This window comes from Syngnathus typhle, linkage group LG6 (assembly GCF_033458585.1).
Source record: "Syngnathus typhle isolate RoL2023-S1 ecotype Sweden linkage group LG6, RoL_Styp_1.0, whole genome shotgun sequence".
NCBI classification, from domain to species: domain Eukaryota; kingdom Metazoa; phylum Chordata; class Actinopteri; order Syngnathiformes; family Syngnathidae; genus Syngnathus; species Syngnathus typhle.
The window spans coordinates 20,454,739-20,526,827 of NC_083743.1; the positions used below are offsets into that span (position 1 = coordinate 20,454,739).

At 44.4% G+C, this 72,089-nt stretch overlaps 1 protein-coding gene, 3 non-coding genes and 1 pseudogene across 5 annotated transcripts; 2 read left to right on the top strand and 3 right to left on the bottom strand.

The window, feature by feature from the left end:
- Window positions 1-32,817: 32,817 nt before the first annotated feature.
- Window positions 32,818-32,890, bottom strand: trnak-cuu (transfer RNA lysine (anticodon CUU)). The gene has a single exon. It is a non-coding gene; the product is annotated as a tRNA-Lys (tRNA).
- Window positions 32,891-33,823: 933 nt separating this feature from the next.
- On the top strand, window positions 33,824-33,896 carry trnat-agu (transfer RNA threonine (anticodon AGU)). The gene has a single exon. It is a non-coding gene; the product is annotated as a tRNA-Thr (tRNA).
- A 14,620-nt stretch (window positions 33,897-48,516) lies between these two features.
- On the top strand, window positions 48,517-48,675 carry LOC133156283 (U2 spliceosomal RNA; annotated as a pseudogene).
- Window positions 48,676-53,103: 4,428 nt separating this feature from the next.
- trnas-gcu (transfer RNA serine (anticodon GCU)) lies at window positions 53,104-53,185 on the bottom strand. Its single transcript has one exon. It is a non-coding gene; the product is annotated as a tRNA-Ser (tRNA).
- Window positions 53,186-67,236: 14,051 nt separating this feature from the next.
- On the bottom strand, window positions 67,237-70,219 carry LOC133156097 (uncharacterized). Of its 2 annotated transcripts, XM_061281861.1 has the most exons (8): window positions 69,820-70,219; window positions 69,476-69,610; window positions 68,868-69,016; window positions 68,630-68,766; window positions 68,444-68,537; window positions 68,182-68,305; window positions 67,577-67,794; window positions 67,237-67,501 (listed from the first exon to the last, which is right to left on the bottom strand). In XM_061281861.1, exons 1-8 carry the CDS (start codon window positions 69,911-69,913, stop codon window positions 67,265-67,267), a joined length of 1,188 nt encoding a protein of 395 aa, XP_061137845.1. In that variant the 5' UTR covers window positions 69,914-70,219; the 3' UTR covers window positions 67,237-67,264. The 2 variants fall into 2 exon arrangements, with proteins under 2 accessions (XP_061137845.1, XP_061137847.1); XM_061281863.1 differs by lacking the exon at window positions 69,476-69,610.
- Between the last annotated feature and the right edge of the window lie 1,870 nt (window positions 70,220-72,089).

Sequence of the window (72,089 nt, forward strand, 5' to 3'; positions counted from 1 at the left end):
TATGAAGCTGTTTGAGAGTCTGGTGGTGCGGGAGCGAAGGCTTCTGTACCTCTTCCCAGAGGGCAGAAGCTCGAGCAAAGAGTGAGCGGGGTGACTCACATCACTCACAATCGTGGTCGCCTTGCGGGTGAGTTGGGAGGTGTACGTAAATGTCCTTCAAGGAGGAGAGCGAAGCACCAGTAATCTTACCAGCCGTGTTCACTATGCGCTGCAGGGCCTTCAAGTTGCAGTCAGTGCAGCCGCCACCCCAAACAGCAATACAGCTGGAGAGGACGCTCTCAATGGTGCCGCGGTAAAATGTAGTCATGACGGCCGGAGGGGCGCTCGCTCGCCTGAGTTTCCGCAGGAAGTACAGGCGGCGCTGGGCTTTCTTTGTCAGTGATGCGGTGTTGGCGGACCAGGAGAGATCCTCACTAATGTGCACCCCCAGGAACTTGGCGCTGCTCACTCTCTCCACCACAGCACCGTTGATGGTCAGCGGCAGGTGTTGGGTGTGACCCTTCCGGAAGTCCACAACAATCTCCTTGGTCTTGTCGACGTTCAGCAGGAGGTTGTTGTCCCTGCACCACGTGGTCAGAAGGTCAACCTCCAGCCTGTATTGAGTCTCGTCTATAATAGGGGTGTTGCAAGGAGAATCCGAGCACTTCCTAATGATTCCTCCTGACAAAAGATTATTTATAACAGGGGCAATCCCGTTTATTGCCTCCTGTTTTAAAGGATATTGCTTAACTCTTGGACGCCACTCTGATCTTGGTTTGATCTGCACTGGCGGAATGGATGTTAACTGTCCTACATCAGATGGCCCCTTTGTCCACAGCTTGTCAGGAAGCCCAGCCAATTCCCCCTCCTCCTTTTCATTCAAACAAATGTTAACTAGTCAGGGACGCGCGTACGCGCCTGCCCCACCAACACCTACTTCACACACAGTTCGCTTCCATATGTCACAACTGGTACTGTAGCTCCACCCATCACCTTTATCCTCATAATCAGTGACAGAAGCAGCAAGTTTAATCCGGCAACCCACATCTGCCCATGTCATACTGTGAGGTTTAAAAAATGAAATGTGGGGTACAGCCGACAACTTGTATTTGTCATCCTGAGGAGCGGGCAGAAGCACAGCAGCAGCTGCAAATGACCTGCGATCAGTGTACAGAGCAGTGATTGCTAAAGTTACTTCTGTGTCACTGAGAAAACTTTCAATATAGTCATCATGTGGGTCAGTGAGGATATTCATGGTGACATGTAATTGATTACAAGTCATTTCTGATTCAGGTCGTGTCAATTGTTTTCGGGCTTCACTCAGCAAATTGCCTGGTAGCTTGGGATTCTGTTCAGCAGAGACGTCATAGGAACAGAAAATCCGCTCACCTGTTTGTGCAGCATATGAGTCCACATCTCTCACTCTACATGCTCGCATGCCATCCTTTACTGGAATTATTGCAATTCCCAATCTAGTCATCAGATCTCGTCCCAGAAGGTTTATGGGACATTTTGGGGATAGCACAATCGAGACTGAAGCTATGACTCCCGTTTCATCATCTCTCACTACAACTGGGTTGGAGATACTCTCCCTGTGTACCTGCCCATCAGCAGATTTTACCCAAATAGTATTTTGGGAGGCCTTTAGATTTGGGACTTTAGTTTTTATTACGGTCTTACACGCTCCGGTATCCCACAAAAATTCTACTTCACTTCCTCCAATGTTTAAGGTAACATATGGTTTTTCTTTTAATGCATTCAAAATGTCCCATGCTGCATCTTCCTCTGTAGGAGGACAAGAGATCACAGGGGGGGCAATCTAGTCATGCTGAGAATTTGGCTTTCCCTCTGCCGTTTCCTCTGCCATTTCCTCCACCCTTTGATTGGTATTGTTTTGCAAAACGACACGATCTTGCCAAGTGTCCTCGTCTCCCACAGTTCCAACAGTTGTCAGAATCTGATGGGGGTTTCGAATTATATGGTGCCCTGCGACCTTGCTGGCCTCTACCTCTTTCTCTGGCCCGCTGGGACCCATGGAAGAACACTGTTGTATCTTCATCTAGGTCATCATCATCATCGTTGCCTAGATGAAATACATCAGAACTTTTGCCTCTTTTGATCACTTTTTCAGCATGTCTGGCCCATTGCATAGTTGTTGTCACACTTGCAACATCTACTTCCACCAAATGTTTCCTCACCCAGTTGCCGATTTCAGGGCGGAAATTCGTAAGCTGTTTTTAAGCTGTTGCTGATAAGCACTCTCAGCTGCATCATTGAATGGGATGCCACTATGCACCCTGAATTCTTTTTCAAATCTTAAGCGAAAATCATCAGTATCTTCCCCAGGCTTCTGTTTAATTCCTACCAAATGACCATAATTCGCTCGTCTTTGAAATATAGTTCTCACTCTTTGCACAAGATCATTCCATTGTGCTGCATACTCCCCTACCAATTGATTTCCCTCACCGGGATAGGGAAAGCGCCCTTGATTATTTCTACCCGTATAATGACCTCTAACCTTTGCCCAGTCTTTTCCCAAAGAAGACATTGCAGCTTCTCCTGCCTCATGCCCATTCAGTCTATAGGAATGTATGTTTCCAGCCATGTCTTCTGCCCATTTATCTGGGTCTTCAGCAACAGGGGTAACCCCTTCAACTGCTTTTCTTGCTTCTTCCAAAGTCCATGGCCGAAAAACCTACGTTAGTGGAGGTTGGCCTTCCCCTACAATAGGGTTTGGCACCTGTATCATTGGGCACACATCAACATTGTCCAAATTTTGGGAAAACCTAGCAGCAGTGGTCAAACTTCTTGTTTGTACAGGACTTCTAGCAATGTGACCCTGTTTTTTTTTGTCTGTTATATGGGGGAGGGTGCAGGTCTGTTAAACCTGGATACAAGTTTTGCATACGAGCGGAAGAGCCCTCTTGCTCCGCTTGAACTGCATTTCCAGCTACGGCTGGAGCCGTGGCCGGGACAGTGCGCCTGCGCACTGTGGCCTCATTGACTTCCGGCCTGACAAACATAGACGCAGCCTCATCACTTCTCAACTTTCTATCTTTTGTCCTTTGGATTTGTTCTCTTCTCTCTTGTGAAGCACTCAACCACATTCTAGCGCAAATCAATTCTTTCTCTTTACTTTTCTTTTTCAGTCCCTTTGACTTCCTATTCACACTCTCCTCCAAAACATCAACCACTATCTTCCAGACTTCCACTTTCAACTTTGCTTCTACTCCATACTTTTTCTTCCACTTTGGCATGTATTGCATACAATTAAGAAATTTACTCGCCATGTACTTCTCATCTCCTTCAAGAGCTAGGGATTTACCGGTTTTGTTTCCCATCTTAATTTGGTATTTTAGGTTTATACAATTTTTTTTTCTTTTCTTTGAGGATCCTCAATGCAGGTTTAAATTGACCTCTCACCAAATTCTCTCTGCAGTCAATTTATCCTACCAGTCGCACTCTCTCAACCACACAAACGCTTTTTATTTCTAAGCCTATCCAGGATGGGTGTAAAACCCTCCAACACAGCTTGGAAGAACGGACAAAAAAAAGAATCTACGGCCTTCTTCAATTAAGAAAAAGAAGCTCTGTTTTTTTTCTTAGACCGTTCCTTTTGCTGGGACTTGAACCCAAGCTGTTCTTTGGCCGGAAAAACATACAAAGTGTCACGGTGCGGAGTAGAGAAATGGAGCAGGGCGACCAAGTGCAGCTTGGACCAGGGTTTATTGCAGCAAACTCAAAAGACTCGGCAAACTGACGTGACTAAACAACCAACTAACAAGACTAACAGACCAAAGCGTGAAACAAAAGACAGGAACCAAACAAACCGTGACCGTGAGACATGCATTGTCTACATCTTACGCACAATGCTCCGACGGGGAGTGACCCGCAAACAGAACTTAAATACATCACAGGTAACGACAGGCAGGTGCGTGTGGTTACATCAATCAAGGGCATACAGGAAGGGAGGGGCGAGCACACAGACACATAACCAAAACTGGAGACAAGGCATGACAGAACCCCCCCCCCCCCACAAGGGACGGCTCCCGACGTCCCAAAAACCCAACCCCCCACGGCGGCACGCGGGGGGGCGGGGGGGGCAGAGCGCCGCACTCGGGCGGCGACTAGGGGCAGAGCGCCGCACTGGGGCGGCGACTAGGGGCAGAGCGCCGCACTGGGGCGGCGACTAAGGGCAGAGAGCCGCACTGGGGTGGCGACTAGGGGCAAACAGATCCGAACTCGGGCGGCGACTAGGGGCAAACAGATCCGCACTCGGGCGGCGACTAGGGGCAAACCATTCCGCACTCGGGCAGCGACTAGGGGCAAACCGATCCGCACTCGGGCTCCGACTAGGGGCAAACAGATCCGCACTCGGGTGGCGACTAGGGGCAAACAGATCCGCACTCGGGCGGCGACTAGGGGCAAACAGATCCCCACTGGGGCGGCGACTAGGGGCAAACAGATCCCCACTCGGGCGGCGACTAGGGGCAAACAGATCCCCACTCGGGCGGCGACTAGGGGCAAACAGATCCGCACTCGGCGGACACCCGGGGAAACGGAGCCGCAATCGGCGGACACCCGGGGAAACAGAGCCGCAATCGGCGGACACCCGGGGAAACAAAACCGCTATCGGCGGACACCCGGGGAAACAAAACCGCAATCGGCGGACACCCGGGGAAACAAAACCGCAATCGGCGGACACCCGGGGAAACAAAACCGCAATCGGCGGAAACTCGGGGAAACAGATCCGCAATCGGCGGCAACTCGGGGAAACAGATCCGCAATCGGCGGCAACTCAAGGAAACAGATCCGCATTCTGCGGCATTCGGGGAGTCCATGCCGCAATCGGCGGACACCCGGGGAAACAAAACAGCAATCGGCGGACACCCGGGGAAACAAAAGCGCAATCGGCGGACACCCGGGGAAAAAGAACTGCAATCGGCGGACACCCGGAGAAACAGGACCGCATTCGACGGCATTCGGGGAGTCCATGCCGCAATCGGCATTCTGGGAGGCGGAGTTGTGCGCAGCAGCAGGAGTCGAGCATGTTGCCTTCCTAGATGTGGGGTCGGGTGATGATCACAGGTTGGGGCACTGCTGGCACAAGGACCAACGGCGGCCGTGGGTCCAGCGTCGCTGGAGCAAAGTCCGATGGCAGCCGTCGAGCCGATGGCGCCGGGAGGAACCCTGATGGCGGCCGCGAATCCGGCGTCGCTGGAGCGAAGTCCGACGGCGACCGCGAGTCTGGCGTCGCAGATGGGCGAAGTCCGATTGCAACAGCAGAGCCGGTCGCACCGGGAGGAACTCTGATGGCGGTCGCAAAGCCCATGGCGCTGGAACCTGCTCGAACGACGGGCGTGGATTGCGCGTCGCGGACGGGAGCTGATGCTGGAAGGTCCAAGCGCTGGTCGCTGTGATGGTCGGAGCATTCTGTCACGGTGCGGAGTAGAGAAATGGAGCAGGGCGACCAAGTGCAGCTTGGACCAGGGTTTATTGCAGCAAACTCAAAAGACTCGGCAAACTGACGTGACTAAACAACCAACTAACAAGACTAACAGACCAAAGCGTGAAACAAAAGACAGGAACCAAACAAACCGTTACCGTGAGACATGGATTGTCCACATCTTACGCACAATGCTCCGACGGGGAGTGACCCGCAAACAGAACTTAAATACATCACAGGTAACGAGAGGCAGGTGCGTGTGGTTACATTAATCAAGGGCACACAGGAAGGGAGGGGCGAGCACACAGACACATAACCAAAACTGGAGACGAGGCATGACACAAAGAAAAATCTACACTCTTCTTTGATTACCAAAAAAGAAGCTCCGTGTTTCTTAGCACGTTCCTTCCACTGGGACTCTAACCCAAGCCAGACCCCTCAGCTTGGAAAAACAGACAAAGAAGAATCTACGCACTCCTTCGATGAACGAAAAAGAAGCTCTGCTTTTCTTAACCTGTTTCTTCCCCTGGGACTTGAACCCAAGCTGTCTCCCGTGCACCTTTTACGCGTTTCACAACAACACAATTGTTAACTTACTTGACTCCTGGTTCGATGCACTGCCAGGTCCCCGTCAATCCACCTCTGTCAGACGAAGGCAGAACTAAGATGCTGGCCCAGCGAAGAATTTCCTTCCCAGGTCTTTCTTTACCAGGTCCTCCTAATGAACGCTGGCCCGTCGACGGTGTACAGCGTGTCGTCCTCCGTCAGCCAGATGGCGGGTATGAGGGTCCCGGGTTTCGGCACCAAAATGTTAGGGTGGTGCTCACTCTAACTTATTTTGCAAGAACCACCCAGGAGTCAAGCAAGTCATTTTAGACACCTGCAGGCGGAGAGTTCACTCGTCGCTGTGCTTACAGCGATGGTCGAATGAAGTCTGACTCAGGCCTCGTCAGGTGCTTATTTATTCAGAGAAACAGAGTAGGGTTGAAAGTGGGGGTGTTGGAACACACAGGATAGGGTGGAGACGCTCCCCTGCTGATCAAAGCATAGCAGGGGGCCTTTTACGACTTACTGTAAACAAAGCAGCTTTGATTGCTTCCTCTGCGTCTAGTCAATCAGTTGAAAGGATCTTAGCACTTTGGTAAACTAATTTTGTCTAGACAGGACAAACTAGTTAAATTATTACAGGTTACATTCCAACATAATCACACGATGAAGATATTCTGCAAACCCTAACAGTGGAGGACTGTGAACTGGGCCTTCTACCTAATTCTCCTCGCGAGCAAAAGAATACTGGTTGTCTTCTCCTCTTTGTTTCCAGCGTGTATATAAATGTCTGATGGTATTTAGACCTGACATTTTATGGAGGAAGATGCAGAGGGAAAGCCAAATTCTCAGCATGACTAGATTCCTCCCCTTTGACCTCTTGTGCTCCTACGGAGGAAGAAATAAATGTCCATACAGCATGGGACATTCTGAGTGCATTAAAAAAAAAAACATGTTACCTTAAACATTGGAGGAAGTGAAGTAGAGTTTTTGTGTGATACTGGAGCTTGTAAAACCGTAATAAAAACTAAAGTCCTTAATCTAAAGTGTATACACAGACAGTCAGTATGCGTTTTCTACTCTGTTGTTCTATTTTGCGAAACAATGGGAGCGCAGAAGGATGACAACATCAACCGGTAAGCCGGTTACCCATGCCTCCTTGTTAAAAGACTTGTCGCAGGCCATTCATTTACCTGCTAAACTAGCTGTGTGTAAATGTGCTGCTCACACCACAGGCACAGATGAAGTCTCAAATGGAAACAGATTAGCAGACAAAATTGTTAAAGAAGCAGCAGCAGGGAAACATGGCCGTGAATTCATTTTAATAGATTCAGAGGACACGCAACTCATAGAAAAGACTTTATTGACAGATATGCAGGGCAATGCTCCAATGGTGGAAAAATGAATGTGGACGACAAAAGACGCAATAATGGATGCATATAATATCCACCACATTAATGACAAACCTGTTTTACCAAAATCACTTTTTAAGGCAGCAGCAATTGCGACACATGGGCCTTGCCATGTGTTGACAGGATTGATGAAATCCATCATTAAATTAGAACTATAGACGAAACGTAGCTCGAAAATAGGATGAGTTGCAGGATTTACAATATGAAGACGAGATCGCTGTTACTAGGAGAATTTGAAGTTTGGTAAACAAACGTTACTAGCGAATTGATGGCAGCAGCAATTGCGACACATGGACATGGACAACGATGGTCCCACGATGAGAACTTTGAGGACTGGTCATGGGACCCCAAAAAAACATACGAAACCAACACATGGTACCGGTACGTCAAGTTCACTGTGAGAGCCCACACACAGGAGGGGTGTTATGTTTGTTAAAAACTCCCCCCTTTCTCCACGCAAGTTCACTTGTAGGCCAGAGCAATGAATGTCACTGAAGCGAAATGTATGGCATCCATGGGAGGAGTTGGATATCAACACCGTGCCATCAGAGTGAGTAATGACGACCCTTCCCGCCCTGGACTTGCGGAAGGTACCTGTGATCAGCTTTTCTGGACAAATCTCAATGTGACTGTTAAAGGACGACCATTGCCGCAGGTGGCCTGCACAGAGCGGCGCCCTGGAGTGAACTATACGTGTTACATCCAAGGAAGTAAGACCCACAAATGCATTGACAGAGACTGCTCTCCAGGAGGAAACTGGATGGGAGCTTTGGACATCGCTGCTGAGTGTCAGGATAGGAGAGCCATTTCAGTTGGGGAGGGCTCTCCGACTAACATGGCTGCACCATCGAACGGAACATACTTCATACAGAATGGCTGGTGGCTTTGTGGTCACAAGGTTTATCCGATGCTGCCCGCCAACTGGACAGGAGTGTGTGCACCAGTGTGGGTGACAAACCACACCTACAGGATACGACATCGTCACCTGGCGACAGCACACAACTCTTCTGGACGTCAATGCAGGGCGGTTGCAACCTATGACCCTGTCTGGGGTGCAAATGTTCCAGACGACCATAAAGTATGGTCCGTTAGAGACAAAGTTGTTCATGCGCTTTTTCCCTCGGTCAGAGTTGGAAACCATTCGCTCTTCATCGAGACACTGAACTATCGTTTTCAATCCTTTGTAAATCTCTCACTACAAGTCAACGATGGACAAAATAGAGAGATTCAGGCTATTAGGCTGATGGTCTTGCAGAACAGGATGGCTCTGGACTTGTTGACGGCAGCACAAGGTGGTGTGTGCCACATCATTGGGACTTCCTGTTGCACATACATTCCGGGAGAAAATGACACACATCTACGACGCCATGGCTTCACCGAAGAACTTACAGCAGGCCATGTCGAATGACAAAGTTCCACAACAGTGGGGTTTCTTTTCATGGCTATTCTCTGGCAACTGGTGGCAACTGCTGTTGAAAATTGTGTCTCCTGTGCTTGTTGTGCTGGTGTTGTTGTTCTTGTTTACGACCTTTGTTATCCCATGTTTGAAGTCTGCTGTGACGAGGGTTGTCTCTTCTACCGTAGCGCAAGTACATATACAACTTCTTAGTCGTGACGGATGTGATAACCATAATGGAACGTGGATTGCGTAGATGCTGTTATACTGAGCATGTTTTACAGAAACTTGATGATTTGACCATCGAAAATGCTTCGCAAGTGATGGATACAATTATGTACTGTTTCTGTGTTTTTCTTTTTCTTTTTTTTATTGGTAGCATTCTGGTCGACTAAGGCAGAGGGGCCGTGTGAGTCTTTTCCTGCAAATTAACATTGGCCGCAGGTTTTTAGATCACACACTAAGTTTGAACTGGAGTATTGAAGAAAGACCTCATCTTCACTGGAAATTATTGCTATCATTGTTTGTTGTTTTTGTCATGTTTCACCCTACGCGATCCACAACCCGTCCGCTGTCATCTCTGTTTTTTATTGATCTTTTTTATTATTGGTTTTCTTATTTTTACTGTTCTTTATATTTTCTTACTTATGTTTGATTGACCGGGTTGACAATCATATGATAAAACAGGAGGGGCATGTCAGGGTTTTCCAAACTATCTTGATCGTATGATTATGTTGGAATGTATGTAACCAGTAATAAATAACCTAGCTAGATTAGTTTTATGCTTATGTTCGTGCGTAACTAGTAATAAATAACATAGCTTGTCCCATCCTACACAATGTCGTAAAACATCCCCTGCTATGCTTTGACTAGAGGTCAAGGGCTTTTTCTTCTCTATCCAGTCCACTGTCACCCCCACCCTGTTTTTCTTAATAAAAACGCTCTTGCGGGAAGCGAGAGTCAGACGTTGTTCGATCATTGACAATGGACTCATTGTCTCCCATGTGGTTCTTGCAGAATAAGTTGGAGTGAGCACCACTCAAACAGGAACTAAGTCAGATGATTGATTGATTGATTGATTGATTGATCGCCGTGGGATAGAGACATCGTAATTTCGGTCTCTTTGTGTGTTGTGACATGTGGAGAGATTGACAATAAAGCTGACTTTGACTTTTGACTTTGATAGAGCGGGTATGTAAAAGACACTCAGATGACATGAGCGCAACTCAGTGACGTCATATGATGGCGCCGCGGATGGCGGACTTCAGCAGATCCGCTGTGCTGTGCTTTGTGGAAACGTGGCTTAGCGAACAAACCCCCCACCACGCCGTGGAGCTAGCCGGGTTCAGGCTAATGCGAGCAGATCGCAGCGCGGAGCTCTCCGGAAAATCAAAGGGAGGTGGTCTCTGTTTCTACATTAATGAACGTTGGTGTACTGATGTCAGGGTGTTGAAAGAGTTTTGCAGCCCTCTCCTAGAAACACTTTTCGTAAACTGCCGGCCGTTCTATTCACCACGGGAGTTCTCCTCGATCGTCATGGCGGCTGTTTACATCCCACCACACGCACGTGCGAGTGAAGCCACGCAGATGCTGGCTGACCAGGTAACAGACATGGAGAAACTTCTACCAAACTCACTAATCATTGTTCTGGGTGATCTTAACAGGGCGAACCTCGCACACGAACTCCCCAGATACAGACAGCACGTAACGTGTCCCACCAGAGGGGCACAGACTCTGGACCACTGCTACACCGTGATCAAGGATGCATACCACTCTGCGTCTCGTGCAGCTTTAGGACTCACGGACCACTGTCTAGTTCATCTGATCCCGGCCTACAAGCAGAAACTAAAAACATCTAAGCCTGTGGTGAGGACTGTGAGGAAGTGGACAGTGGAGTCAAGGCAGGACCTCCAAGCCTGCTTTGACTGCACCGATTGGGGAGCTTTCCAAGCTGCAACTTCAGACTTGCATGAACTCACTGACACTGTCACATCATACATGAGTTTTTGTGAGGATCTGTGTGTGCAGACTAAGACCTTCTGCACGTACAACAACGACAAACCTTGGTTTACATCGAACCTCAGGAGGCTGCGCAAAGTAAAGGAGGAGGCCTACAGGAGCGGCGACCGCGAGCTGTTCAGGCAGACCAGAAACACACTGAACCGAGAGGTCAGGAAAGCCAGGAGGTGCTACGGGGAGAACCTGAAGACACACCTCTCTGCCAATCCTGATCCCTCAACGGTGTGGAAAGGTCTGCAGAGCATCACGGGCTACAAGAAACGAACCCCGTCCTGTAGAGAGCCCAAGGCTTGCTAACCAGCTAAACAAGTTCTACTGCAGGTTTGATCGGTCCTCCCACACAACGGGACCTCCGGCAGCACAATCTACATACTCACCTCTCCCCACAACTGCTCTGTCCACACCTGTATCATCGTTTTCACCCACTCACTCTCTTGCATAGGCCGCGTCCGCACTCCAGGTCCGCGAGGAGGAAGTGCGCCAGCTGTTCCGGAGACAAAAGACCAGGGAGGCACCGGGCCTAGACGGCGTGTCACCTTCCTGCTTGAAAGTCTGCGCTGAGCAGCTGGCGCCCACCTTTGCACGGATCTTCAACCGTTCTCTGGAGCTGTGTGAGGTGCCCTCGTGCTTCAAGAGCTCCACCATCGTTCCAGTGGCCAAGAAGCTCGCCATCACAGGTTTGAATGACAATAGACCCGTCGCACTGACATCTGTGGTCATGAAATCGTCCGAGAGGTTAGTGCTGAACCACCTGAAGGAGGTCACGGGCCCCCTGCTTGACCCCCTCCAGTTTGCCTACCGGGCAAACAGGTCAGTGGATGATGCGGTCAACATGGGACTGCACTACGTCCTGCACCACCTGGACACCCCAGGAACGTACGCCAGGATCCTGTTTGTCACACGACTCATCACAGGCAATTGAGAAAGGTGGAGCTGAATTGATGTCCTTGATACATGAGTATCATGAACTCATGCCCTTCTTAACATCTAAGGCCCCATCCCTGAAGATGAGGGGCCAAGTGTACTCAGCCTGCGTCAGATGTGGTATGACATACGGAAGTGAGGCATGGGCCCTGAAAACAGAACACAAAGACAAACTAAACAGATCAGAAATGAGGATGATCAGATGGATGTGTGGTGTGTCAATGAGGGAGGAAAAGACCAGTGCAGAGCTGAGAAAGAAGATGGGAGTGGAGGCCATAGTGGATGAGGTGAGGAGAGGCAGACTGCGATGGTAAGGACATGTAGCGAGGAAGGACGAGAACGACTGGGTGAAGAAAGTGATGTCGTATAACGTAGAGGGAACAAGACCCAGTGGCCGACCTAAAAAGACCTGGCAGACGACCGTGGCAGCCGACATGAAGGCACTCGGCATCAACCACGAGATGGCCATGGACCGTTCCCGGTGGAAGAAAGCCATATCGAGAATCCAGTCCAAACCAGCGGCGACTGGAAAGCGGACTTTAAACCGATGATGATGACGATGATGATGATTTGCTGATTGGTAATATTATTTGCCATTCGAATTACCATTTCGTTCACTGATTTTGCTGAGAGAGGCAGGTCTTTAATTTTTGGAATGATTTCGGTTTTGTTTTTGAAGTCCAAAAATAGGCACTGATATTTTAACGAATGAGTCCTTCATCGGCCATCGGTGAATGGTTTTCCGCGCTTTATTATCTCCCGGGCTGCAACAAAACTTGCAGCAGTCGTAGAGTTTGGAGATGCAATCTATTTCTTGAAACTGTTTTTTCGTTCCTCAAATTGCACCTTTCCTCTCAGTTCCAACTGGGTGATCGGCAGCAAATTTAGCATGCTTTAGCTGAAAATGTCACTCCAAATTGCTCTTCTTGTTATATTTGACAACTTCTCATTGCAAATCCAACATTCAGGCAATCCTTCAGCATTGGTAATGAAAGCAAATAGTTGAGTCCATTCTTTCTTAAACCCTCTGTTCTTATCAGCAATCTTTCTCTTTTTGCCTTTAGAATCCATGGCCCGTCACTCAAACACCTGTTTGTTTACAACTCGCCTGTGCTGTGTCGCTTGCTATGACGCAATTTTGTGCCATTTTAAAATTCAGTATTTTTAATATATTCACAACTACATACATTTTCTACAGAATAAGTGTCAGGTTTATTTCGCTGACTGACTAAGTGAATAGAAGAGCAACAGCAAACAAACCACAATTGAGACAGAATATTAAGTCTTTTCTCGCGAGGAGTGCAGTACAGATAGCTTGAGACAATCTCTACACACACTAAAATATCTGTAGGCACTCCCGCTCTTTTTATTTGGATTTGCCCTACCCACAGTGTGAGACATGACTAAGGGGAGGAGGAAAGCATGTGGGCTTTGTCTCGTAAGCAAAAAATCACTAGGTGTTTACATACTGATAAGAACATCTGGGAAGAGGAGTTTGAGTGGACTGGACACAGAAGAAAAAACCTTTGACCTCTAGTTAAAACATAGCAAGGGAGGTTTTACAACATTGTGTAGGATGCAACAAGCTAAGTTATTTATTACTGGTTATATACATTCCAACCTAATCCTACGATCAAGATAGTTGGGAAAACCCTGACTTTAATGGTCACTTGGAGGTTCATCTGGGGTGCAGGACAGCAATGAGGCATGTTGTCTAACAAAGTGGTCTTTGTTAGAAAGGAACTGTCCTTCTGTGGTACATCATAAAAACAGCAAGGCCAAACAGCAAGCATATATTGCAGTAATATTGCAGTAAGGCATTGATTAGAGAACGCATGATAATATATATATATACATTTTTCTAACAATTCCCTCCTGTTTATCATAAGTTCTCAGAGACCATCTTATCACCTAAAACCGGCCATTTCCAAAAGATTTTCAGCCGTAGGATCACAATCCATAAGAACAAATTTAAACCCGGGAGGAGATCGAACCTTAATAACCAATGTCAGAGTCGGGAAACAAATCGGGCAGGTTTACCGCAGGAGCTCCACAGATGGGGCCATCGCCAGAGCGACAACCCTCATCAGTCGCAAAGTCTTCCCCTTGGAGCAACGGAAAAGTCTCAGCTGCTGGAGAGACAGCAGTTGTAATTAACCTGTTAATTAGAGACCGTAGACACGGAATACAACAACATCCACACAAGGTCAAAACAGCAGAAAAAACGGCAAGGGAGACCAGGACCGAGGACACCAGGGTACGGTACTTTCCGAACACGTTTAGCCAGTCGTTCCAAACCTCCGTGTTCACTCCACTGTGTACCTTCATTTTCCCATTCAAGGTCCTCAGGCCCTCAAGGGCCTGGGACAGGCTTCCATCAGCGGCAGTACCATTTGGAATAACTGTGCAGCATTGCTCACCAAACATGGCGGAGACACCACCCTCTTTTGAGAGTAGCATGTCAAGGGCCATCCGGTTCTGGAAAGCCATGAGGGAAGTCGCAGCCAGTTGGGAGTGGACCGCCCTGAAACCCGCCTCGGTCCAATTTCCAAGCCTCTGCACGTTGTAATGGATGTAGTTGATCCTGTCGACATTTTTGTTAAGAGTACACCACCAACACAGGGTGGATTCAAAACCAGCTGCTATCTGATTCACCAGCTTACACTTATCCGGTACTCCTCTGGGAACACCAATTGCATCAATTTCGGTCAGATCATCGTCGGCTGTCAAATTCAAAGATATTTTGGTTTTTACCAGCTTTTTCTATTTTCAGATCTTGGGATGTTGATACATATACAATTTAGCTTGACTACATTCTCTGAAAGCAATGGCTTCTTTTTTCTTTCTTCAATGGATATTACTATAAAGAATGTCACACATTTCATAATCCAATAGACGTGATAGATTTCACACAATCTTTGATCAATGGTGACGGTACAACATAAGGCAATGGTCACAAACCCATACATATGACATATTCAATTTTTGTTTGTCCTTACAGCTTGTTTTGCCATTAGCAATCAATTGTTTCGTTTAGCAGTTTACTCTTATACTAGTTACCTGAAACAAATTATCCACATTCACTTTAGATATATTCATCCCATTCTTTAACATCTACAGCGGTTGTTGACAAAGTACACTATAAACATCATACTTTCATGGCAGTCCAGATCTGACACAGCAGATCGTCCTGCAAAGGTCAAATTGATCTTTTAAATCGCTACAATGCAGCATAATTTTTTTTGGAGTGATCAATATAAGTTGTTCACTCATCTCTCCCCTACTCATTATGACTTAGTTCCCACAAATACCATATTGCTGAAGTTAACAAAGTGGCAACAAACCTTACATGCAATAACGTCATTGTTCCATTTTCTTGTTCCCGGCATTTCTCTAAGAGGTAAGGCTCCCTTTGGGTCACTTTTTCCCGATTGAACGTTACCTCAAAAGAAATTACCCTTTTGTAATTTGCAAGGACTACCTCAACTGACCTTTCTGCTATTTTAATGGCAGTTGATGTAATTATCAATATTCAATGTGGCCCTTCCCCCTTGGAAGAACACCAGCGTTTTGTTTTCAATCCTCTTAATGAGAACGTGCTTTGTTCTTTTTGCTTTTAAAATATTAATTATAAATATAAAATGTAAACGCCAAATTTAAATCATCCTTAGTTTCCCACTTGGTTTTAAAACATGGTTATCTATATTGTCGCCCAAACAATTTTTCATACGGGGTTAAACCCACAGTACTTGTAATATTTATGTACAGTTTGACCAGGTCTAAACATTTTGTCCATGATCTTCCATTTTTTCCCATGCACATTTTCACACTTTATACCAGTCCTGTTACGAGAATTAATTTTCAAAATTCCATATCGCGGTATTATTATTATTATTATTTATTTTGCCACTGTTAAGGCATTCAGTGTTTTTTGTTTAAACCAAATCAAACCATTTTGAGAATGCATCTATTATGACCAGGCATTATAACCCTGTGGATTGTGTTTAGCACATGTTAAACAAGCTCTACAATTGTTTATTTATTTATTTATTTATTTTTTTAAAATGTTTTGAATATGAATCAAATCCGTATGTTGTATAAAGCTGACCGACCTCCCCCACTATCCCTCCTCTTGAGCCATGTGACACGCACTATGGCTCAATATTGCTGCCAATTGGTATAGGTTCTTTGGTAGGATAGGTCTGTCTTCTGGTCATTTATAGATGCCATTCTCTACCCTTGCCCCTCTTTTTGTCCATGATTGAATTTCAATCTATGGACTTTGCCGCTGCACATCTTTAAAAATGTTTCAGTAATTCAATCCGCTTCTTGTGTGTATAAAATTTGAAGCGTCTTTTGCACTGCAGCTATGCGGTCCCGTCTGCAAGCTTGTTACCTCTTGACACCTTATCAGTCTCGTGCGTGCCCTGCACACGTGCACATAGCTATTTGTCGTGGCAATTGGACTGCCTCCACAACTAGCTTAGTTGTAGTTTCTTGTAGTTTCTTTTCAATCAGTTTCTCATCGTTTATCACAAGAATCTTAGTAATTTGAACAAAAGTCAAAAAGTATGTTTTATTTTACTCAATTGTACAATTTAGAGAATCCATATGTAGTAAAGCGTTGTATTACTACATATGATTTCATCTTCATTTAATTTGACACACCTTTCAAAATGCTTCTCATTGTCCCAGTGCACACATGTTTTGCGTGTGTAACTGGTTGTCTCAACCCGTGTTCCACATCCTAACCTTTCCTCCCTCCAGGTGTCAAACCAATCAAGATAAAGATAAAAACTAACAAAATAACCGCCAGTAAATTAATATAATAGACAATTCTTGTTGTTTCTTAACTTTAACTAATTCAATCACTCTCTTATCCTCAAATGCAAAAACTTGTGTAGTCTTTACACAACCAATCGACTATTTCTTCTAAATTTAGCTTTGAAATGTTATTTAATAATTTTGCTTCATCCAATTCCAGAAAGGAAGTTCTTTCCATCTCTCAAATTTTGTTTTATCAGGGCTAGGCATTAATGCAGTGTGGACCAGTTTCTGCCCACAAAAAAAATTGCTTGCCTTTCTTTTCTTCTTATTTTCACAAAATTGCTTTTGTTTTGCGGTGCAAATCATATAGACTACAATCTAGCAAATTCTTTTGTGCACCTACATTAGCCAATTTTAACACATAACACTGACAGCACACGGACAACACAAAAACTTACAGCAGAGACACAGCTCACAAACAATACAAACAAACAACGCTGCGCAAACGTCATCCTCTATTTTGACGTTTTGGTTATACTTTTGTTTTCTCATCAGTGACTTTTATCCTTCATGCAAATATTGTCACATCTTCCTTAAGCATCACTCTGAGAAAATCACACTGTCCCTGCTTCGCCTGCAGCCACAGCACCCCTCGTGCGAGGGGGGGGGCGCAGCATCAATGTTGATTGGTCACAGGCTGGCCATTTCCTGCAACAATCCTGATGCCGGCCCACCGCCCACACGAGCATAGCAAAGGCCCACGCGGACAGCCCCGCCCCGCGACAACGCGCGAGCGCAGGCACGCTTATCAGTTCCACCTTCTCAAAAGGCAGGCCAACTTTGCTGTTGCCCTCCCCCATCATGTTCACCTTCAACATCTTTCAGTCTTCTACACAACATTTGCTGTCTCTTATTCCCATCCTATCAAGCCACCGTTCTCGTAACTCTCTGCCACACACTAGGGATGGGCGATACCAATGATTTTGGAATCGATCCGATACCAAGTATTTCCTACCCAAAATACCCGATATTCGATCCGATATCGATACCGGAAGTGTAATTCCCCGCCAAAAAAACAATTTAAATGCAGAGGCATTCTTGCTCTTGGAGAGTCATCTATTGAATTTTGTAGAAAAAAGTATTACGTTATGTACATGTATTATTAACCTTTTTAGACATTAGTGCATTAGTAGAAGATGCATATTAATAGTATAACTTTAATAAAAAGGAGCTATTCTTTACTTTTTTCTCTCTCTCTCTCTGTTGTTGGGAAAAAGTTTTGTCTTTTAGTATAATCTAAAAAGAGACATGGTACCAACAGAGATGCAGGGCTTAATCGTCATGAGCAGCAAAACTATCAATTTGTAAAGCCACTGGATACTTACATTTAATATTGTAATACTTTAGTGTTGTTTATAGGAAGTGGAGTTACAAATAAAACGTATGGCGTTCGACCACAAATTGAAAAGGGGAAAACTTTATTTATAAATGACTGACTAAAGCGTAGTAATTATTGCTTCAAATAGCACATCAACCACAAATGCTTACGATTTTTGGTTAGCACCTGATACCTGGATATGTCTTGCCTTTCTGAAACGCTGCTTCTAAGGTACTTTGGTACCTTAGCCTCGGTGTGGCTGCAGGGTTTTCCGTCGCTGCCTTAGTGTCTGCGGCACGTTTCAACTGCAGCTCTTCATGAACCGTGGGGTGAATTTTGCTTAAATGTTTTGTCAAGTTTGAGGTGTTGCCACATTATTTAATTGATTTCTGAAATATTTCACATTTTGCCTCGTTGTTATTAAGTAAAATATAATATCCCCAAACCAGACTTCTCTTGCGTTCGGACTGGGCCGCCGCCGTGGCCATGCTTGTTTGTGTTTGTTTGGATTGGAACGGGGGGCGGAGGAGGAGGGCTTGGCTTGTGAGAAAAGGGGGCGGGAGCAGAGCAGAGCAGGACACGCCGGTGCAGCAGGCGGAAGGAAAAGTAGTGCTAGCATGAGTGCAAGTCGTCAAATTGGAGCAGAAAAAAATGAGGAAAAATATAATTAAATAATTGTAAGTATCGATATTTTAGCTAGGGAGATCGATACTCAAAAATAAGCAGCCTGGATCGATATATCGATATTTTGGTATCGATCCGCCCATCCCTACCACACACGCCTTACTTTCTCTATTGCCACACACTGCTCATCTTAGTTTCTCCAACCAACTTAAACACATCATCGTCCACTTCTCAATTTCCCTATTATTGCTCAACAGCCTCCAGAACATTCTCCATTACTGATTGCTTCCATAGGACACACATCTCACTCGCACTCATACGCACACCCATTCATGAGGATCCTCTGCGCGCACACGCACACACACACCAGCACAAAAGAATGACGCACAAAATATAGAACACACATCGATCCCACTAACACACCTTTTTGTTCGTCTTACTTTTCTGATTTATTCTCTATTTCACTTTTAGAAGCTATTTGTAATTATTTTCTATTTATTTAGCAAATTTTAACTTAAGTGTTTCTTTATCTTACTTTATCCTTTTAACATAAATATCTCCTTATATTTAAGCTAATTTCTCCTTAATTTTGGCAGCCAGGTTCCCACTTCATTACATGGAAACCTGATCTGATTTGATTTTGGCCTAGTCATAGTGTTTCTGTTAATTTGTGCAGTCACGTGCCATGTGACCGTTTTCTCCGCAACTCCAGCATTCTATTGGAGGTTGCACAACTCCTCTTCCTCGGCCTCTAAAGCCTTCTCTGTTGGGTATTGCTCGCCCTCTCTGGCCTTTCTGTCCTCTGCCTGCATTTTGGTAAAAAGTGTCACTATCCTGGTCTACCAAAAAAGTGTTTTGAAGCTTTCATTTGTTTTCGTTTTTGTTTGTCTATTACTACTCTTTCTGCATGGAGGGCGTGATTTATGTATTCCTCCCGCTATGATCTTTAGTTTTGAATTTGTAGCATGTGTTTTCTCTACGTGCTTCTCTACTTTCTCTAGACTTCTCCCTTCTTCTCTAACTCTGTAGATTTTGGTTTTCTCTTGCCTGCCTACTGTTAGGCCCAGTCTCATCATCTTCCTACCTGCAATACAGTGCTTTCTGAGCTCTCTCTCTTTCCCTCTCTCTTTCTCTCTCTCTCTTTCTCTCTCTCTTTCTCTCTCCCTTTCTCTCTCTCCCAATACACTACATCATCAGATGCCTTCTTTAATTTCTTTAAGATTTATTTATGTTGTTTCGTTTATGGCACCTCTAAGTCCTAATAATTTGGTTGTCCCTCAAATTTATATTTTTTAACCCATTTATCGAAATCTTTTTTTAATCGGTTGGGATCCTGCCTTTCAATTATTTTCCAATCTTTGCATTTTAGTTCATGTCGGGGTAGGGACTTTCGCTTACTATTTAAGAGGAGCGCTCAAATGAGATCACTCTCAGTCAAACCGTTCACAAGCATACCACGCGCGTTTTTTTTTTTTAATAACAGAAGAGTCTGCCCCTCCTGCTGCGGAATTTAACTAACATAAAACGTTAGGGGGCTCCACATCCGCCCCTGCAGAATTTAACTGTTTCTAGTTGTACTTGATATGGTCTAGAATTCTCAAGGTTTTTTTCTTTTGTTTTTTTAATAACAGAGGAGTCCGCCCCTCCTGCTGCAGAATTTAACTAGCTTGAAAGCTAGGGGGCTCCACATCCGCCCCTGCGGAATTTAACTGTTTCTATTTAGTAGAATTAATATTCCTACTCACGGTCTGCTGATTCTCTTCCTCGGAAGATCTCGTCAACCCTCCCGGTGTCCAGCCGGACTGATCGAGACAGTCCCGTCAAAGGGCTTTTGTTTTACCTCGGCCGAGGATTGTCACCTGCGTCGAAGAGCCCGCTGGAACCGTTCAAGGCGTGTCGAGATCCCGGAACGAGCCCCCAATTTCTGTCAGGTTTATTTCGCTGACTGAATAAGTGAATAGAAGAGCAACAGCAGACAAACCACAATTGAGACAGAATATTAAGTCTTTTCTCGTGAGGAGTGCAGTACAGATAGCTTGAGACAATCTCTACACACACTAAAATATCTGTAGGCACTCCCGCTCTTTTTATTTGGATTTGCCCTACCCACAGTGTGAGACATGACTAAGGGGAGGAGGAAAGCATGTGGGCTTTGTCTCGTAAGCAAAAAATCACTAGGTGTTTACATACTGATAAGAACATCTGGGAAGAGGAGTTTGAGTGGACTGGACACAGAAGAAAAAACCTTTGACCTCTAGTTAAAACATAGCAAGGGAGGTTTTACAACATTGTGTAGGATGCAACAAGCTAAGTTATTTATTACTGGTTATATACATTCCAACCTAATCCTACGATCAAGATAGTTGGGAAAACCCTGACTTTAATGGTCACTTGGAGGTTCATCTGGGGTGCAGGACAGCAATGAGGCATGTTGTCTAACAAAGTGGTCTTTGTTAGAAAGGAACTGTCCTTCTGTGGTACATCATAAAAACAGCAAGGCCAAACAGCAAGCATATATTGCAGTAATATTGCAGTAAGGCATTGATTAGAGAACGCATGATAATATATATATATACATTTTTCTAACAATAAGAATGTTGGTGTCATGATTACCATCTAAAATCATATATAAAAAAAACCCCATCTTTTTCCATTTTCACGCATTTTTGCAAGAGCTACAGGGAGCAGCTAGGATTGTGCTAAAGAGCTGCATGAGGCTCTGGAGCCGTGGGTTGACGACCCCTGAACTAGCCCCATTTAATCTGAGGTGCATGTCATATGGGCTATCAATTGCAATGAAACGGCTTGAGTTAATTGACCTTGGGTCTCTTTCGTCTGCTATTTTGATTCTCATCATACATGAAACATCACTTAAATCTGCCATCATGTGTTACCCATTGCGCCACTCGCCCTACAACACTGTATTGACTGTAAACTTGTGTGGAAAACTGTCATTGTCCAAAGGAAGGCTGTTTAGCAACAGTGACCAGCAGACAAATTCAACAAGGTAGTTTGATTATGGCATAACCCGTATTCGAACCGAACCAAGAAACAAACCAAAAGGAACCAATCAGATGGCCCGAATCCAAGCACGGTGGATGGCGGCGGTGGTAAACAGTGATATTTGAGAAGTGAAATTAAGTTCATAGGATTTGCAGACAGTGTGGAATCATTATTTCAACAAAAGTAGGCAGGTGCATACATTTGGGCACCCCAAGAGAAAAATGACATCAATATTTAGTAGATCCTCCTTTTGCAGAAATAACAGCCTATAAACCAGGGGTCCTGAACCTGGAATCGGTCAAACTAGGGGTTCGGTGAGTCGGTCTCAGGGGTTCAGCAGAGCCTCTACTGGGGAGGTCCGAACACACCTGATTTATCAATTTGTGATAACGCATATCTGAACTGGTCTCGTAAAGGCAACAGCAGAAGTCACACTGATTTGCTGGTATGTCATTTGACGTGAATTCATGCATCATGTTGGTTTTATTCTTTGAACAAGGTGATGTTCATGCACGGCTCATTTTGTGTGCCAGTAAAAAACATCTATGTCTTGAATTTGAAAAAAATATATACATTTTTTTCACTAACGAGGGGTTCGGTGATTGCGCATATGAAACTGGTGGGATTCGGTACCTCCAACAAGGAACCACTGCTCTACTGTAAACACTTCCGAAAGCTTCCAATGAGAGTGTGGATTCTGGTTGAGGGAATATCGGACCATTCTTCTTGACAAATCGTTAACTCCAATAAACTTCATTTCACTTCTCAAATATCACTGTGTCTGTCTGCTATATGATATATTTAACTGAAATTGCTGATCCGAACAGCCAAGGATCTATAAAGAAAATGTTGAAATTGATTGGGGTGCCTAAACTTTTGCATACGACGTATATGTATATGACTAAAGATTTGAGGTCCAACCGGGACTAAAACTGAGATCACTGGATTTAGAGTCTAGAGCGCTCATGGAACCCTCAAGTGTAGGGAAGCATACAATTTCATGGGGCAGCACACAAGCTATCACCATTTCGCAAATTTTTCCCAACTAAATGACAAACAATTTGAGGTCCCACCGAGACTTGACCTCGGATCACTGGATTCAGAGTCCAGAGATCTCACCATTACACCATAGAACCCTGGCAGTGACAGAAGGAGGAGCATAATTTTTCTGAGCACAATGCACTCACTAACTCAGGTGCTCATTTTACGAAATTGACAGAAGTAGTGGAGGCAGGGCTTACACACTCATAGGGCTGTCCACAAAGTACTGAATTGGAATTCCCAATTGTTCCATGTAAATGACTACAAATTGGAAGTTCCACCAAGACTTGAACTTGGATTGCTAGATTCAGAGTGCTCACAATCACACCATGCCAACATTGATTAATTGATTGATTGATTGATTGATTGATTATACATTTATTGATCCCCGGGGGTGGGGAAACTCAGGCCCAATCAGAATCCATACCACAGAGAAGGTATACAAAAGACACAGATGGCATGAGCGAAATTCAATAGGCTCTCATAAGGCTGCCACACAACATCGCCACAAAGAAAGCCAGTAAGTGCGAAAGATAAAAGCCATCAAAGCAAAGGAAAAAAAGCCAACCAGCACCCCTCAATATCAAAGAACACCCCAAAACACACAAAATAGCTTCCATGGGGTCCATAAACAGGTGTAAGGACAGTCCAGTTCAACGGGGCCCAATGGACCGTGGTCTGGTCGTGAATTGGTGAAAACATCACAAAACAGGCAAACGTGTGAGCAGCGTCCTGGGCACGTGCAGATGGACACCACGGGGCTAGCACGGCGAAGGTCGTTGGTTCCGACGAGCACGAGGCTGCGAGGCCAAGGCGAGTGTTGGAATAATTTAAGTGAAGCCTTGGCCTTCCAGACCTGTAGGCCTTGTCTTTACGAGTTTATGGCTTTCCTTTTATCTACGTTCTTTCTCTTTAGTGACAGGGATGTCTTTTGATCCCTGTCAGCCATATGTGTCCTTCCTGTCCTTGTTATCTGTGTGTTTTTGTTCCTGTAAGAGGCCTTCACTAACAATGAGCAGAGCTTATTTGCATAGGCGAAATGTTCCTATTTGGTTGAAAGAAACTCCATTCCTTTTAGTTAACTGTATGTTTGGTTCATAGATTGTTGTTGATCAGAACTGTTTTTCTTTGTTAAGTGTTAAACACAGTTTGAAGTGGTTGCCTACAAGTTATCCCGTATTTACTCAAGTCTTGTTCAAGTGTTTAGGACAATTCACTCATTGTTATTGAGTGTTAATTTACTAAGTAGATAAAGTCTAGCCAAGGTTTAGTTGCATTGTTCCACAGGAAAAGCGGTAATTCAAGTTATCTGATCACACTCGAGGACGACTCGGCCAACAACTGGAGAAGAACAGATGGACAAACTCTGCGGGGGTCACGGGCCGACAATGAAGTGCTAATTCACACCACACTACATTCCTTAGCTAATCAACGTTGCTACAGACACAATCTTCCCTCCCTTTAGTGTAGCAACGCCTCTGTAACCAGGGCAACCAAAACATTAAATAGAGGAGCACGTGGAGGGAGAACTCAGAATTGATGGAGATTGTAACCGAGTTTCCTCTCTCTATCGTTCTCCTCGCGAGAAAAGACTTACCGTTTTTTTCCGTGTATAGTGCGCAAAATTTAACAAATTTATTGTCCTAAAATCTGGGGTGCGCATTATACATGGGTACAAAAAATTTTAATTTTTTTTTTTTTTTTTTATTTTTTTTTTTTTTTTTTTTTTAGAAAACAAAACCAACAACAGGACTGACCGACAAAGTCGTGGAACAAAAAGATAGGGTGACATTACCAAAGACAGGAACAGAAAGCAAACAGACATCATGACAGTAACACATGTAATGATCCGACGGTGAGCGAGGGGCAGACAGGACTTAAATACAAAACACGTTACATCGATTGAGGTGACACAGGAAGAGAGGGGCGACGCGAACAGAGACTATGGCAACCTAGACACATACCAAAACTGGGGACGAGACGTGACAAATGTCCCTCGAAATGAAACTTGAAATCACCAAGTTTTGGTTTCCAAGGGTGTTTTTATTCCTCTTCAACATCTCTCCCATACCGAGCCGCCTTTTTCACGTCCGCACGCCTCTTTCCCGTGCGCGCACGGAGCGCGGTGGTGCGTTTATGGGCAGTCGGAGAAATCAACGCCAACAAAAAAAATTACATCCAGCCTAGTTAAGACCATACCAAAGACTATAAAAATGGGACCCATTGCCTCCCTGCGTGTGTGACGATCATTGGGACTTTGGAAAAAAAAAAAAAAAAAAAGATTTCATAAAAAAAAATTCATAAAAATTGGGTGCGTATTATACATGGGTACAGGCTTTTTTCCAGCATCAGCATGCCATTTTTAGGGTGCGTATTATACATGGGGGCGCACTATACACGGAAAAAAACGGTAATATTCTGTCTCACTTGTGGTTTGTTTGCTGTTGCTCTTCTCTTAATAGTTATTCAGTCATTGAAATAAACCTGACAGCGAGGGACCCGTCAGCACCGGCCGGATAAGCAGGAAGCCGTCGTAGAGTTACGCCGGTCTCAACCGATTAGTCGGTAATCCAGAAGAGCATTAGCTTTAAAACTATCCAAGATCTAAAGTAAGTTCCACCAGTTGACATTGTAACTCGGAGAACATGTGATTACTTTATTAAATACTATATGGCTCCTGTTTGCCGAGGTGTCCCTGGCACACTTTGCAAAGCAGACAACACTGACGAATAGATTTAGAAAATGTTGTTTCCACCCAGTCTGAAACAGAGGGTGTTTCGCGTCTTAGAAGAACATGATGACCACTACGCTATGGAAACTGCTGTGACGTCCAAAGCATTTTGAGAAGCCTGGCAAAAGTTCAACAAAAGTGAGTGAGGAAGAAAGCAGGCATTTATGAACATTTTGATTTGCTTTTCAAAACTGTGCCAGCAAAAGCAATTTTTCCATACAAAGAAATAAACTCCACGTCGGGGAATTGAAGCCCGATTTGCCGAGCCCAGGCTGAGTCGTTTTGCTAAAGGGTACCTGATTTGAGACTGGGTGAAAAACAGGTTTCGCACTTTTCTTTAACTTTTGCCAGGCTCTTCAAAAGGCTATGTGTCCGCGCAGTTTCCATGGTGTAGTGGTGGTGCTCACTCTAACTTATTTTGCAAGAACCACACAGGAGTCAAGCAAGTTATTTTAGACACCTGCAGGCGGAGAGTTCACTCGTCGCTGTGCTTACAGCGATGGTCGAATGAAGTCTGACTCAGGCCTCGTCAGGTGCTTATTTATTGAGAGAAACTGAGTGGGGTTGAAAGTGGGGGTGTGGGAACACACAGGTTGGGTGAGGCCGGTCCCCTGCTGATCAAAGCATAGCAGGGGGCCTTTTACGACTTTGTGTAAACAAAGCAACTTTGATTGCTTCCTCTGCGTCTAGTAAATCAGTTGAAAAGATCTTAGCACTTTGGTCAACTACTTTTGTCTAGACAGGACAAGCTAGTTAAATTATTACAGGTTACATTCCAACATTAGATATTAGTTTTCTTACAGAGACCTGGCTTGATCTAGATAACAGAGAATATATCCTTAATGAATCAACTCCACCTAATTTCAACTGCATTGACGCCCTCAGAATCGGAAAGAGAGGGGAAGGCGTTTTCCTAATCTATTCTGATTTGTTTCAATGTAAACGGACGTCATTTGGAGATTGTCTTTCGTTTGAGTATCTTGCAGTTGTAATGAAGTCTTCTCCCCCTGTCCTACTTATGGTTGTATACAGACACCCAGGTTATGCTAATAACTTCTTCGTCGAATTCTCTGAACTCCTCGCTTTAATCTCCGTGGAACATGACTGTATATCAATAGTAGGTTGACTTTAATATTCACATAGTCAAGTCAAGTCAAGTCAAGTTTATTTGTATAGCCCTAAATCACAAGCAGTCTCAAAGGGCTTCACATAGACAGAAATTGACAATTATTCTCAAAGCATCCCCTGATCTTAAGCTCCCATAGACAAACTCAATGATAATAACATCAAAGAAATAAACGACCTCCTTGACACCTTCGACCTATCCCAGCATATCTCTGGACCTACACACAACAGAGGCCATACACTAGATTTATTCATAACCAGAGGTCTTGAGTCATCTTTCCTCTCAGCAGTCGATATTGCCTTATCTGATCACTTCTGCATCTTTATCGAAATGAAGGTCACCCCTATAGCTCTCAGTCAACCACAAACCATTAAAAAGCGGCACTTTAATGAGGCCACTAGTACACAATGGAGGCCTTCTCGCAGGCCCCTACCCTTCCATCAGAATCTGTCAATGACCTCCTAGATAACTTCAACTCTAAAACCCTAAAAGATATCGACCCAGTAGCCCCTCTGAAAACCAAATTAATCTCTGGTAAGAAGAAAGCACCATGGACATACTCTCTCTCTGTAAAAGATAAAAAAAAGAGAGTCTAGAAAAAAAAAACGCAAATGGCGAAAAACTAAACTTCACATTCATCATGATATTTACAAAGACAGCCTTAAATCCTATAACCAAGAACTAAAAAAATCCAGACAATCTTTCTTTGCTGACATAATCAACAAAATCACAAATGACGCTCCTACTCTCTTTGCCACCATTAACAGGCTAACAAACGCCCCCCCTCAAATTGCCCCTGATTTCCTATCCACTGTCAAATGCAATGGATTTGCAACCTTCTTCAAGGATAAAATTAAAAACATCAGATTAGCCATCAGTTTTACTGCAAAAGGACCTATGGCCCCAATGCACCAACTGAAAAGGTGCCTAGTAAACATGACCCAATTTAATATCATTGACCAAAAGCAACTAGAAGAAACAGTGCAAAGGCTTAAATCCTCAACGTGCTGCCTTGACACCTTGCCAACAAGCTTTCTAAAAAATGTCCACAAGTGCCTTGCCCCAGACCTACTGCAGATAATAAACACTTCTCTACTTACAGGCATCTTTCCACAATCTTTGAAAACTGCTGTTGTGAAGCCCCTATTAAAGAAGCCTAATCTTGACCACTCCATAATCAGCAATTTCAGACCAGTATCAAATCTTCCTGTTTCAAGCAAGATACTCGAAAGAACTGTCTATCAACAACTCTATCCTCCAATAACATACTAGATCCCTTCCAATCCGGTTTCCGACCCCATGTTTCACGAAACATGTGAACAAACATCTTTACGGTTACTCCATCATTCATTCACATGTTTGGTGAAACCTCCCCAAATCCCCACTCAAACATGCAAAGCATACGATTCGACATGAAATCAAATCCATTTGTATCATATAAGGACTTTTGACTTGTGATCTGGTGCTCCCTGTGTGGAGTTTGTAGGTTCTCCGTGTTTTCCTCCCACATCACAAAAACATGCTTGGTCAGCCGATTTAGTAATTCAAACTGCCCATAGGTGTGAGTGCCAGTGTGAATGATTGTTGTCTCTGTGTGCCCTGCGATTGTCTGGCAACCAGTTATAACGTGTCCCCCGCCTACTGTCCGATGACTGCTAGGATAGGCTCCAGCACGCCTGCGACCCCCCGCAGTACAGATAATGGACGGAATGGATGGAATTGAATGCCGATCAGTTTAGGGCCTGAAGAGGGAGCAACAGCAATATGCAGATACTCTTATTAGTTCATACAAACATATCAATCAATGTGTAAATAATTTTACACTGTGCACTGACTGCCATCAAAAAACCTAATATATGTTACAAATACTGTTACTCCACTTTTTTTTTCCTTGCTTAACGATGGACATCTTGAACAAAACGCAACAGGCCGTTTTAGCTATACTATTCACGGCCTCGGCTCGGCAAACTGAGGCTCAATTCCCCGACGCGGAGTCTAAAATCAAAAGGATCATAAGACTTGTTTACAACCAGGGACCTTCAGCGTGTGAGGGAATGTGTTAACCACCACACCATGGAAACTGCGCTGACACATAGCCTTTTGAAGAGCCTGGCAAAAGTTAAAGAAAAGTGCGAAACCTGGTTTTCACCCAGTCTCAAATCAGGTACCCTTTAGCGAAACGACTCAGCCTGGGCTCGGCAAATCGGGCTTCAATTCCCCGACGTGGAGTTTATTTCTTTGTATGGAAAAATTGCTTTTGCTAGCACAGTTTTGTAAAGCAAATCAAAAAGTTCATAAGTGCCTGCTTTCTTCCTCACTCACTTTTGTTGAACTTTTGCCAGGCTTCTCAAAATGCTTTGGACGTCACAGCAGTTTCCATAGCGTAGTGGTCATCATGTTCTTCTAAGACGCAAAACTGGGTGGAAACAACATTTTTTAAATGTATTTTCCAGTGTTGTCTGCTTTGCAAAGTGTGCCAGGGACACCTCGGCAAACAGGAGCCATATAGTATTTGATAAAGTAATCACATGTTCTCCAAAGTACAATGTCAACTGGTGGAACTAACTTTAGATCTTGGATGGTTTTAAAGCTAATGCTCTTCTGGATTACCGAGTAATCGGTTGAGACCGGCGTAACTCTACGACGGCTTCCTGCTTATCCGGCCGGTGCTGACGTGTCCCTCCCCTTGGCCTCGCCTGTTTTGGGATGTTTCCACCAATTCACGACCACGGTCCATTGGGCGCCGTTGAACTGGACTGTCCTTACACCTGTTTATGGACCCCATGGAGGCTATTTTGTGTGTTTTGGGGTGTTCTTTGATATTGAGGGGTGCTGGTTGGCTGCTGTTACTTTTTTTCCTTTGCTTTGATGGCTTTTATCTTTCGCACTTACTGGCTTTCTTTGTGGCGCTGTTGTGTGGCAGCCTTATGAGAGCCTATTGAGTTGCGCTCATGCCATCTGTGTCTTTTGTATACCCGCTCTGTGGTATGGATTCTGATTGGGCCTGAATTTCCCCACCCCCGGGATCAATAAATGTTCAATCGATCAATCAATCAATCAATCAATCAATCAATCAATCATTTAATCAATGTTGGCATGGTGTGATTGTGAGCACTCTGAATCTAGCAATCCAAGTTCAAGTCTTGGTGGAACTTCCAATTTATAGTCATTTACATGTAACAATTGGAAATTCCAATTCAGTACTTTGTGGACAGCCCTATGAGTGTGTAAGCCCTGCCTCCACTACTGTCAATTTTGTAAAATGAGCACCTTAGTTAGTGCATTGTGCTCAGAAAAATTATGCTCCTCCTTCTGTCACTGCCAGGGTTCTATGGTGATAATGGTGAGCACTCTGGACTCTGACTCAGCGATCCGAGTTCAAGTCTCGGTGGGACCTCAAATTATTTGTCATTTAGCTGGGAAAAATTTGCAAAATGGTTATAGCTTGTGTGCTGCCCCATGAAATTGTAGGCTTCCCTACACCTGAGGGTTCCATGAGCGCCCCTCACAGAAAGACGCATATTCCACCTCCACGAGATTTTCCCCCTTGTACAATGCCCCGGTCCGCCCGATAGCAAGCTAGCCGCTACATGAGATCCGCCCAGAGTTTTTAAAGGCTCTGGATGTTGTGGGACTGTCATGGCTGACACGCCTCTACAGCACTGCGTGGACATCGAGGACGGTGCCTCTGGATTGACAGACTGGGGTGGTGGTTCCCCTCTTTAAGAAGGGGGACCGGAGGGTGAGTTCCAACCATAGGGGAATCACATTCCTCAGCCTCCCTGGTAAGGTCTATTCAGGGGTGCTGGAGAGGATGGTCCGTCGGGAGGTCGAACCTCGAATTCAGGAGGAGCAGTGTGGCTTTCGTCCTGGCCGTGGCCAGTGGACCAGCTCTACACCCTCGGCAGGATCCTCGAGGGGGCATGGGAGTTCGCCCAACCAGTCCACATGTGTTTTGTGGACTTGGAGAGGGCGTTCGACCGTGTCCCTCGGGAAGTTCTGTAGAGGGTGCTTCGGGAGTACGGAGTGCTGAGCCAACTGATAAGGGCGGTTTGGTCCCTGTATCACCGATGCCAGAGTTTGGTCTGCATTTCCAGCAGTAAGTCGGATTTGTTCCCAGTGAGGGTTGGACTCCGCCAAGTCTGCCCTTTGTCACCGATTCTGTTCATAACTCTTATGGACAGAATTTCTAGAAGCAGCCGAGGCGTTGAGCGTGTCCGGTTTGGGGACCTTTGTATTGTGTCTCTCCTTTTTGCAGACAACGTGGTTCTATTGGCTTCTTCAAGCCGTGATCTCCAGCTCTCACTGGGGCGGTTCGCAGCCGATTGTGAAGCGGTCGGGATGAGGGTCAGCACCTCCATATCCGAGGCCATGGTCCTTGGTCGGAAAAGCGTGGGATGCCCTCTTCGGATCGGGTATGAGATCCTGGCCCAAGGAGTTCAAGTATCTTGGGGTCTTGTTCCCGAGTGAGGGCAGGATGGAGCGTGAGATCGACAGGCGGATCGGTACAGCGTCTGCAGTAATGCGGACTCTGTACCGGTCCGTCGTGGTGAAGAGAGAGCTGAGCCAAAAGGCAAAATTTACCGGTCGATCTACGCTCCTACCCTCATCTATGGTCACGAGCTTTGGGTCGGATACAAGCAGACAAAATGAGTTCCCTCCGCAGGGTGTCCGGGCTCTCCCTGAGAGATAAGGTGAGAAGCTCGGTCATCCGGGAGGGACTCGGAGTAGAGCCGCTGCTCCTCCACGTTGAGAGGAGCCAGATGAGGTGGCTCGGGCAGCTCACCAGGATGCCTCCTGGACGCCTTCCTGGGGAAGTGTTCCGGGCATATCCCACCAGTAGGAGACCTCGCGGCCGACCCAGGACGTGCTGGAGAGACTATGTCTCTCGGCTAGCCTGGGAACGCCTTGGGATCTCCCTGGTTGAGCTGGATGAAGTGGCTGGGGAGAGGGAAGTATGGGAGTCCCTCCTAAAGCTGCTGCCCCCACGACCCGACCCGGATAAGCCTAATAGAATGGATAAATGGATGGATGATAAACGAGGGATTGTCTGTCTGCACTTATTATATATGCACTTATTATGCACTTTATATTTATCTTATTTATCTTATCTTATTTCATATTTATATAGAAATGTCACTTTTTATCCAGCCGAAATGTCATTCCTTTGTTGAGAGCCGTATGCAACGGAATTTCGTTTTGTGTGCTCTGAGTGTTTACAAAATGACAATAAAGTCTGTCTAAGTCTAATATAGATTGGTCATCAAGGACTTTGTCAGCTAGTGTGAGCTCAACCAGCTTCAGCTGAACACCAGCAAGACAAAGGAGTTAATTGTGAGCTTCGGGAGGACAGCACCCATCTTCACTCCGGTGAACATCCAGGGATCGGGCATTGAGGTAGTGGAGAAGTACAAATTCCTGGGTGTTCGCCTTAACAACAAACTGGACTGGACTGATCACACCCACGGCCTGTACAAAAAGGGCCAGAGTCTCCTCCACCTGTCAGACTTTACAACATGCATGCCACCTGATAAAATGAATGTGTTTTGTCTTTACAAGCAGCACTTGTGTTTATCCTTGTCTGTTATTTACCCTTTTTTTGTAATTCTGTCACTTGTTCTATTCTTGCACTCGTATTATTCTTGCACTCATGCGCTGCTGTGACAAGTGAATATCCCTGCTGTGGGATGAATAAAGTTCAATCAATCAAGAGTTGGTTCAGACTGAAATAAAGTGTTTGATTCCTAAAGCATGATATTAAATTGACTATGAAGGGACTCAAACTCGCCATCATCCGATCCGAACGCAGACGCCTTATCCATGAGGCCACATCGCCATGTGAAAGACTCAATTTTTTAAGTGAGGCCTTGATAAGACTAAGAATTGAACGGCTCCCAACAAGCAGGGACGCCCAACGTGGGGCTTGAACCCACGACCCTGAGTTTTGTCGGCAAAACAGGGTATGTAATGTCTGCTGTAGCCGCACAACCCCAGGAATGATAGCATCTCCTGGACGGTGGGAGGCCGTGGGATTGAGTTTCTATGTTCAGGCGACATGGCGAGGCCACTAGGGGTCAGCACACGTTCCAGAAAAGTGACCTGTTGGCGACAGATTGCAGTTTCTTTCTTGACACCTTGAACCCTTTCTCCCCTAACCACAACAACACTTTCTTTGTTCCTGTGTGCTCGTCTTTTGCTGCAATCAACAAATCATCGACATATTGCAACAACAATGTGCCGATCGGCATTTGGCATGGTTCGAGGAGTTCTTTGAGAACCTGGTCGAACAATCCTGGCAAATTTTTGAGTCCCTGCGGCACGCGAGTGTATTGTAATTTCATCCCTTTGTAAGTGAATGCAAACACGTGCTGCACTCAGGGGGAAAGCGGGAGGCAGAAGCCAGATCAATCACGGTGAAGCAGGGACGCCCAACGTGGGGCTTGAACCCACAACCCTGATATTAAGAGTCTCATGCTCTACCAACTGAGCTAACCAGGCTTCTTCTATTGGGAATTGTTTCATTCTTTCCCTTTTTTTTTAACAGGTTTGGTTCACGAAAACCAGCAGACACGTTTTAAATCTAGCCTCTGAAACACATTCGTTGATAAGACTAAACATTCAAAGGTTCCCAACAAGTGGCACCTGTCCAATGTTGTCTCTAGTTGGAAACCCCAGCCCAAGTTGGAAACCCTAATTGGGAGCCCTTGCCCCAGTTGGAATTACTAGTTTGAAACCCTACCCGGAGTTGGAACCCTAGTTGGAAACCCTAGCCCTAGTTGGAAACGCTGGCCCTAATGTATAACAGAGAAAGCATTTTTTCTTTTGGTTTTTGTCCCTTTGTTGCACTGAAAACGGAGATTGGGGGGGAGTCAGCACAACAACAAAAAGAAATCAGAAACCAAAACCCTTTCTGACAGGATACAAGAGTTGGTTCAGACTCAAATAAAGTCATTAATTTCATATGAATTATATTAAATTGACCATGAAGGGACTTGAACCCTCAAGCTTCAGACCCAAACTCAGACGCCTTAGGCATTAGGCCACATAGCCATATGAACAACTGTACCAAGTGAAACATGGCAACGACTTCTGATGACTGCAGCCTGCCAAGTGAAGCTTACAATTGTTACTGACATAAATGGCCTGTGGATTATTCAATTTACCGTAAAAGAGAATTGTAATGCAATTGACATATTACCTTGTTAGTGCAATTGGTCGTGCATCAGTCTCAAAATCTGAAGGTTGTGAGCTCGACCCATACACGGGGCGCTGTTTTCTATAGTCCACAGTAAAATCATTGTCAATTTCAGAAGATACTAGGTTGCTCAGAGTAGAATAAAGTTTTCTGTCTGTGAAGTTGAGTTTAATTGAAATGGCCGGTGGTTGAATCAGTTTTACAGTAAAACAGGTTTGTAAAACCAGCTGTTCACGGCCTTGTTAGCGCAGGCGGTAGCGCGTCAGTCTAGTATACTGAAGGTCGTGAGTTCAACCCTCACACGGGGCTCTAATTTGTTTAGTCCTAACCCTAACTCGACCCCTTGTTGGAAACTCTTGCCCCAGTTGGAAACCTTAGTTGGAAACCCAAGTTTAAGAATGCTCAGACAAAAGTAACTTTTTCTTTCGATGAATTGCAGTTTGATGGAAATGGCCGGTGGTTGAATCTTTTTTACAGAAAAATAGAATTTTAAGACAGGTGCCACAAAGACTCGTTGGCGCAGGCGGTAGCGCGTCAGTGTCGTAATCTGAAAGTCGAGGGTTCGATCATCACACGGCGCATGATTTATATATAGTCCAACCCTAACTCTAGCCCTTCCTGGAACCCTAGTCTGAGTTGGAAATCTTAGCCTAGTTAAGTTTGATCAAAATGGGCGGTGGTTGAATTAATTTTACAGTAAAAAACAATTGCACAAAATGCAAAGACAAACCCTCGTTGGTGCAGGTGGTAGCGTGTCAGTCTCATAATCTGAAGGTCGTGAGTTTGACCCTCACACGGGGGCACACTTTTATATAGTCCTAACTCGAGCCCTAGTTGGAAACTGGGTAGAAACAGCTTCGTTACATTCCGATTGGTAGCGAATATAAAATGGACCTGAGGACTGCATTTCAGTGATTAATGAATTCTGATTAATATCATAGACGAGTCCTTTCAGGGTCATAATTGTGTGTCGACCGCTTCCTCGTGGCAGCCAGCCCTAGAAAAAGATGGGAACACCTAAGGGAGTTTCGCCAAGATGAATTAGGAAGAACTTTATGAAATAAAGTTGATGTTAAAACGTAGGTGGACATAATGTCTGGAAGCTTGTGTTCAACAGAAGACTGTTTGGTAACAGTGAACACAGACAAATTCAGAAGGGTAATTTAATTACCCCATGACCCAGCTTCGTTCCGGGGATGCTACGGCCATAACGCTATACGATTGTCAGGGGCAGAGCAGGGAGAGGACTCGAACGCAGAGTTGGCAAGTTCACTGGCTTTATTGTCTCTGCGGATGGCCGCTCCAAACAAAAGGCGCCTCGCAAGGAGGGAAAAGGTGCCAACAAAAAGTGCCTCAACACGAGGAAAAAGGGGAGAAACAAAAGCGCCTCTACTTGAGGGAAAAAACGGGCCGGGAACAGCAAACAAAAGGCGCCTCACATGGAGGGACAAAACAAGGCAAGAACACACGGGCAAGGCTCGGGAGATAGCTGGGGCTACGGAGTCGCTGGTGGTCATGGCAAACAAGACGCACTGGCACAAGGCGATGGGACGACGCGGACTAAATAGACATACGGGGGAGGGTGAACACAGGTGCAGATAATCAGGGCTGATGACACAGGTGTATGTAGTTGTCATCCCAGGAAGGTCAAGCGGACGGTTGTGCAGGGGAAGGAGCCATACTCTGTACAAAATAAAACAGGAAGTGAAAACACAAGGGACAGGACAAAACAAAACGATCTACAAAACCCCGACATCATGACAACGATCATGCAATAGCATACAAGAAATTTATGGTCTTTTCTTTGGGATCTTCAGCCGACATACCCAGGCAGACCATGAAAGAATGTTGATGTTAAAATGTTGATGGAACTATCCAACTGCGCAGATCCGAGGATCCCAAAGATTTGGGGTGAGACAACATTGAACAAATATTTTTCTTTGTTGACAGTGTCACTTCTTTTGTGGCTTAGCTCTTCTTCGTTTCACATCTAAAGTATCGTATCATTTTACCTTGTAGCTTATACTACACCGTACATGCCATATCATGTCGCCCATACAACTCATGCATGAGATGCGATGGCTGAGATATTTAGGCGATGGGTTGCTACTCCACTGTGCTCTCCACTCATCATTTCATATCACATCCCCGTCGGATTTTCAGGCCTCACAAAGTATCTTGGTACAACGTACATAACGTGTATTGTCAATGCCAGATGAACAAGACGAGGTGGCGGAGAGGTTAAGGCAATGGATTGCTAATTTATTGTGCTCTGCATTCATGGGTTCAAAATTCAATTGTCGAATCTCGCGAGCCGAGAGGACCCCATGCCCACTGACTCCGTTCGTTATTACATTCTCGTTACTCTGAGGATTGCAACAACTCTAATCATGCCTCCAAAGGAAGCAAGTGGGAGCAGTAAAGCCGTCCTAAAACACAAAGACGCTCCTAAAGCAATGCAACAGTGATGGCCCAGCACGCTGCGGTTGCGTGATCGGACCAAATTAAGGTGCCTGCGCACTGAGGTCCACTTAAATTTTGGATAGTACATCAGGACTTTAAAAATATTTTCTAAATTTCAGCGACGGGTCTGTCACAATATTGCGACCAGTGCGGTGTAGTTGCGCGGTCGGCGACGCGCTACGGTTGCGCGTTCGGCGGTGCGCTGCAGTTGCACGATCGGACAAAAATGCGCAAATGAACAAATGCTTAAAAAAGGCGTTTTTTTGCTTGGAATGGGTTCATTTTTATTCCATTATTTGTAATGCGAAAACATGATTCGGAATTTGAACGATCCACTTCTCGAACAGCCTTCTGGAACGGATTGTTGTCGTCAACCAAAGCTCCACTGTATTTGTAATGGGAAAAATAGATTTGGAATTCAATCGATTCGCTTTCAGAACCGCTTTCTGGAACGGATTGTGGTCAAAATCCAAGGTTTGACTGTATTTTTGCTATTCTTGTTAAAATCACACTTACATGTGAACTGGAAATGACAATAATAACACATAGTGAAAACCAAATTGAGCAAATTGGCTACTTCAGAAGTGTGTGTCAAACTGGTAGCCCTTTGCCTTAATCAGTACCCAGGAAGTAGCTTTCGAATTAAGAAAGTTTGGTGACCCCTGGCATACAACATACAACAATAGGGAAAAAACACTAAAACTATAACTAAAGAGAATAATGAATGGATCCAGGTTCATATGGAAAGTGTCAAAGAGAAGTGATTTCAGAGCCTTCTTAAATTGGTGAGAAGATAAGTCCCATAAAAATAGTGGTAGCGAATCGATGGCATTTAACAATGTCACATTGAATTATATAGATGCATTAAGATGCAGATATAGAAGATATAGATGCAGTAAGATTATCAATAGAGCCGATATATGCTTGAAATATATCATTGGAGCCACCGTGTATCACTATATCCGAGTGGCTAGTTTTGTTGGAACTACGCTGTTGACTAGACCTATTGCGAGCTAGCACCCTTAGATTAGCTTCTATGTCGGGTGCTCTGCCTCCAGGGATACACAATACTGTGGCTGGATTTTTAAGTGTGATGTTTTTCAGGTAATGGAGTCAACTATGACCAAGGTGTGAGAGCCAGTAGGCCGAGATGGCTTGGGACGGCTATGCGTCTTAACTGGCTTATCGTGGTTTGGGGCTAATGCTAACTGGGCTAGCAGGCTGACTACAGTCCGCATCTGGGTCCGCCACATTTACTGTTATACCACTATTCTGCTCTAGCTGGCGGACACGTCCCTCTAGCAGGGACAACCTCTCTGAGAGAAGGGTGCAGTTGGTGCAAAAAGCCGTACAAACCTCTTGATCCGCAGCCATACTTACGTGTCCGATGATCGACGGTAGACAAACAGCCACGAAGCCTCCGCTGAGAGCCAAACAGTGACGCGATTGAAATGGCAGGAATTGACGGTCCGCGACTTTCAACAATAGTAAACTCCAAAAAGTGGAGTAAAAAGCGAGGAAAAACTAGAAAAGCATATAGAAATGTAGGAATGTAGATCGTCTCTCTAGTGACGCTGCGGCACTCTACGTGGCAAACCGGAAGTATGATACAAAGTGAGGTTAAAAAGATGTAAAATAACACAAAGTAACAGAGAGCGAGTTACCGAGGTGGCCATCTGCGGCGCCATCTTACGATGTAATGATACCAACCAATGCATCTATAATATAGATATTATATCTATATTTATAATATATATAAATTTATATATATTATAAATATATAATATTTCGCACAAAGAAGTAAACTCCCCGTCGGGGAATCGAACCCCGGTCTTCGGCGTGACAGGCGGAGATATCGTCCACTATACTAACGAGGACTGCGCTGCAGCGGGCAAATTGCGGGAGAAAGGAAAGCGAGGGGGCGGGCGAGAACGCTCACGGAACACATGCGCGCATAACAATTATGTGAATTTTAACCATCTGTAAAGGTTTCTAAAACACTTCTGAAATGGGGCAATCTCATGGTCCGGTTCGCATATGCCTGCTTTCAAGTTTAGAGAGCACTACCTTTAGTGGGAGCATTAGAGATTAAAGGTGAGGGGGTTATGGTAGGCGGGTTAGCAGGTTAAAGTTTAATTATTAGGGTTTGTTAATTGTTAGGGTTTTAGGGTTAGCGTTAGGGCTCGAAGTTGGGGAATTGGGAGCCTTAGGCCAACCAGATTTCATTTATTCCATAAATCACTGGCATTCAGTCTTCAGGGCTTCCAATCAGAATGTAACGGGGTCAGCTGGTCTACTATGGGGCTCATTGGTGCAGGGGAATGATTCTCGCCTAGGGTTCTTTGATTACCCGGGTTAAACTCCCGAACGAGCTTTTCTTTGAAACACTGTTGTCTATCGTTGTGTGGACTGTTTGACAGGCCAATGTTACACAGAATGTAACATGGTCTGCAAGCTTTCTTTGAGGCTCAATGGTCTAGGGAAGGGGTGTCAAACTCATTTTTGTCGCGGGCCACATTGTAGTCAAAGTTTCCCTCGACGGGCCATTATGACTGTCAACCCAAATAAATAAACACCTCATATTATATACAGTATGAGCTACAAAACAAACTGACAATAATAATAATAATAATAATAATAATAATTGTTTTTTCAAATCAGAGGAGTGGAAACTTTTCAAATATTTCAAAAATTATTTTAAGAAGATTCTTGAAAGTTACGACAATTTGCAATTTTAGTATGACATACATTTAATGCACAATTTGTCGTTCCGGGCCACAGAAAATGATACGGTGGGCCATAACTGGCCCTCGGGCCTCGAGTTTGACACCGGTGGTCTAGGGGTATGAATCTTGTTTTGGGTGTGAGAGGTCCGGGGTTCAACTCCCAGATGATCCCTTCGTTATCACATTGCTGTTGATCAACTAGCCCGATTTCATCTGAGGTGCATATTGCATGGGCTGTCAATTAAAACGAATCGGGTTCAGTTAATTTACCTCGGGTCTCTTAAATCTTTTGTTTTGATTCTCATCACTTTCCGTCATGTGTCATCCATTGCGCCACTCACCCTACAAGACTGTATCGACTGTAAACTTGTGTGGAAAACTGTCATTGTCCAAAGGAAGGCTGTCTAGCAACAGTGACCAGCAGACAAATTCAACAAGGTAATTTGATTAAACCATAACCCGGATTCGAATCGACCACTACACGATCATGGCGTGTATGCAGTAGCGTTGAAAAAGTTATGCATATTGGCCATGATCGTATAGTGGTTAGTACTCTGCGTTGTAGCCGCAGCAACCCTGGTTGGAATCTGGGCCATGGCATAATCAAATTACTTTGAAGAATTTCTCCCTTGCTCACTATTGCTAAACTGCCATCTTTTGGACAATGACGATTTTCCACACAAGTTTACGGTCAATAGCCGTAACTTGTAGAGCGAGTGGCGCAATGGATAAATATTCAAACATATTACATATAACATATTCAAATAATGTCACCCATTTTTTTTTTTTTTTCATTTTTGCAAAAGTGTTACAAGCTTACAAGCCACATATTCCCGTGGGGCTCGTGGAGCAATGGGTAACGCATCTGTCTACAGATCAGAAGATTCCAGGACTCCTGGCCAGCTCACATGCCATTTTGTGGTCAACATTAGCTATGTGTAGTTTATGTGAACTTTTAGGTTGAAGTAACTCACAGAGACTGTCAACAAATAGCCTTTCCAATTTTGTCTCATCTCAAGTCTTAGGGATCATCGGATCTGCGTAGTTATTGGATAGTTCCACCAACATTTTAATATCAACATTCTTTCATGGTCTGCCTGGGTGTTGTGGCTGAAGATCCTAGAGAAAAGACCCTAAACATGCAACTGCATATGTGCCATAATATAGCATTGAAGCGGCTGCAACCCCAGTTTGAATCTGGTTAATAGCAGAATAAACTTGTTACAGTTATTTTTTATTCACCCTAAACAGTCTTACGTTGGACCATGACAAATTTACATACACACAAGCTTACAAAAAATGACAACTTCCCGTGGGGCTAGTGGCTCGTTCCTTGCTCTGAACGGACAGACAAAACGATTCAACAAGGTTGTGTTCATGCACTTCTGCATGAGTTCCGCTCTATTCTTCTGGCCCAACTCTTTCGGCGCAGCCGTTAGGTAGATATGATGACCATGGAAAGTTCTTTGTGAATTATCAATCTTTGCCTTTCATATTCATCGGGACTACACTTTTAATAGGTACCTACACTGTGTATTTGGATAGAGACTGCTGAAAGGGTACACATATGCCTCGTGAACTACATGCATTACTGCGGGTGAAGCGTGAACAAATAAGTCAGCAGACAAGTTTGCCGATTTATTAGTGCCCAGAAGAGAAGCACTTCACAGTTTAACTATTTAATGTCTGCCAGAATGATCGATGTACAGCTGTGGAGCCCTTTCTGCGAGATGCGAAAGAAGGTCCCTCTCCCAGCGCCAAGGTTCTTTATACTACTCTGGGCCGCCTTCCTGCAAGGAGGCGACTCTGCCTAGCCTAGCGGTGGCCAACCCGCATGCGGTTCTTTGGCTGGTTTCATGCGGCTCTTTTACGTTCATATCAACATTTGTGTTTATTTTTTGTGCGTATTTGCTTCGCTTGAGTTCAATATGGTATTTTGGTCAAACGCGCATGCTCGTGAGGTGAAATCTTGCAAAGGAGGAGGGACAAACAGAGCGACTGGTTTTGCTGGCTTTTTAATGAATGGCGACTGTGACTACGGGGGCCCATTAGGTCCAGAAAAGCTGACACGACGCTTGCCAAAATGGCAAGGAAAAAATGCAAAGCTAAACGAATATATGACGATGAACACAGAATGTTTTTAACAGAATTAAAGTTGTTTTTTGTTGAACGCTATGGCAAGCCATTCTGCCTGATATGTCGGACGTCATTGCCGCATTTAAAAGCTTCAAATGGTCAGCGCCACTTCAGCTCACTTCATGCCAATATCGATAAGGACTTTGCAAAAGGGACTGAATTTCGCAAGCACAAGTTTGGAGACTTTGAAAAGTCAGGCAGAAAAATAGGTAGTTTTTCAAAAAAATTACGAAGCACTCAGAGACCGTCACACTTGCATTGTTTCAACTGACTTGGAATATTGCGCGGGCTAAAAAGCCATACAATGAAGTGGAGTTCGTTAAAATATGCCTCAGTGACGTTATTGAAATCCTGTCTCCTGAAAATGACAAACTAAAACGAATGGTCTGTCCCGCCACACATAGTAAGTGGAAAAACTTATGTTTTTGTTTGTGGAATTTGTTGAACTGAGTTTGTCTGTGTGAGACAATGCACACAATGTTCATTGTCTAAAATGTGGTCTTTGGTCTGTAGTTTTAGTACTGTAGGAGTCAATTTGTCATTATCATGTTGGTGCGTGACATAATAATGTCACACAATAAATTTGGCTGAGCAGAGGGGTGTGTGTGTGTGTGTGTGTGCGTGTGTGTGCGTGTGTGTGTGTGGGGGGGGGGGAGGGTTCATGTGTGCTCAGGTGTATGATGTGGCTCTTTGCGATGACAGTAGAAAATGTGGCTTAGTCTCTGACTGGTTGGTTAGCTGCTGTGATAACGTGTGACCTTGTAGTCTTAACTGAGAGCGACTTCTACATATGTGCAAAGGGTGTTGTTAGGGTGGTGCTCACTCTAACTTATTTTGCAAGGACCACACTGGAGACAAGTTAGTCGTTTTAGACACCTGCAGGCGGAGAGTTCACTCGTCGCTGTGCTCTCAGCGATAGTCGAATGAAAAATCTCACTCAGGCCTCGTCAGGCGCTTATTTATTGAGAGAAACAAAGTGGGGTTTTGAAGTGGGGGTTTGAGAATACACAGGTTGGGCTGGAGACGCCCCCCTGCTGATCAAGGCATAGCAGGGGGCCTTTTACGACTTTTTGTAACCAAAGCACCTTTGATTGCTTCCTCTGAGTTTAGTCAATCAGTGGTAAACTAATTTTGTCTAGACATGACAAACTAATTAAATTATTACAGGTTACATTCCAACATAATCATACGATGAAGATATTCTGCAAACCCTAACATATCCCTCCTGTTTTATCATATGATTATGTCAAACCCGAACAATCAAACATAAGTAAGAAAATGAAATCAATGAAATGAAAACAATAACTTCCAGTGAGGTTTTTCCCTCAATACTCCAGTCCAAAGTATGTGCAACTCAAAAAACCTGCGGCCAGATTAAGTGCAGGAAAAGAGTTACACGGTCCCTCTGCCTTAGGTGACCAGACTGTTATCAATAAAAAAGAAAAACACAGAAACGGTACATCATTGAATCCATCACTTGCAAGGCATTTTCGATGGTCAAATCATCAAGTTTCCGTAAAGCAATGCCGAGTCAAATAGCATCTACGCAATCCACGTTTTGAATTAGGGGTCCAGCACTCCTTGTAGCTTGCAGTGGCTGAGGTGAATCCAGCTGGGCCGTTCAGCGATCTTTACTGCAGTGGGGGTAGTCAGCAAGGCTTGAAATGGTCCCTCCCACCGTGGGCTGGCCCAGTTCTTTCTTTTGATGACTTTGATGTAGACCCAGTCTCCTGGCTTGATGGTGTTGTCGACCTGTGAGGATGACAGAGCAGGCGGCAGTAAATTTGCATTTGACACCTCTGTCAGTCTGAGCGTTCTGACCATGAAATCTGCCAAAGACTGTTCTTCATCTGCCTTTTGTAAATCTGCATGGAACACAGGTAGTCTATATGGCCTCCCGTGGATGATTTCAAAAGGTGTTAGCCCTTCTGAAGTGGGAGTAATTCTCATATAGAGCTTTACTAAGTCTAGGCACTCCGGCCAAGGTCTGCCTGTTGTTTCCATGCATTTCTTCAACCTGCTTTTGATAGTATAGTTTGCTCGTTCAACCAGACCAGCGCTGGCAGGGTGATAAGAGCAGTGGTTTTTTAACGTTATCCCAAGGTGTACAGCCATGTTCTGTACCACTTGGTTCACAAAATGTGGACCATTATCACTGTAAATGGTTTGGGGAATGCCATGAGTCGGTATGATGGCTTTGCAAATGGCTTTTGCCACTGTTAAGGCATCTGCATGTTTAGATGGGACTATTTCCACCCATTTGGAAAATGCATCAATCATCACTAGGCAGTATTTGTGAGGTCCACTTTGTGTGAGCTCAATAAAATCCATGTGCATGATTTGAAATGGGTACGACGGTTTTGGAAATGAGCCTCTCTTAGGTCTCATGTTTCCTTGTGGATTATGTTTCACACAAACGGGACATGCTTTACAAAAATTTTTTAAGTAAACATCCAAACCAAAGGTAGTGAATTGTTTTGTATGATGGACCTCATCCCCCCTGTCGACACATGGCAAGGCCCATGCGTCGCTATTGCTGCTGCCTTAAAAAGTGATTTAGGTAAAACAGGTTTGTCATTGATGCGGAGGATACTATCTGTATCCGCTATTGCACCTTTTGTTGTCCACATTCGTTTTTCCACCATTGGAGCATTGCCCTGCATATCTGTCAGTATAGTCTTATCTATGAGTTGCGTGTCCTCTGAATCTATTAAAAAAAATTCATGGCCATGTTTCCCTGTCGCTGCTTCCTTAGCAATCCTGTCTGCTAACCTGTTTCCATTCGAGGCTTCATCTGTGCCTGTGGTGTGAGCAGCACATTTACACACAGCTAGTTTAGCAGGTAAATGAATGGCCTGTAACAAGTCTTTTAACAAGGTGGCATGGGTAACCGGCTTACCAGTTGATGTTGTCATCCCCCTGCGCTCCCATTGTTTTGCAAAATAGAACAGAGTAGAAAACGCATACTGACTGTCTGTGTATACAGTGACTTCCTTATCTTCCGCCAATTCACAAGCTCTTGTTAGTGCAATCAGCTCAGCCGCCTGCGCTGACCTGTTGTATGGAAGCTTCTCTGCTTCAACAATTTGGTCTGGCAATCTCACAATTGCATACCCACTTTGATTGTTCCCTCTAGGATCCTTTGTACATGACCCATCCACAAACCACTTTTCCCCTTTGTCAAGTGGTGTGTCAATTAAATCTTGTCTGGGCAGCTGTAGGTGTTCTGTATCATCCAAACAGTTATGTGGTGTACCATCCCCCGGCAACGGAATCAACGTTGCTGGGTTAAGGACTGTGCACCTCTTTATCACAATGTGTGGTTGTGACAGAAGCGTAGCAGTGTAGGATAGGTGTCTGGCAGGTGACAAAAAGTTTATCTTGCTTTACAGTAGCAACACATCTACAGCATGTGGAACTAGCAGCTCGTCAGGAAGCCCAGCCAATTCCCCCTCCTCCTTTTCATTTAAACAAACGTTAACTAGTCAGGGACGCCCACACGCCCCTGCCCTACCAACACCTACTTCACACACAGTTCGCTTCCACATGTCACAACTGGTACTGTAGCTCCACCCATCACCTTTATCCTCATAATCAGTGACAGAATCAGCAAGTTTAATCCGGCAACCCACATCTGCCCATGTTATACTGTGAGGTTTAAACAATGGAATGTGGGGTACAGCCGTCAACTTGTATTTGTCATCCTGAGGAGCGGGCAGAAGCACAGCAGCAGCTGCAACTGACCTGCGATCAGTGTACAGAGCAGTGATTGTTAAAGTTACTTCTGTGTCACTGAGAAAACTTTCAATATAGTCATCATGTGGGTCAGTGAGGATGTTCATGGTGACATGTAAGACATCACAAGTCATTTCCGATTCAGGTCGTGTCAATTGTTTTCGGGCTTCACTCAGCAAATCGCCTGGTAGCTTGGGATTCTGTTCAGCGGAGACGTCATAGGAACAGAAAATCCGCTCACCTGCTTGTGCAGCATATGAGTCCACATCTCTCACTCTACATGCTCGCATGCCATCTTTTACTGGAATTATTGCAATTCCCAATCTAGTCATCAGATCTCGTCCCAGAAGGTTTATGGGACATTTTGGGGATAGCACAATCGAGACTGAAGCTATGACTCCCGTTTCATCATCTCTCACTACGACTGGATTGGAGATACTCTCCTTGTGTACCTGCCCACCAGCTGATTTTACCCAAATAGTATTTTGGGAGGCCTTTAGATTTGGGACTTTAGTTTTTATTACGGTCTTACACGCTCCAGTATCACACAAAAACTCTACTTCACTTCCTCCAATGTTTAAGGTAACATATGGTTTTTCTTTCAATGCATTCAAAATGTCCCATGCTGCATGGACATCTACTATCTCTTCCTCTGTAGGAGGACAAGAGATCACAGGGGGGCAATCTAGTCATGCTGAGAATTTGGCTCTTCCTCTGCCCCTTCCTCCACCCTTTGATTGGTATTGTTTTGCAAAACGACACGATCTTGCCAAGTGTCCTCGTCTACCACAGTTCCAACAGGTCTCTGAATCTGGTGGGGGTCTTGAATTATATGGAGGCCTGCGACCTTGTTGGCCTCTACCTCTTCCTCTTGCCTGCTGGGACCCATGAAAGAAGACTGTTGTATCTTCATCTAGGTCAACATCATCATCATCGCCTAGATGAAATACATCAGAACTTTTGCCTCTTTTGATCACTTGTTCAGCATGTCTGGCCCATTGCATAGTTGTTGTCACACTTGCAACATCTACTTCCACCAAATGTTTCCTCACCCAGTTGCCGATTTCAGGGCGGAAATTAGTAAGGAGCGCATTTTTAAGCTGTTGCTGATAAGCACTCTCAGCTGCATCATTGAATGGGATGCCACTATGCACCCTGAACTCTTTTTCAAATCTTAAGCGAAAATCATCAGTATCTTCCCCAGGCTTCTGTTTAATTCCTGCCAAATGACCATAATTCGCTCGTCTTCGAAATATAGTTCTCACTCTTTGCACAAGATCATTCCATTGTGCTGCATACTCCCCTACCAATTGATTTCCCCCACCGGGATAGGGAAAAGGCCCTTGATTATTTCTACCTGTATAATGACCTCTAACCTTTGCCCAGTCTTTTCCCAAAGAAGACATTGCAGCTTCTCCTGCCTCATGTCCATTCAGTCTATAAGAATGTATGATCCCAGCCATGTCTTCTGCCCATTTATCTGGGTCTTCAGCAACAGGGGTAACCCCTTCAACTGCTTTTCTTGCCTCTTCCAAAGTCCATGGCCGAAAAACATACGTATGTGGAGGTTGGCCTTCCCCTACAATAGGGTTTGGCACCTGTATCATTGGGCACACATCAACATTGTCCAAATTTTGGGAAAACCTAGCAGCAGTGGTCAAACTTCTTGTTTGTACAGGACTTCTAGCAATGTGACACTGACTTTTCTTTCTGTTATATGGGGGAGGGTGCAGGTCTGTTAAACCTGGATACAAGTTTTGCATACGAGCGGAAGAGCCCTCTTGCTCCGCTTGAACTGCATTTCCAGCTACGGCTGGAGCCGTGGCCGGGACAGTGCGCCTGCGCACTGTGGCCTCATTGACTTCCGGCCTGACAAACATAGATGCAGCCTCATCACTTCTCAACTTTCTATCTTTCGTCTTTTGGATTTGTTCTCTTCTCTCTTGTGAAACACTCAACCACATTCTAGCACAAATCAATTCCTTCTCTTTACTACTCTTTTTCAGTCCCTTTGACTTCCTCTTCACACTCTCCTCTAAGACATCAACCACTACCTTCCAGACTTCCACTTTCAACTTTGCTTCTACTCCAAACTTTTTCTTCCACTTTGGCATGTATTGCATACAATTAAGAAATCTACTCGCCATGTACTTCTCATCTCCTTCAAGAGCTAGGGATCTACCGTTCTTATTTCCCATCTTACTTCGGTTTTCTAGGTTTATACAATTTTTTATTTCTTTTTCTTCTTTTCTTTACTTTGAGGATCCTCAATGCAGGTTTAAATTGACCTCTGACCAAATTCTCTCTGCAGTCAATTTATCCTACCAGTCGCACACTCAACCACACAACTTTCATGCAAACACCTTGGAAAAACAGACAAAAAAAAATGAGAAACTACGCCCTTCTTCAATTAAGAAAAAGAAACTCCTTTCTCTTAGCCCGTTCCTTCCACTGGGACTAGAATCCCAGCTGTTTCATAGCTTGGAAACACCAAAGCCGTATCTCATAACTCGGACAAACCCGAAATGTATCTCACAGCCAGGACAAACCAAAGCCAGATATCATAACTCGGACAACCCAAAGATGTATCTCATAGCTCGGACAAACCAAAGCTGTATCTCATAGCTCGGACAAACCAAAGCCGTATCTCATAGCTCGGAAAAACCAAAGCCGTATCTGCGCTTTTTTCTATGACTTACTTGTCTCCCTTGGTCCGCTGCGCTGCCGGGTTCCCGTCAATCCACTTCTGACAGACGAAGGCAGACCTAAGATGCTGGCCCAGCGAAGAACTTCCTTCCCAGGTCTTTCGTTACCAGGTCCTCCAATGGACGCTGGCTTGTCGACAATGCAGCACGTCCTCCTCCGTCAGCCAGATGGCGGGTATGAGGGTCCCGGGTTTCGGCACCAAAAATGTTAGGGTGGTGCTCACTCTAACTTATTTTGCAAGGACCACACTGGAGACAAGTTAGTCGTTTTAGACACCTGCAGGCGGAGAGTTCACTCGTCGCTGTGCTCTCAGCGATAGTCGAATGAAAAATCTCACTCAGGCCTCGTCAGGCGCTTATTTATTGAGAGAAACAAAGTGGGGTTTTGAAGTGGGGGTTTGGGAATACACAGGTTGGGCTGGAGACGCCCCCCTGCTGATCAAGGCATAGCAGGGGGCCTTTTACGACTTTCTGTAACCAAAGCACCTTTGATTGCTTCCTCTGAGTTTAGTCAATCAGTGGTAAACTAATTTTGTCTAGACATGACAAACTAATTAAATTATTACAGGTTACATTCCAACATAATCATACGATGAAGATATTCTGCAAACCCTAACAGGTGTCATAGAGAAGAGAAAGCTAATAAAGCAAGACAAGGGTTACAGCGATATAACGGCATAGCTAAAGCTACCTAGCTGATCACATGTGCCAAAGAGCCCTATTCTAATAAACCGTTGGTGAGAATGGGTAGACAGGGAAGCCTGTAATGTCATTACTCGTCCCCGGTCACGTCCATGTTGTCATAGTTTTGTCCGTGTGTCTGTGTGCTCACCCCTCCCCTCCTGTGTGCCCATGATCAGTGCGATCATTCTCACCTGCCTCTTGTTACCTGTCTTGTATATTAAGTCCTGTCTGTGTATCACTCCCTGTCGGAGCATTGATGTGTTTGTCACTGTCATGAGGTTTTTTGGTTCCTGTCTTGGTAATGTCACCCTGTCTTTTTGTCTCACGTCTCTGTTGTTGGTTTTGTTAGTAAGTCTTGACAGTTTGCCGAGTCTTTTGAGTTTGCTTCAATAAACCGTGGTCCAAGCTGCACTTGGTCTCCCTGCTCCATTTCCACACTCCGTTCGTAACATGTAAGCGAGTCCATCACTCGTATACTCCATCGCTTTTCGGCCTTTTGGCTAAAATCAACTGTAGTATCTGTTCTTGGGTTTGGGGGATTAAGAGAGCTGACCATAGAAGAGAGAATTTTAACCATAAAAGTGGTGATTTTACCCTTGGTTTTCTTCCTGGGACCGGGATCATCGGTCGAGACTCTACGGCGGCTTCCTGCTTATCCGGCCAGTGATGACCGGGTCCCTCGCCTTGGCCTTGCAACCGCAACCCCTGTGGGGACTCCGCTCCCTCGTGCTCGTCGGAACCAACGACTTTCGCCATGCTAGCCCCGTGGTGACCATCTGCACGTGCATCCGACTGGGTGCCCAGGACGCTGCTCACACATTTGCCTGCTTTGTGATGTTTTTCACCGATTCACGACCACGGTCCATTGGGCGCCGTTGAACTGGACTGCCGTTACACCTGTCTATGGACCCCGTGGAGGCTATTTTGTGTGTTTTGGGGTGTTCTCTTGTATTGAGGGGTGCTGGTTGGCCACAGTTATTTTTTTTCCTTTGTCTTTTAGCTTTGTTTTGCTTTGATGGCTTTTATCTTGAGCACTTTCTGGCTTTCTTTGTGGCGCCGTTGTGTGGCAGCCTTATGAGAGCCTATTGAGTTGCGCTCATGCCATCTGTGTGTCTTTTGTATACCCACTTTGTGGTATGAATACTGCTGGGGCCTGAATTTCCCCACCCCTGGGGATCAATAAATATTCAATCAATCAATCAATCAAATCCAAGTTGGAGAGACTGAAGAGGGACACCATGAAGAAAAACAAAAAAAAGGGAGGAAAAGGAGTGCCGGACTTAAAGCTCTTCTTAAAGCCTCGGAAGCAGATATGTTGCCCTGCACCTGCGAAGCGCGCTCCTTACACCAAATGCACCGAAAAGCCAAGCAATGACACGATTCTGGATGGACTCATACCTCCGGAAACTAAAGCTAATAACCACCGACCAAAGAATTCCTGTGTCTTTTAACCTGCCACCTTCTTATTCCTTAATCAAGAAGTTTTTGAAGAACTTTAAATTAGAGCAAGAAAATAGTGAAATTTTAACAAATCACAGATGTATGATCTCTGTCGTACAGGAGAGGGAAGCGGTGCGTCCAGTGCGCGGGCTTGCATTCGGCAAGTTGTGCGCAACGACAACCACCCCGCCCTGTCAAAACAAACTTCGAGACCTGTCATGGATGGTGGCCCATGATGTCCTCCCAGTCAGGTCCGTTATGCACTCTCGGGGCATGTCAGCGCTCTCAACGTGCCCCTGACCTGGCTGTGGCGCCCAGGAGTCAGTGTGGGACCTGCTCTGGTAGTGCAGGGCTGCCGTAGACCTGTGGGCGACCTGCAATTCCCCGCAAGGTAAGCGCAGAATGCAGACCTTGTACTCTATGCAGTGACCCCATTGAAAATCAAGCAAGAAGACTTTACAAAGCAGTCGCTGACCTTTGCTGCCATCAAAGACGCCATGTGGATTTCCAGTAACTTGCTGGTAAGGAAGAACAGACAGATCCCCCCCCCCCAGCCCGTGGCTGTGCTCCAAATGGCTGCAGCAACTCTCACAGCTGCACACGGCAAACCTAGGAGACATCGACCTGGTATTGCAGTACCTCCAGGAACAGTGCACCCCCTCTACTGGTCAAATCAATAGTTCATATGTTAGAAAACCATTTCAATCCGTTCGCTTCATTCTTACAGGATTAAGCAGTCAATTATGACTTGATGGGGTCTGATTTCAACATAAGATGTTAGGATTTGAGGCTTCCCCACCAAACGGTTTGCAAATAGGTTCATTTCTCGAGGCTTCATGTGCACACAACCCCCCCCCCTGCTGGTCAAAAGGAGTAATTTATTCCATTAATGAGAATTACACTCACCTTTATATTTTGCTTCATGTAGTCTGATCAAAATGAATAAAACTTCTCTGTATGTGCATACACGTGTAACATTGAAGAATGTGGACGTGTGTTTCAATATGTAAATAAATACCATCGTTGTCTATTAAGAAGTTAAAAGTTGATGAAACACATTTCGTTTTTTGTAGGGATGCTGTGTTTTAACAAGGAAAGACTGATATGCTTATGGATGAAGATGACTTGTACTTGTGATTGTGCTTGTAAACAGTAAAGAGGAGTGCGTGTGCAATTGAGGGGGTGGTTATTGGTTTTATTCAAAAACAATATTTTTTGCCAAATTACAATAGACTGACATGTGCCCATTCAATGGGAACCACCAGAAATTAAACTGCATTGATAAACGAGGTCCCTTCGTTAGTCGTCACCTTACCGTGGTGGAAGGGTTTGCGCGCCCCAATGATCCTGGAGCCATGTTGTCTGGGGCTTCATGCCCCTGGTCGGGTCACCCATGGCAAACGGATCCTAGGTGAGGGGCCAGACAAAGCACGGCTCTCACAAACCCCTTATGAAGAAAAACATAATTGGATTTTGTTTTTCCTCACCCGGACGCGGGTTACCGGGGCCCCCCCTCTGGAGCCAGGCCTGGAGGTGGGGCTCGAAGGCGAGTGTCTGGTGGCCGGGCCTTCGCCCATGGGGCCCGGCCGGGCACAGCCCGACAAGGAAACATGGGTCCCCCTTCCCATGGGCTCACCACCTGTGGGAGGGACGAAAGGGGTCGGGTGCAGTGTAAGCTGGGCGGCGGCCAAGGGCAGGGAACTTGGCGGACTGATCCCTGGCTTCAGAAGCTAGCTCTTGGAACATGGAATATCACCTCTCTGGCTGTAAAGGAGCCCGAGCTGGTGTGCGAGGCAGAAAGGTTCCGACAAGACATGGTCGGACTTGCCTCCACACCCATTTGGGTTCCGGTATAAGCTGGCCCTGGACTCTCTTCCACTCTGGAGTTGCTCACGGTGAGAGCAGGTGTGGGTATACTTATTGCCCTCCGGCTGGGCGCCTGAACATTGGAGTTCACCCCGGTCAACGAGAGACAACCCTAACCTACCTGTGTAGGTGGCTACACCAATGTGGCTACGCAGAACGGGGAAACGAGTTCAGGATCCTAACAGCCTGGAGTATGAAGCTCTTCTGTACCTCTTCCCAGAGGGCAGAGCTCGAACAAAGAGTGAGCGGGGTGACTCACATCACTCACAATCGTGGTCGCCTTGCGGGTGAGATGGGAGGTGTAAATGTCCTTCAAGGAGGGGAGCGAAGCCGTGTTCACTGTGCGCTGCAGGGCCTTCAAGTTGTAGTCAGTGCAGCCGCCACCCCAAACAGCAATACAGCTGGAGAGGACGCTCTCAATGGTGCCGCTGTAAAATGTAGTCATGACGGCCGGAGGAGCGCTCGCTCGCCTGAGTTTCCGCAGGAAGTACAGGCGGCGCTGGGCTTTCTTTGCCAGTGATGCGGTGTTGGTGGACCAGGAGAGATCCTCACTGATGTGCACCCCCAGGAACTTGGCGCTGCTCACTCTCTCCACCACAGCACCGTCGATGGTCAGCGGCAATCCACGCCCCTTTAACGTTCTCATGGCGCTCTCAACTACGTCCGCCTTACAATAACACACACAAACACACACATACACACGCACACAAATACACACACACAGCAGTGACTCTCCAATACACATCGATACCAAATGATCAGGTGTTGCTTGGGAGCTTAAGATCAGGGGATGCTTTGAGAATAATTGTCAATTTCTGTCTATGTGAAGCCCTTTGAGACTGCTTGTGATTTAGGGCTATACAAATAAACTTGACTTGACTTGACTTGGCTTTCCCGCCTTTTCCGGACAGTATAAAACCTTCTTACCTGGAGATGGAGGATGTTGTTACATCTGCTGAAGTGCCATGTGTACTGACCGCCATTAAACAACCCAAGATCTTGCCAATAAAGAACAAACCGTTACCCCACATCTTAGTTCTCCTGACCCAACAACGGACATCATCAACAACACGCAACAGCCGTTGATGGAATCGAACCCGCACTTTCTCAACTGTGAAGCGGACATGCTAACCAGTTCTCCACTGAGCCGCCAAAGAGTATAAATATTACGATATTGAGTCAAATACAAACCAGATTACAGATACAATGGAGCCTCGGTTTTTGACCACAATCCGTTCCAGAAGGCTGTTGGAGAACTGAATCGTTCAAATTCCGAATCATGTTTTCCCATTACAAATAATGGGGGAAAAAAACGCCTTTTTAAAGTATTTTTAAAAATACAGCGACAGAGCGGTCGCTAAAATTTAGAAAATATTTTTAAAGTCCTGATGTACTTTCCAAAATTTAAGTGGACCTCAGTGCGCAGGGAGCTTAATTTGGTCCGATCGCGCAACCGCAGCGCGCCGGGCGCTCACTGTTGCATTGCTTTATGAGCGTCTTTGTGTTTTAGGATGGCTTTACTGATCCCACTTGCTTCCTTTGGAGGCATGATTAGAGTTGTTGCAATCCTCAGAGTAACAAGAATGTAATAAAGAACGGAGTCGGTTGGCATGCGGGTCCTCTCGTGAGGTTCGACAATCGAATTTCGTTCGACATCCAGAGCAAAGAATTCTCAAATTTTTTGTTCAAATATTGATTTGTTCGAGAACCCGGACGTTTGAAAACCGAGGCTCTACTGTAAAACAATGTAACATTAACTTTTAACGAGGATGGGATTTGAACCCATGCGTGCAGAGCACAATGGATTAGCAATCCATCGCCTTAACCTCTCGGCCACCTCGTCTTGCTCATATGACGTAGACAACACGTTGTGCCGAGATACTTTGTGTGAAAATCCGACTCAGCCATCGCATCTCATGCATGAGTTGTATGGGCGACATGATATGGCATGTACGGGGTAGTATAAGCTACAAGGTAAAATGATACAATACTTTAGATGTAAAATGAAGAAGAGCTAAGCCACAAAAGAAGTGACACTGTCAGCAAAGAAAAAAAAATGTTTCAATGTTGTCTCACCCCAAATCTTTGGGATCATCGGCTCTGCGCAGTTGGATAGTTCCACTAACATTTTAACATCAACATTCTTTCATGGTCTGCCTGGGTATCTCGGCTGAAGATCCTAAAGAAAAGAACCTAAATTTCTTGTATGCTATTGCATGACTGTATAGCCTCCGGCCGTCATGACTACATTTTACCGTGGCACCATCGCGTCCTCTCCAGCTGTATTGCTGTTTGGGGTGGCGGCTGCACTGACTACAACTTGAAGGCTCTGCAGCACATAGTGAACACGGCTCGTAAGATTATTGGTGCTTCACTCCCCTCCTTGAAAGACATTTACATCTCCCATCTCACCCGCAAGGCGACCACGATTGTGAGTGATGTGAGTCACCCCGCTCACTCTTTGTTTGATCTTCTGCTCTCTGGGAAGAGGTATAGGAGCCTGCACTCCCGCACCTGACCTTGACTTTTGTGGCCGTAGCATCCCCGGAACGAATCTGGGTCATGGCGTATTTAAATTACCTTGCTGAATTTGTCCGTTGTTCACTGTTAGACGCAGAGACCACTGCTTCAGCAGAAGAAGCCGAAACCCTACAAACAGCAACCACAGAATCATCTCACCCTACCCTAACCCTAACCCTAACCCTAACCCTAACCACTGGACCGGACCCAGACCGACCCTCTATCGCCTACAGCCGCCGGTACGGAGACCAACCAAGCTCAGCAGCTCCCACACGCTTCAGACCCCCCCACCTCTCCAACTCCAGAAACCCATCACCCCCCCCCCCCTCATCTCATACACCCCCCACACCTCACCCTCCACACCCCCAGAAACCCACTATCCCCCCCCCTTCTCTCATCCACCCCCCACTTCCCACCCTCCTCCATATCCCTTTCTCCCTCCCCCCCCTCCACCGCCCTACTCTTCACACATGAACGAGAGGATTGAACGGGCAAACATCAATATAGCCAGCCCCCATCGATGCTCCACCCAGGATCCCCAAACCGACCTGAACGAACACATGCCCCCATTGATGCTCCACCCAGGCTCAACCCCTCCCCATAAGCAAACTGAACAGCTCTCTACACAAACCCCCTTTCCCTCACCTAACTCCCCCCATACGTCCCCCCTTGTCCCATTACTCCCCGCAAGCCAGAGTTCTAAAGAAAATTCCTCACCCAAAAACAGCAAGAACAAGGTCACACAGCAACATACTCCAGAAGCTATCACAACGCTGATCACTCCTAGAATAAACAACCCTATCATCCCAGTTCGTTCCGTCCCTGGATCAAACCTGATACCCATCCGTCAGAAACAGCTCCAGAAATCAAAACACTCCACCAGAACCAAAACAATTCGAGCGGCCCTGCTCAATATTAGATCATTAGTCAATAAATCACTTCTCATCAATGACCTCATTACGAGTAATGAATTAGATATCATGTTTCTTACAGAGACCTGGCTTGATCTAGATAACAGAGAATATATCCTTAATGGATCACCTACACCTAATTTCAACTGCATTGACGCCCTCAGAATCGGAAAGAGAGGGGGAGGCGTTTTCCTAATCTATTCTGATTTGTTTCAATGTAAACGGACGTCATTTGGAGATTGTCTTTCGTTTGAGTATCTTGCAGTTGTAATGAAGTCTTCTCCCCCTGTCCTACTTATGGTTGTATACAGACCCCCAGGTTATGCTAATAATTTCTTCGTCGAATTCTCTGAACTCCTCGCTATAATCTCCTTGGAACATGACTGTATATCAATAGTAGGTGACTTTAATATTCACATAGACAAACTCAATAAACTAAACAACCTCCTTGACACCTTCGACCTATCCCAGCATATCTCCGGACCTACACACAACAGAGGCCATACACTAGATTTATTCATAACCAGAGGTCTTGAGTCATCTTTCCTCAGCAGTCGATATTGCCTTATCTGATCACTTCTGCATCTTTATCGAAATGAAGGTCACCCCTATAGCTCTCAGTCAACCACAAACAATTAAAAAGCGTCACTTTAATGAGGCCACTAGTACACTATTTATGGAGGCCTTCTCGCAGGCCCCTACCCTTCCATCAGAATCTGTCAATGACCTCCTAGATAACTTCAACTCTAAAACCCTAAAAGCTATCGACGGAGTATCCTCTCTGAAAACCAAATTAATCTCTGGTAAGAAAGCACCATGGACATACTCTCTCTCTGTAAAAGATAAAAAAAGAGAGTCTAGAAAAGCAGAACGCAAATGGCGAAAAACTAAACTTCACATTCATCATGATATTTACAAAGACAGCCTTAAATCCTATAACCAAGAACTAAAAAAAATCCAGACAATTTTTCTTCGCTGACATAATCAACAAAATCACAAGTGACGCTCGTACTCTCTTTGCCACCATTAACAGGCTAACAAACGCCCCCCCCCTCAAATTGCCCCTGGGTATAAGGCGCACCTTCAATGAACGGCCCATTTTAAAACTTTGTCCATATATAAGGCGCACCGAACTATAAGGCGCATAAAATAGAAGCTTTACTGCAACAAACTGAGGTTGACTAGGGTTGCGGTATGCACCCACTAGCCAATAACCAACGAGCCCTCTGTAAACAATCGTGTTTCTCAAACGATCTCCTATAAAATGATTGGAACTCACTAAAGTTCGATCTAACGCATTGGTACTACTTACCTACGTTTCCTTTCCATATCGATCCGTAGATTTACTCGAAGCATTAACAGAGCAGCCTATTTTGACATGAAATAGCCTCACGCGTATAGCAGCTATCATTATAGCATTAGCCATCCGCAATTTCCTATGAGCCTCAGCTCGCAATCTCCCATGAGCCTCAGCAAAGTGTAAACAATCGCGTTTCTCAAACGATCTCCTATGAAATGATCAGAACTGACTAAAGTTCGATCTAACGCATTGGTACTACTTACCTATGTTTCCCTTCCATATCGATCTGTAGATTTACTCAAAACATGAACAGACCAGCCTATTTTGACATGAAATAGCCTCGCGCGTATAGCAGCTATCGTTATAGCATTAGCCAGCCGCAATTTCCTATGAGCCTCAGCTCGCAATCTCCCATGAGCCTCAGCAAAGTGTAAACAATCGCGTTTCTCAAACGATCTCCTATAAAATGATCAGAACTGACTAAAGTTCGATCTAATGCATTGGTACTACTTACCTATGTTTCCCTTCCATATCGATCCGTATATTTACTCGAAACATTAACGCAGCAGCCTATTTTGAAATGAAATAGCCTCGCGGGTACAACAGCTATTCGGTGACGCCCCCTGACTACAGTTACCGTAATGTTGGGAAGCGATGCGACCTTGTAATTTACTAGTCGTACTAAAACGTACTAAAACATTTTGGGAGAGCACTGTGTACAACCAGTATGGATCAACAAATTCATCACTTAATCCATATATAAAGCGCATCGGACTATAAGGCGCACTGTCGACTTTTGATAAAAAATTAGGTTTTTAGGTGCGCCTTATAGGGCGGAAAATTCGGTAAATGCTATGCTTTGCTTCACCTGCTTTCAATAATTTGTTTTGTAAAGGACTTTGAATTGCCTCTGTGTATGAAATGTGCTATATAAAAGCGAAACCAGGTGACTGGGTCTTCATCAAAGTAATCAAAAGAAAAACGTGGTCTTCACCCCGGTGGGAGGGACCATTCCAAGTCCTACTCGCCACACCCACAGCTGTCAAGATTGCAGAAAGACCCAGCTGGATACATCTCAGCCACTGTAAGCTGCAGAGAGTGCTTGGCTCCTAGGCCCCGGTCAGGGCGAAGTCTGGCTACAAAGGGGGTGTCAATTATAGTTTGACATACAATCAAACTAAATGTTATGTATGTTCCATCATGCCACGATCAAGTCAACAGCCTGTCCTACTTGCCCGACCCATGCCGGAGAAAGATGCATGGTGTTTCGCAATACTAAGGGCTTTTGGGTTCAATCCCCTCAAAGGACTCAGACGGTCGGGAACTACTGAGGCACAACTAGCCGCCTATCCCTGTTACAACCATCTCAAGGCCATTCACAATAGTGTCAAGAATTTCTGTCGTCACACCCGCACCAGTGACTCTCGAAGTGAGTGAAACCATCTCACATCACATCTCCTGTGCTTCCGACGAAGACGTGTTGATGGAATAAAGGTGGGAGAAACAAAACGCTGCATCACCACCTCACTTCTAGAACCTACCGACGAGACCTTGATGAATACCACAGAAACAATCAAACAAGTCCTAGCAGGAGGCGAAAATCCCCACTCTATCATCGAAGGGGGATGGTGGCTCTGTGGTCGCCGAGGCTACGCAGTCCTTCCAGGACGATGAAATGGCACATGTGCCCCCGTATATGTGTCAGATCACACTGTGTTCCTCAGTCTGACACATCTTCAGGAACATCATCAGCGAAAGACACGTGCAGCTGTCGTACTAAAACGTACTAAAAGGAGAGCACTGTGTACAACCAGTATGGATCAACGGATTCATCACTTGATCCATATATAAGGCGCACCGGACTATAAGGCGCACTGTCGACTTTTGATAAAAAATTTGGTTTTTAGGTGCGCCTTATAGGGCGGAAAATACGGTAAATGCTATGCTTTGCTTCCCCTGCTTTCAATACCGTTTTTTTTCCGTGTATAGTGCGCAAAATGTAACTAATTTATTGTCCTAAAATCTGGGGTGCGCATTATACATGGGTACAAAATTTATTTATTTATTTTTTTTAATTTTTTTTTTTTTTTTTTTTTAAGTCCCAATGATCGTCACACACGCAGGGAGGCAATGGGTCCCATTTTTATAGTCTTTGGTATGGTCTTAACTAGGCTGGATGTAATTTTTTTTGTTGGCATTGATTTCTCCGACTGCCCGTAAACGCACCACCGCGCTCCGTGCGCGCACGGGACAGCAAACGAGCAGGTGATCGAGCAAGCGTCTGATACGAGAGTTGCGGTCGCATGGAGCGTGTTTGAAGTGAACAGCAGAGAAGAAAGGAACAAGGCAAAGTGTTGTGAAATAAAATGCACAGAACGGATGCGCAAGACACGTCAGCTATATAAAGAGCGAGAGTTGTTTTCTTCCTATTAGTTTCAATTCACAGTTTAATTAGCAGTTTCAATCAGCAAATAACAAAATGCGTATTACAGGTAATATTTTATTTCACAACACTTTGCCTTGTTCCTTTGGTCTCTGCTGTTCATCCTAAAACACAAAGGCGCTCTTTAAGCAATGCGACAGTGAGCGCCCGGCGCGCTGCGGTTGCGCGACCGCACCAAATTAAGCTCCCTGCGCAGTGCGCTCTGAGGTCCACTTAAATTTTAGAAAGTACATCAGGACTTTAAAAATATCTTCTAAATTTCAGCGACGGCTCTGTCACAATAATCGACCAGCGCGGTGCAGTTGGGCGGTCGGCGGCGCGCTACGGTTGAGCGTTCTCTCTCGCACTCTCTCTCTCGCTCTCTCTCGCTCTCGCACACACGCGCACACACGCACACGCGCACACACGCAAACCGGATCTCATACGGAGGCCGCCATTACAGATGCGCAGAACGGATGCGCAAGACACGTCAGCTATATAAAGAGCGAGAGTTCAGTTCTCTACCTAAATCCGTATTACAGGTAATATTTTATTTCACAACACTTTGCCTTGTTCCTTTCTTCTCTGCTGTTCACTTCAAACACGCTCCATGCGACCGCAATGCTCTCGTATCAGACAAGGCTTGCTCGATCACCTGCTCGTTTGCTGTCCCGTGCGCGCGTTTTTTTCGATGCCAACCTAACCAGAGTGACGGGAGCGGCACAATTCAGAAAAAGTGCTCAGCTCGCCGAGAAAATGCGATTTAAGCAATAAAATTAAAAATGCTTATAAAACATAAACCAAACGTTGGAGGTGGTCATTTCTTTATGCGCAGTGATAAACTCGGCACTCTAAAGCACCCGAGAGCGTTTTTTTCGATGCCAACCTAACCAGAGTGACGGGAGCGGCACAATTCAGAAAAAGTGCTCAGCTCGCCGAGAAAATGCGATTTAAGCAATACAATTAAAAATGCTTATAAAACATAAACCAAACGTTGGAGGTGGTCATTTCTTCATGCGCAGTGATAAACTTGGCACTCTAAAGCACCCGGGAGCGTTTTTTTCGATGCCAACCTAACCAGAGTGACGGGAGCGGCACAATTCAGAAAAAGCGCTCAGCTCGCCGAGAAAATGCGATTTAAGCAATAAAATTAAAAATGCTTATAAAACATAAACCAAACGTTGGAGGTGGTCATTTCTTCATGCGCAGTGATAAACTCGGCACTCTAAAGCGCCCGAGAGCGTTTTTTTCGATGCCAACCTAACCAGAGTGACGGGAGCGGCACAATTCAGAAAAAGTGCTCAGCTCGCCGAGAAAATGCGATTTAAGCAATAAAATTAAAAATGCTTATAAAACATAAACCAAACGTTGGAGGTGGTCATTTCTTCATGCGCAGTGATAAACTCGGCACTCTAAAGCACCCGAGAGCGTTTTTTTCGATGCCAACCTAACCAGAGTGACGGGAGCGGCACAATTCAGAAAAAGTGCTCAGCTCGCCGAGAAAATGCGATTTAAGCAATAAAATTAAAAATGCTTATAAAACATAAACCAAACGTTGGAGGTGGTCATTTCTTCATGCGCAGTGATAAACTCGGCACCCTAAAGCACCCGAGAGCGTTTTTTTCGATGCCAACCTAACCAGAGTGACGGGAGCGGCACAATTCAGAAAAAGTGCTCAGCTCGCCGAGAAAATGCGATTTAAGCAATAAAATTAAAAATGCTTATAAAACATAAACCAAACGTTGGAGGTGGTCATTTCTTCATGCGCAGTGATAAACTCGGCACTCTAAAGCACCCGAGAGCGTTTTTTTCGATGCCAACCTAACCAGAGCGACGGGAGCGGCACAATTCAGAAAAAGTGCTCAGCTCGCCGAGAAAATGCGATTTAAGCAATACAATTAAAAATGCTTATAAAACATAAACCAAACGTTGGAGGTGGTCATTTCTTCATGCGCAGTGATAAACTCGGCACTCTAAAGCACCCGAGAGCGTTTTTTTCGATGCCAACCCAACCAGAGTGACGGGAGCGGCACAATTCAGAAAAAGCGCTCAGCTCGCCGAGAAAATGCGATTTAAGCAATAAAATTAAAAATGCTTATAAAACATAAACCAAACGTTGGAGGTGGTCATTTCTTCATGCGCAGTGATAAACTCGGCACTCTAAACACCCGAGAGCGTTTTTTTCGATGCCAACCTAACCAGAGTGACGGGAGCGGCACCATTCAGAAAAAGTGCTCAGCTCGTCGAGAAAATGCGATTTAAGCAATAAAATTAAAAATGCTTATAAAACATAAACCAAACGTTGGAGGGGGTCATTTCTTCATGCGCAGTGATAAACTCGGCACTCTAAAGCACCCGAGAGCGCTATAACTATGCCAACCTAACCAGAGTGACGGGAGCGGCACCATTCAGAAAAAGTGCTCAGCTCGCCGAGAAAATGCGATTTAAGCAATAAAATTAAAAATGCTTATAAAACATAAACCAAACGTTGGAGGTGGTCATTTCTTCATGCGCAGTGATAAACTCGGCACTCTAAAGCACCCGAGAGCGTTTTTTTTCGATGCCAACCTAACCAGAGTGACGGGAGCGGCACAATTCAGAAAAAGTGCTCAGCTCGCCGAGAAAATGCGATTTAAGCAATAAAATTAAAAATGCTTATAAAACATAAACCAAACGTTGGAGGTGGTCATTTCTTCATGCGCAGTGATAAACTCGGCACTCTAAAGCACCCGAGAGCGTTTTTTTCGATGCCAACCTGACCAGAGTGACGGGAGCGGCACAATTCAGAAAAAGTGCTCAGCTCGCAGAGAAAATGCGATTTAAGCAATAAAATTAAAAATGCTTATAAAACATAAACCAAACGTTGGAGGTGGTCATTTCTTCATGCGCAGTGATAAACTCGGCACTCTAAAGCACCCGAGAGCGTTTTTTTCGATGCCAACCTAACCAGAGTGACGGGAGCGGCACAATTCAGAAAAAGTGCTCAGCTCGCCGAGAAAATGCGATTTAAGCAATAAAATTAAAAATGCTTATAAAACATAAACCAAACGTTGGAGGTGGTCATTTCTTCATGCGCAGTGATAAACTCGGCACTCTAAAGCACCCGAGAGCCTTTTTTTCGATGCCAACCTAACCAGAGTGACGGGAGCGGCACAATTCAGAAAAAGTGCTCAGCTCGCCGAGAAAATGCGATTTAAGCAATAAAATTAAAAATGCTTATAAAACATGAACCAAACGTTGGAGGTGGTCATTTCTTCATGCGCAGTGATAAACTCGGCACTCTAAAGCACCCGAGAGCGTTTTTTTCGATGCCAACCTAACCAGAGTGACGGGAGTGGCACAATTCAGAAAAAGTGCTCAGCTCGCCGAGAAAATGCGATTTAAGCAATAACATTAAAAATGCTTATAAAACATAAACCAAACGTTGGAGGTGGTCATTTCTTCATGCGCAGTGATAAACTCAGCACTCTAAAGCACCCGAGAGCGTTTTTTTCGATGCCAACCTAACCAGAGTGACGGGAGCGGCACAATTCAGAAAAAGTGCTCAGCTCGCCGAGAAAATGCGATTTAAGCAATATAATTAAAAATGCTTATAAAACATAAACCAAACGTTGGAGATGGTCATTTCTTCATGCGCAGTGATAAACTCGACACTCTAAAGCACCCGAGAGCGTTTTTTTCGATGCCAACCTAACCAGAGTGACGGGAGCGGCACAATTCAGAAAAAGTGCTCAGCTCGCCGAGAAAATGCGATTTAAGCAATAAAATTAAAAATGCTTATAAAACATAAACCAAACGTTGGAGGTGGTCATTTCTTCATGCGCAGTGATAAACTCGGCACTCTAAAGCACCCGAGAGCGTTTTTTTCGATGCCAACCTAACCAGAGTGACGGGAGCGGCACAATTCAGAAAAAGTGCTCAGCTCGCCGAGAAAATGCGATTTAAGCAATAAAATTAAAAATGCTTATAAAACATAAACCAAACGTTGGAGGTGGTCATTTCTTCATGCGCAGTGCTAAACTCGGCACTCTAAAGCACCCGAGAGCGTTTTTTTCGATGCCAACCTAACCAGAGTGACGGGAGCGGCACAATTCAGAAAAAGCGCTCAGCTCGCCGAGAAAATGCGATTTAAGCAATAAAATTAAAAATGCTTATAAAACATAAACCAAACGTTGGAGGTGGTCATTTCTTCATGCGCAGTGATAAACTCGGCACTCTAAAGCCCCCAAGAGCGCTTTTTTCTATGCCAACGTAACCAGAGTGACGGGAGACGCACCATTCAGAAAACGTGCTCAGCTCGTCGAGAAAATGCGATTTAAGCAATAAAATTAAAAATGTTTATAAAACATAAAACAAACGTTTCAGGTGGTCACTTCTTCATGCGCAGTGATAAACTCGACACTCTGAAGCACCCGAGAGCGCTTTTTTCTATGCCAACCTAACCAGAGTGACGGGAGCGGCACCATTCAGAAAAAGTGCTCAGCTCGTCGAGAAAATGCGATTTAAGCAATAAAATTAAAAATGCTTATAAAACATAAAACAAACCTTGCAGGTGGTCATTTCTCCATGCGCAGTGATAAACTCGGCACTCTGAAGCACCCAAGAGCGCTTTTTTCTATGCCAACCTCACCAGAGTGACGGGAGAGGCACCATTCAGAAAAAGTGCTCAGCTCGCCGAGAAAATGCGACTTAAGCAATAAAATTAAAAATGCTTATAAAACATAAACCAAACGTTGGAGGTGGTCATTTCTTCATGCGCAGCGATAAACTCGGCACTCTAAAACACCCGAGAGCGCTTTTTTCTATGCCAACCTAACCAGAGTGACGCGAGCGGCAAAATTCAGAAAAAGTGCTCAGCTCGTCGAGAAAATGCGATTTAAGCAATAAAATTAAAAATGCTTATAAAACATAAAACAAACGTTGCAGGTGGTCATTTCTTCATGCGCAGTGATAAACTCGGCACTCTGAAGCACCCGAGAGAGCTTTTTTCTATGCCAACCTAGCCAGAGTGACGGGAGCGGCACCATTCAGAAAAAGTGCTCAGCTCGTCGAGAAAATGCGATTTAAGTAATAAAATTAAAAATGCTTATAAAACATAAACCAAACGTTGTAGGTGGTTATTTCTTCATGAGCAGTGATAAACTCGGCACTCTGAAGCACCCAAGAGCGCTTTTTTCTATGCCAACGTAACCAGAGTGTCGGGAGACGCACCATTCAGAAAACGTGCTCAGCTCGCCGAGAAAATGCGATTTAAGCAATAAAATTAAAAATGCTTATAAAATGTAAACCAAACGTTGGTCATTTCTTCATGCGCAGTGATAAACTCGGCACTCTGAAGCACCCAAGAGCGCTCTTTTCTAAGCCAACCTAACCAGAGTGACGGGAGAGGCACCATTCAGAATACGTGCTCAGCTCGTTGAGAAATTGCGATTCAAGCAATAAAATTAAAAATGCTTATAAAACATAAACCAAACGTTGCCGGTGGTCATTTCTTCCTGCGCAGTGATAAACTCGGTACTCTAAAGCACCCAAGAGCGCTTTTTACTATGCCAACCTAACCAGAGTGACGGGAGCGGCACAATTCAGAAAAAGTGCTCAGCTCGTCGAGAAAATGCGATTTAAGCAATAAAATTAAAAATGCTTATAAAACATAAACCAAACGTTGTAGGTGGTCATTTCTTCATGCGCAGTGATAAACTCGGCGCTCTCAAGCACCCAAGAGCGTTTTTTTTCTATGCCAACCTAACCAGAGTGACGGGAGCGGCAAAATTCAGAAAAAGTGCTCAGCTCGTCGAGATAATGCGATTTAAGCAATAAAGCTAAAAATGCTTATAAAACATAAACCAAACGTTGCAGGTGGTCATTTCTTCATGCGCAGTGATAAACTCGGCACTCTGAAGCACCCGAGAGCGCTTTTTTCTATGCCAACCTAACCAGAGTGACGGGAGCGGCACCATTCAGAAAAAGTGCTCAGCTCGTCGAGAAAATGCGATTCAAGCAATAAAAATTTAAAAAAAGCTAATAAAACATAAACCAAACGTTGTAGGTGGTTATTTCTTCATGAGCAGTGATCAACTCGGCACTCTGAAGCACCCGAGACCGCCTTTTTCTATGCCAACCTAACCAGAGTGACGGGAGACGCACCATTCAGAAAACGTGCTCAGCTCGCCGAGGAAATGTGATTTAAGCAATAAAATTAAAAATGCTTATAAAACATAAACCAAACGTTGTAGGTGGTCATTTCTTCATGCGCAGTGATAAACTCGGCTCTCTAAAGCACCCGAGAGCGTTTTTTTCTATGCCAACCTAACCAGAGTGACGGGAGCGGCACAATTCAGAAAAAGTGCTCAGCTCGTCGAGAAAATGCGATTTAAGCAATAAGATTAAAAATGCTTATAAAACATAAAACAAACGTTGCAGGTGGTCATTTCTTCATGCGCAGTGATAAACTCGGCACTCTGAAGCACCCGAAAGCGCTTTTTTCTATGCCAACCTAACCAGAGTGACGGGAGCGGCACCATTCAGAAAAAGTGCTCAGCTCGTCGAGAAAATGCGATTTAAGCAATAAAATTAGAAATGCTTATAAAACATAAACCAAACGTTGTAGGTGGTTATTTCTTCATGAACAGTGATAAACTCGGCACTCTGAAGCACCCAAGAGCGCTTTTTTCTATGCCAACGTAACCAGAGTGTCGGGAGACGCACCATTCAGAAAACGTGCTCAGCTCGCCGAGAAAATGCGATTTAAGCAATAAAATTAAAAATGCTTATAAAACATAAACCAAACGTTGTAGGTGGTCATTTCTTCATGCGCAGTGATAAACTCGGCACTCTAAAGCACCCGAGAGCGTTTTTTTTCTATGCCAACCTAACCAGAGTGACGGGAGCGGCACAATTCAGAAAAAGTGCTCAGCTCGTCGAGAAAATGCGATTTAAGCAATAAAATTAAAAATGCTTATAAAATATAAAACAAACATTGCAGGTGGTCATTTCTTCATGCGCAGTGATAAACTCGGCACTCTGAAGCACCCGAGAGCGCTTTTACCTATGCCAACCTAACCAGAGTGACGGGAGTGGCACCATTCAGAAAACGTGCTCAGCTCGTCGAGAAAATGCGATTTAAGCAATAAAATTAAAAATGCTTATAAAACATAAACCAAACGTTGGAGGTGGTCATTTCTTCATGCGCAGTGATAAACTCGGCACTCTAAAGCACCCGTGAGCGTTTTTTTCTATGCCAACCTAACCAGAGTGACGGGAGCGGCACAATTCAGAAAAAGTGCTCAGCTCGTCGAGAAAATGCGATTTAGGCAATAAAATTAAAAATGCTTATAAAACATAAACCAAACGTTGCAGGTGGTCATTTCTTCATGCGCAGTGATAAACTTGGCACTCTGAAGTACCCGAGAGCGCTATAACTATGCCAACCTAACCAGAGTGACGGGAGCGGCACAATTCAGAAAAAGTGCTCAGCTCGCCGAGAAAATGCGATTTAAGCAATACAATTAAAAATGCTTATAAAACATAAACCAAACGTTGGAGGTGGTCATTTCTTCATGCGCAGTGATAAACTCGGCACTCTAAAGCACCCGAGAGCGTTTTTTTCGATGCCAACCTAACCAGAGTGACGGGAGCGGCACAATTCAGAAAAAGTGCTCAGCTCGCCGAGAAAATGCGATTTAAGCACACAGCAAAAACTGGAGTGTTGAATCAACTCCCACAGAGTCAATTTTAACACTTTTTGCGGGTTTATATAGCTCCACACTCGACAGAGTTAAATTAACACTTTCAAAATAGTTAATTATTTAACACTGTACCTAGAGTTACTTTTTAACTCCCTAGACTGGGTTGAATTAACACTATATTGAGTTACATTAACACTATATCAGAGTTACTTTTTAACTCCCTAGACTGGGTTGAATTAACACTATATCGAGTTACATTAACACTATATCAGAGTTCCTTTTTAACTCCCTAAACTGTGTTAAATTAACACTATATCGAGTTACATTAACACTATATCAGAGTTCCTTTTTAACTCCCTAAACTGTGTTAAATTAACACTATATCGAGTTACATTAACACTATATCAGAGTTCCTTTTTAACTCTCTAAACTGGGTTAAATTAACACTATCGATTTACATTATATCAAAGCTCCTTTTTAACTTCCTATATTGGGTTAAATTGACACTACATAGTTAAAAAAAAAAACAGTACAATACAACCATTAAAATGACAATTCCAAGAAAAATGCATTTTCAAAAACACAATTTATTTTAACTTTTCCCCCAATGCAGTCAGTTAAAACATGAGGGTATAATGTACAAACTTCCATCTGCTTACCATTTATTTTAAGAACTTTCCCCCAATGCAGTCAGTTAAAACATAAAAAACGAGGGTATAATGTACAAACTTTCATCTGCTTTACCATATATATGAATATCAAATGGTTTGTGACATTTGAGTTCAGTCATTTTCATGACACACCTCTCTTCAGTTGGTAAAACTTTGAAGGCATGGTGGTATTCAACAAACATCTCTGTAAATAGCTTTTTTGTCAAAAAATAAACGTCATCTTCAACCAGAAGTACATCATCTATTTGACAAAAGACTGGCATGTCTTCCTCCATGGAACTGCAAACAACAAGTCCACCTTTGTACTCAAACTGACAGCTAAAGATTTTTTTTTTTTTTTTAAAGAAAAAGAAATACACAGAATGAACGAACAATTGAAGTCCAGTAACATAAAATCAATCGGTCTTTATTAATCACAAGACTATTGAACTGTAATTGCTTATAACAAATTCTATCGAACAAAACTCACTTGGTGCCTCATCAAGTTCACTTCCTGGAGACTCTGCGGCCTGCAGCATTCGGCGCAGCTCAGGTGTTGGGGTGAGCCGCTTGGCCTCTTTGATGACGTTATCTCTGAAGAACGGATCCCATTTCTGGAGCAGCAGGTTGGAAACCTCCTCTTCAAACAGGAGTGTGAAGTCTTGATTCATCTATAAGAAAGCAAATGTACTACTACCACATTCAGCACATTTCAAGGCATTCTAAAAATCCCATTTCATACTTACCAATCCCTTTGTATCCAGGAATCTTGGGAAGATGGAGAAGATATCTTGAGTTTTGTCTGAGTCGTGGATGAGTTTTTGGCGATTCTGAAAGGTCTCTCTCATCTTCAGAAAAATTACGGAACTGTCTGTTGTATGGTTGAGCAAGGAGATGGCTTCCTGGTATGCATCCCCATCAAGCTGCTGGTCAACAACAATGGACCTGCGCACATTTGGGCCTCCTGAAAAAAAGCACACAATTCTTTCAAGAAAAAAAACAAGAAACACCCTAGATGAAGTTGTAAGAAAGAAAGAAAAATGAGGGGTACTTAGAGAAAGAAAGACAGTTGCGTAGAGAGAGAGATAGAGAGATAGAGAGATAGAGAGAGAGATAGATAGATAGATAGATAGATAGATAGATAGATAGATAGATAGATAGATAGATAGATAGATAGATAGATAGATAGATAGATAGATAGATAGATAGATAGATAGATAGATAGATAGATAGATAGATAGATAGATAGATAGATAGATAGATAGATAGATAGATAGATAGATAGATAGATAGATAGATAGATAGATAGATAGATAGATAGATAGATAGATAGATATATAGATAGACTGACCTCCTCCTGGGGAAAAGCCAGTGGGGCTACTTGTAGATGCATGTCCTCTTCGAATCTTTCTCTGAATCGTTTTCAGACGCCAAGAAATGTATCCGGTGCTGCTTGCAGTATCATAGAAATGTTCCTAAAATGGAAATACATTCAAAATTAATGTGATGTCAACCTCATAAGCTACTGTGAAATTTCAGAATCTAAATGTTACTGTAATGTAGACAAAACATGAAAATTATGTAAACAGAGAGTACAATAATAATGACTATACATAGCCTTTCTTGGAGTATGGGTCTTTGAGGGACGGGAACACTGTCACTATCCCAAGAGCGTACTCATCTCGAACAGCTTTGCTGGGGAGTTGCCTGAGAAAAGATCAAATTAGCATTAATACAAGGGCCAAGTAGTTAACTTGTTAATAAAAAAAGGATAGTACAGACAAATAGAACACACATACCCGTGTTTATCAATCATGTGTGCCACTATTATATTGACCAACTTTCTTCTGGTAGCATCTGTTAGAGTTTTTGTTGTGTGATACTCTTGGAGGACCTCTTCACCACCTGAGCTGGTACCAAGGACATCTTCAATCAACTTTGAAAAAGAAGCAAAAAAACAAATGTGATAAACTGCCTTTCTAGAGTTTAAGGATGACAAATGTTGATTTTAAGAAACCTGTGAGTACTTAGCACAACCTTTCTAGCAGATGCTGCAGTAAGTGGGCCCTCAAGTCTTGGTTTCTTCCTAGGAACCTCATCTAGGAGTATAGTTGATGTACTTGCACATGAACTGAAGCTTGAATCAGAATAATCGGATGGAGAGGACAAGGAGCAATCGGAAAATTCTAAAAAAAAAAAAAAAAAAAAAAAAAAAGAAGGGGGGTGGGGTGTTTATTTGCAGTATACAAAAAGTCATAGAAGATTTTTGATCTAACCAAGCCAACGGCACACCATAGACTCAACTCATTTAATCAATTGATTCTCAGTCTTGATAGGCAATTCAGAAATATTTTCAGAAATTGTTTTAAAGGCATGAATTAGATTAATCAAAAATACATTTGGTATTCATGTTGGATTTATGTCAGTTAAAATGACATTTAAACCATTTAATAAAAGTCAGGCTGAATGTCCCTGTTGTGTAACCACAAAGAATGATATTGAATATTTGATCCACCTTTAAGTGTATTAAATGACTTAATTCTGAAAACATTAAATTGAAATTGTTTACTGTATTTCTGTACTTATAAATTTGCATTAGTGTTTTACACATTGCATTATGTAATTTACCCCTTTACATTTCTCACCGTCATTTGAGAAAACTGATAGAGTCACATTGCCTTGGCTGACAAGGTCACTGAAAATGTCCTCATCAACTTCTGTCCCTGTTGCATCTTTGTACACTAATTTTGCGTCAGGTGGCAGGCAAAATCTCTCGATGACTGGAAAAGACAAGATACATCTGAGTGGACCTTTAAGCTAGCACTGATCTTGCCTCATTTCACATTCAATAATTTAATCCACCACTGTAAACAAATTCAGAGATAATCCCCTGCATAAAATACATTCCCTTTTCAGTCCAAATCTTAAAAGAAAGGGGCGTTGTTCTGCCCTTTATATCAAACCAAGCATAAGTAAAACAAAAACAAACCTTTGTCATGGAACTGCACAAAATCAAAACATCCATCAACCTCATCCAACTTCACATACTTCTGCTGTTGGCAATACCGAACCTGGATCAACATTTTTCTGAGACATGCAACAACAAACAAATGTCAGTAAACACTTAACATGCAAGAAATAATTATTTAACACTCACATAAACGTTGTGTATCATGCAAGAAATTGTTTCATTATTAATTTCACTGCATGTCTAAGATTAAACACATTCAGCAGCTGCTGGGAGGCTGTTAAAACATGCCACAGCAGGCCCAGTGGAAACGCTCTCATTGATGAACGTGGCAGCGACTAGCTGTAGTGACTGCAGCACATGCTACCGTAATTAACATTTACATTTGAGGCAAAACTGATTTATTAAAACATTCCCCTCTGTTAAAAGCTGGTTTTCAGCGACCCAACAAACACAACACAGCACCAGTAAAGTTGACCCTTTTTAGTCTGACTGCCCACTACATTACCTACATTACCCATTAATCAGAGTTATTAACCACACCTGTATGATCAGAGCCTCGGACACTCGTCTCGGTGCAGTGGCACGGGGAGTCTGCCACACAGGCACCCAACTGCAATTGTTTAGGCTAATTATTTCACTCTAGCCGTGGCTCCTACGCAAAGTGCGGGGTTTATTGCATGAATTAACTCCTCACTTCGTGTTGGAGCCAAAGTTCATCCTGTCGGGGCTTATTTCTCCATAACAACCTCTGAACTGTTTATCCCTTACTTATTCTAGAGGGTTATGGTTAGGATTAGGGTTAAGGTTAGATTAATGGACGCAGAAATTAACAAGTGTATGGCGATTTAAGCAATAAAATTAAAAATGCTTATAAAACATAAACCAAACGTTGGAGGTGGTCATTTCTTAATGCGCAGTAATAAACTCGGCACTCTAAAGCACCCGAGAGCGTTTTTTTCGATGCCAACCTAACCAGAGTGACGGGAGCGGCACAATTCAGAAAAGGTGCTCAGCTTGCCGAGAAAATGCGATTTAAGCAATAAAATTAAAAATGCTTATAAAACATAAACCAAACGTTGGAGGTGGTCATTTCTTAATGCGCAGTAATAAATTCGGCACTCTAAAGCACCCGAGAGCGTTTTTTTCGATGCCAACCTAACCAGAGTGACGGGAGCGGCACAATTCAGAAAAAGTGCTCAGCTCGCCGAGAAAATGCGATTTAAGCAATAAAATTAAAAATGCTTATAAAACATAAACCAAACGTTGGAGGTGGTCATTTCTTCATGCGCAGTGATAAACTCGGCACTCTAAAGCACCCGAGAGCGTTTTTTTCGATGCCAACCTAACCAGAGTGACGGGAGCGGCACAATTCAGAAAAAGCGCTCAGCTCGCCGAGAAAATGCGATTTAAGCAATAAAATTAAAAATGCTTATAAAACATAAACCAAACGTTGGAGGTGGTCATTTCTTCATGCGCAGTGATAAACTCGGCACTCTAAAGCACCCGAGAGCGTTTTTTTCGATGCCAACCTAACCAGAGTGACGGGAGCGGCACAATTCAGAAAAAGTGCTCAGCTCGCCGAGAAAATGCGATTTAAGCAATAAAATTAAAAATGCTTATAAAACATAAACCAAACGTTGGAGGTGGTCATTTCTTCATGCGCAGTGAATAACTCGGCACTCTAAAGCACCCGAGAGCGTTTTTTTCGATGCCAACCTAACCAGAGTGACGGGAGCGGCACAATTCAGAAAAAGTGCTCAGCTCGCCGAGAAAATGCGATTTAAGCAATAATATTAAAAATGCTTATAAAACATAAACCAAACGTTGGAGGTGGTCATTTCTTAATGCGCAGTAATAAACTCGGCACTCTAAAGCACCCGAGAGCGTTTTTTTCGATGCCAACCTAACCAGAGTGACGGGAGCGGCACAATTCAGAAAAAGTGCTCAGCTCGCCGAGAAAATGCGATTTAAGCAATAAAATTAAAAATGCTTATAAAACATAAACCAAACGTTGGATGTGGTCATTTCTTCATGCGCAGTGATAAACTCGGCACTCTAAAGCACCCGAGAGCGTTTTTTTCGATGCCAACCTAACCAGAGTGACGGGAGCGGCACAATTCAGAAAAAGTGCTCAGCTCGCCGAGAAAATGCGATTTAAGCAATAAAATTAAAAATGCTTATTAAACATAAACCAAACGTTGGAGGTGGTCATTTCTTCATGCGCAGTGAATAACTCGGCACTCTTAAGCACCCGAGAGCGTTTTTTTCGATGCCAACCTAACCAGAGT

Coding starts and splice junctions, on each gene's coding strand:
- LOC133156097 (XM_061281861.1), bottom strand. CDS start 69,913: ATGTTGATCCAGGTTCGGTATTGCCAACAGCAGAAGTATGTGAAGTTG. Junction 68,767..68,867: donor CTGCAGCATCTGCTAGAAAG/GTTGTGCTAAGT, acceptor TCTTTTTCAAAG/TTGATTGAAGATGTCCTTGG. Junction 67,795..68,181: donor TGGCTTTTCCCCAGGAGGAG/GTCAGTCTATCT, acceptor GCTTTTTTTCAG/GAGGCCCAAATGTGCGCAGG.